The sequence below is a fragment of the Oryzias latipes genome, chromosome 3, assembly GCF_002234675.1.
Source record: "Oryzias latipes chromosome 3, ASM223467v1".
In the NCBI taxonomy this organism is placed as follows: Eukaryota; Metazoa; Chordata; class Actinopteri; order Beloniformes; family Adrianichthyidae; genus Oryzias; species Oryzias latipes.
Genome location: NC_019861.2, coordinates 12,129,361 through 12,201,449, shown reverse-complemented (window position 1 = coordinate 12,201,449; position 72,089 = coordinate 12,129,361). Strand labels below are relative to the sequence as shown.

Genomic DNA, 72,089 nt, shown 5'->3' with positions numbered 1-72,089 from the left:
ATAAAGGAACACTAGTACCTTTCCATTTGTTTTAAAACAAAAACTACAAACTCAGAGAGAAGAAAAGTAAATCGTCTCTATGGAAAACAAGCAATATTCCCACATTTGCACCTTTGTTAACCCATTAACAACCCTTTATTAACCCATTATTTACCCTTCATTAACCCTTTATTGGCCTACTAACAACCCTTTATTAACCCCTTTACTAAATCATTGTTACCCTTTAACAACCCTTTATTAACGTGTATTTTACCCTTCATTAACCCAATGTTAGCCTTTAATTAACCGTTGTTTACCCTTTCTTAACCCCATTATTAACCCTTTATTTCAATGTCACCATCAACATCTGAATAACACTCTCTATGACTTTTGTGACTCTTCGACCGTTTACATAATCAATGCCAATCCGCTGATTCTGATGCAGAGAAAAGCAGCTCTTCGTATCGGCTTTGCAATGCATATCAGCCCAGGGCTGTTTTTTTCTGCTGGAATTCTGTTTAAAAGAAAAAAGTCTTCCGAGGTAATCTATGAAAAATTTTTCATTTTGCTCTTTTTTTCACCAAGGTCCAACCCGAAAGCATCCCAAATCTGTGCTTATTGTGTAAATACTGCAGTTTGGTTTATGGGGTTTCTACAGACATGTAGGATACAGCTGCCCATAGAGTTTTCTCCACTGCCGATCTATGATAACATGGAATCTAAAGCAGAAAGATAAATTGCTTTAATCTCAAATTTCTATTGGGGTGCATGGTGGAACAGTGGTAAGCACCTTTGTCTCACAGTGAGGAGGGCCTGGTTCAAATCCAACATGGGACTTTTCTGTGTGGTGTTTGCATGTTCTCCCTGTGCATGAGTGTTTTTTTTTTTAGGCATTCTGGCTTCCGCCCACAGACCAAAAACATGCTTTATAGGCTGAATGATTACTTTAAATTTTCCCACTCTGTAAGTATGGATAAGTGATTGTGTGACCCTGTGACATACTGGCAACCTGTCTCGGGTGTACCCCGACTTTACCCAGCAGTAGCCAGGATTGGCTCAGGCAGCTCCATGACCCCAAAAGGGATACAGTGTCTTAAGAAAATGGATGGATGGATGGATAAAATGTAAATTAAACATGAGAAAAATTGTGTTTACAGGAGTAGAAAAATTACAAAAGCACTCTGTTGTCTAAGAGAAATACTAATAGCATATTGAGTTTATCCTATTTGTTATCACTAAGAGGCTGCAAACATGGCAAATGTGCACAGATTGCATAGAAATAAACCTGGTGGTACGAACACAGCAGCTTCTGCTTGGACTGTTGTGTCATGGACTCAGACATGGAGAGAAGGAGAAAAATTGAGGAACTCTCAAGGCTTTGTTGTTCCTCATTTTAGATCATTCCCATCCATTGTTGGGTGAAATGTGTGGGCTGATATAATTTTCCACTTCTGGGCATCGTCTTTTCGTGTAGCAGCCTCCAGACAGCTGTGAAATGAAGGTGGCACCTGCACAGATCTCATTAAGATGTCCAGCAGGGAGCCTGCTCATCCAGCCTTGCCAACAGAGCTGAAGCTCTCACAGGAAATTAAATTATATTATTAATATGGATTTCCAAAGGAGGTTAGCAATCAGAAATGCCTCAGCTCTCAAGAGCCTCATATGTGAAAACATTTTTTTTTTGCCATGCAGAGATTGTTTTCTCGTCATTGCTTTGGAAACTCTGCATAAATTATCCCAGTACTATTGCTAATATGAATCCCATGTATTATATGTTTGCTTTGGTATTTCTCTGACATGACGCTTATCATGGAGAGCCCTGCATTGTGTCGTCAATTGCAATAGGTTACAAAAAATGGCTTCATTTTCTCTTCTGTTGTATCATCACTTAGCTGTAAACGCAATTAGATACTTGTCCAGTTGTGTTCAAAGCCGTCGTATCAGTGCTGCTGTGAAGGAAGCAAAAGTGCAGTTAACTGAGGCAGAGGGGGACTTGGCTTCTTCACCCCGTCAGCTGCTTTTACTCAGACTATCTTCTGAATGGCATCCAGATTGCAGCCGTGCTTCTACGTCCAATCCTTTCATGTCCTGGCTGCTTAAGGCTCTTGAGAAAAATCTCCTCGATACTCTTGGATACTTTTTCAAACCTTGCTTGAAATGTGGAGCACAGATGGTCAGTTTTGGTGAAGGACCACATTTGAAAGGCTCTTTTGAAAACTAAGACCATCCAGAAGTTTGATTGGAATTCAAGAAGCTGGGTAAATCACACACAAAAAAAGAATGTTGGAGTGATTTCTTATTTTTCTTTGGACACGCCGCTTCCATTTGTTGTTTGTTGAGTGCAACGTCTGAGAGAGATTGGCAAAAAAGTCTCAAAACCAAAGTGTCCCACAGAGTAAACACAAGAAAACTGTTGTTGCATGCAGTGACATTATTTAGTTTGATTAAATTATGCTGATTTTGTTCACCCATGAAGACTTGATGCATAATTCCTGCTTAAAGAGGCACCTCAGGTCTAAATGAGCCAGTCGGACTCTGCAGTCGTCAGTAATGTCAGATGATTACAAATTAGTGATTAGTGGGGTTAAAAAGTCTAAATGAAAGCAGTGCAATCAACGTTTAAGAGGTGTAAGCAAAGGCACAGGGTTGGTACAACAGATACACTCCTATTCATAAAAAAATATTTCTTTCTTGAAAGTTTTAATATGTTAAGCCTGTGCATCCTCTGCAAGTTTTGTTTCACAACCTCAGTAAGAGTCAGCCAGCAGCTGGAGGAAGAGGCTCTCCATGCACTCAAGCTACTGAAAGAGCAAGGGTATTTTTAACTAAGAGCCCTGTGTCAGCTGTCAGCCACTGAGAGACTTGTGTGAAGTATTGTGCCTGGAGGGGGTTAGAGTTAAAACTCTGTGTGGCAAAGACAAGTAAAAGAACAGACGAGTAGTCAAAGATTCTGACTCCCTGAAATGCATCAGGGGCATGCCTCCAGAGACATGTAGCCTTTTGTTTTTTGATGCTCTGTAGACGTGGTTGGATCGGTACGAGTACAGAGACAGCTTTGCCAGAAAGAGCTCTCATACTGCAGACAAGATCTTGAAAGAGTCTGCCGTGTTTCCGCTCTCCAGTTTCCTTTAAATGTGAATTTTTCACCTGTCCACGACCATGTCCAAACAAACGACAGAGAGTTACTTCTTCAAGAGAAGTTGCTTTTATTGTTTGTTCACCCTCTCAGCACCTGCTTTGTTTGTGTTTTCACTGCTGCATTCTGATTATTCTAATTTAGGCTTCAACTTGTCAAATTTTGAATTCCCACTTATAGAAACAGAAATATCTTCTTCTTTAACCCAATATGACCATTTGTATGGTATTTGATACATACTCGCTATCTCATTAGCATGGTCCATAAATCTCAAAATCCCTTTTGGCGAGAAAAGTGTAGCTAGTTTTCAAAACATTATGGTAAGAATAACTTGTCTATTTTTTTTAAGTTACAAACCACTTCGTGCTGTATTGAAAGAATGCAAGATTAGTTGATAATTAAGCGTTTCTGATACAGTTAGGCAGCATCATCTTAAAAATGTGTGGACCAAATTTGAGACAATTGCTTGTTTCCTGAACACTCATGTCAATGTTTTAGTATTTTTAGCTAACATTGTCGTGAGCAAAAACTCTGCAAATCACCCAATGTGTCAAATTTGATACACACACTTAATGTGTTTTTTGTGGATTTTATCAAAGGGTTTTAAAAAACATCTTAATTCCAAAGAATTTGAATTCTCTGTTAAGAGTTTGATGTAGTGGGCTTTACAAGGTTTAATTCACTTTTGGGGAATTTTACATTCTGTTATCTCAATTTATCTGGTTGTACTTTACCATGTCTTTGATAACCGAGCTCTGAATGTGAAGATTTCCCAGTTACACAGGTGTCATCATGGGCTCACGCAGGATTCTGCTCTGAGTTTGACCCGCCTGTCTTTAGTTATATCCGCCCACTCTTGTTGGCTGCTAACAGCTTGATCACAGAGCTTTAATCTCATTAACCACTATCAGTGGGAGTGCATCTAAATGTCTTTAAGGCAGAGGATGTGGTTTAATTCGGACTGAATCGTAGCCCTGGCGACTGTTTTGTTTCAGCTATAGCAGCTTGGCAGAAACATTAAATCTGTCCTGTTAAAATCCCTCTTCTTTGCTGCAGCCTTAACCATGACCTTTACATGTGTTTTCAAAGCATTGTGGGTAATGGAAATCATGACATCCTCATTAGGGCCCCATCAAAATATGTCAACAACTCATTGATTTTCTTTTTAAATTACCTTTGTTTCCTTTATCTGTGGTAATAGTATATTGATAACTATAATCCCTGCTAAGTATTAGTCTCTAAGATGTTTGACACTAAATTCTTGCTCCCTTATTTTAAACAGGGGCACGCTCACAGGCAGCTCTAAATCCAGAGGACAAGAGACAAATGTAGGCCTACCCATCGATGTCAAATCAACATTACTTTTGCCATATCTACCATATTTTCAGCACTATAGGGTACACTGGATTTTAAGCCGTACTAAACTATAAAGCGCATTGAGACCAAAGAATCAGAGAAAAGTCTGTAAGTTAGTCAGTCTTTGTTAACTGCGTTCACAGTAATTCTAGAACTAGTTTTTCCAACCTTGTTGGCATTGTAAAAAACAAAACAAAAAAAAAAAACAGTCTGACATTTTAAAAGAGCACCGTGTAACTTCTCAAAATTGCTGCAACATTAGTAAGCACAGCCAGAATTATTCCATGTATAAGGCACTCCAGACTGTAAGCCACTCTGTAGTTTTTTGAAAAGAATTAAGATTTCTAAGTGCGCCTTATAGTGCAGAAAATTCGGTAAGTATTTTCTCCTTTCCATCTTAGTTTTGTTTAAAGAATTTGTCCTGAATACCTCAATTCTGATACAAAGTTTTTTTTTTTTCAAAAATGAAAAAAAAAAAAGCTCTGCCATCGAATAGTGCAGCTCTGAATTTGTGCAATCCCTGGCGGGTGTTACAAGTGTCTGATGTGTGATGCCTTTAGCACTATGCGCAATAGTCACTTGCCAGTCTGACAGAATCTTATCCACTGTGCATTAAGGAGACATCAGCCGCCACAGCTACTTAAAAACAGCCTGACCCCAGATGAGACGAGGCTCTGTTTGTAGCCCTTTAGAAAAGAGAACTGTCTGTTGTTTGGAGGGCTGCTTATTTGTGAGAGAAACTGCAAAGAGCCCAAACTAAAGGACGTACTTGTGGAGGTGCTAATGCTTCGCATTGTGACCCCTGAGAGGCTGTTGATCACGTTTCGTAACAATCTCATCTTCTCTGGCTCTGAGGATGAAACGCCTCAAGTAGTTGCTCTGCCGTTCACTAACAACCACTTGAACCTCGCTACCAAGGAGACCCAGGTACTCCCCAAATCCCAATTAATGAGAGAATAGCTTGAAGAGGCTGTTCTTGACTCTGGCTGTGACAGTTTAATTGTAATTTCTGGCTAAGCACCTCTGGCAACAATCTGCTCTACTTGACAGCTCTGTGCTCCTGATTTAACCGAAAGCCCTCTTTTGCATATTCATTTAGCCACAACAAAACAGTGCAGGAGAAGAACATTTTTCCACTGAGAGGTTTTGTGGAGGCTGTTCGGTTGTGTTTGCAGGCAGAAAGCGAGTATAGATTATGCTCCATGCACTTCCACAGAGGCAGATGAGAATGAACGTTGATCACGACCACGCACATAAAAACAGCTGACAAAGATGTGCTTGTCAGTCATGAGGCCCTTTTAGAAACGCACTGCAGCCCTGAAAGGGTTTGGTTATGTTCTGGGGTAGCAGCATATGGGATTACAAGCAGCAGGGATTGCCAAATCAGCTTCCTACTGGCAGAAATAAATCTTGCCATGCTGAATACGCCAGTTAATCATTTAAGGTGAGCAACTGTGTGTGCTGATAAGACCTTGTGCTTCTGCAGTGGATTTAAACATGTTATTCCTCTTGTCTGTCAATCCTCTATAGTCTCCAGTGTATTTCCCTTTTCTAAATACATGTGCCATAGATCTTAGCACAAAGTAGTCATAAGATTGGTACTGAATACTATGTGAAAACTGTTGTGCTGCAAACGAAACACTACAATTTCAGCAGTTTCTGTTATACCACATTCTGCCTTTAATGTTGACAACTTAGACCCTACTTGGAGTATTCCTGGCTGTGAGAACAACAACAATTAAAAAGCAAACATTTAATTCTCCTCTTTTTTCAAGAATTCCCCAGGAATTTATGACTGAAAAAATAGTCAAGTTAATTTGTTAACGGATAAATGTTATTTTTATTATTATATTATAAAGCAAACAACTAGATACCACAAAATTTACATTTTTATACTCATAAGAACCTACGGTGACATCATAACAGAAGAACATAAGTAATATGTTCTATGGACCACTTGGTCTGAATTATAGTTCATATAATTTTCTTCAGGAAAAACTGGTCTGGTCTTTTTATGGGTTCAAAATGACAAAACTGAAAATGCATTGACATCATGAAGATGATCTTGTAAAGATGTTATTCATACAATCCCAACATAAATGAGCATAAATGTGTGAAATTCACTACAAATTCTGCTGTAACGTCCTTCAAATGCTTTCTCACTTAAACAACTTTTACAAAGTATGTGAAACGTAAGCTTTTTTCTTGTAACAATTAACTTTGTTCTTTCAAAAAATTTATCTTAAATCAATTTTTATTTTTTTACTTTACAGTTTTACAAGTCTGCAATATATTCAGTTTAGCAATTTAGTTATTTCATTTCAAAACATACTTAAAAATGTACGTGAATGCAAAAGACCTTTATATTTTAAAGATGCACTTCAATGAAGATTTTTTTTTTGTTGTTTTAACATGTTCTTCCCTTGAATAAGGCCATAAAATATACGGAGAGAGAAATTTAGGATTAAAATTACATTTCTGGAAATTTACTTTTTCAAATCACCTTGAATGATCAACAGACAAAAAATGCAGTTGGAAAAAGCTTGTAGATGTGACATAGAAGCTAAATCGGTATGCTGCAAGCTCTCTGCTCCGCTCAGTTCTGATGCATCCACTGGTTTTCCTTATCTGAGCTGTAATCTGGATCAAAACTGCACCGCTGGATAGATGCAATAATGCTCACCATTTTTGTTGCTCTGGTAATGTTAGGTTGGGGTTGGGAAGAGTTGTAAGCTAGCAAGAGTGGGTGTAAACAAAGGGATGATGGGAAATGAGGGGAGCTTGCTTGCAGTTCAACAATTCAAAGGGTTATTTCTAATAAACTACTGCCAACATGCAGAAATTGTCAGAAAAAAACAACACAGGTTTTTGTATTTTGGCCAAAGATGGTGTCATCATAGTTAAAAGACCACTGGGAACGCTTTTACAATAGATCAAACGATGATCAGAGTTGGACTTTGAAGGGCCTATATCATGCTATTTTTAAGCCTTATAGTAAACAGTATCCATGTACCGTACATGATAATATATTACCTATGGCCCTGTAAAGAACAAATTTTTTAATTAAATATTTTTTATTTTCCTGAGTTCTTTTCCAACCCGGAACTAAGACAACTCGTTCTCAAAGGCACCGCCTTTCTCTCCTTGTGTGCGCCGCCCATTTCATGATGTCAACCTAGAGCTGGCCTCGGCAGCGTTTCTACATTTTTTCCATGAAAACAAATAACCTCCGAACTTTTGCAAAGATGGATGTGCGTATTGTGGAGCCTTACAAAAGCTGAGCAAGTGGGTGTGTGTGTTAGCCTGGGGGTGGTGCCGGCAGCTCAGACTCTCCCTGGAAGGGGCTGTTCCTCACTTTGTGACGTCACAATGTAAGAACCCACTAATTTTTGTGGATTGGGGGGGGCTGGTGCTCAGAGAGCATGTTTTTGGAGGAATACTCACATATGCGTGAATGGATCAAAATACCGCTTTGGGGTTTCTTTTGAATAAACAATTTAATACACTTAAAATTTTAAAAATCGAATTTTGAATGGTATAGGTCAGTTAAACTAAATCATTTTTATTTTCGATCTTCCTCTGTTTAAACAAGCTACTTATACTTTGAAATTATGCATTGTTAGTTATGGATATTGTGTATTTAGCACATTTATGCTATTAATCTATTATCTATCCATTATTTTGGTAATAAAATAATACTAGCGACAAAAAAAATCCAAAGAGCCTTTTGGAAGCTTAAATATCCTGATCTTTTTAGTGGGTTTCATCAGAAGAAGCAGATCTGTTGAGAGAGTCAGAGATTATAAACAACAGAGGCAGATAAAAATGTATGATCATGATCAAATCATAAAAACAGCTGACAAAGTTGTGTTGATGCTTTCCTTTTCTGAATGCACCGCTGCTCTTTAATAGTAGTTCCAATTATGACTTGTCATTTGTATGTCAATTGAATATAATTTGTGATTTTCTTGTATGTTGTGTGTTTTCTCTTAAACAGTTATCTAGGTTAGGGAGGAGCATAATGCTGCACACACACCGAGTCTTCCACCTCTGTTTAGACCTACTGTGGATTTACCGCCGGACACTGAACACTTGTCCAAAAATGTGTTCATAAACTAGATGCTTGTGCCGCATGTGGGAGGAGCTATTGTTCAAAGTTGTCAGCCTCATCACTATATGGAATCATTGACTGCATATCTAGACAACTCATAAACGGTCAATATAAGAAAGACATGAATGATGTTGAGAGATCAGGTTTATTTATTTTAAAGAGCTCTACAAGGCATCGGTAATAGCGTCTCCGTGTTTGGGTTCATGAGATCATTCAGAGACTCTCTCAGGACAGTGAGGCTCACCATCTACTGAAGGAGCTGCCTCCGAATGACAGTACTTCCATCTCTCTGTGACCCAGTTTGACAACTTGCTGTCCCACATTAGTTCCTTAGTCCTTGTGATCATTAGTTCCATAGTTCCTGAGTCATTGATGGGACACAAATCCAAAGTTCTGATATTCAAACTCACGCGTTGAAATATTTGGTGTGAATTTTTTGTTTTATTTATTTTTAATTTTTTTACTTGTCCTGTCCAACAGCTGGGCAAACACATTAGAGCTTAAGGCCTCTTGTGTTGGTCATATTTTACTTTAACAACAGGGGTTATGAATCTTCTGACAAACCAGAGGTATGTCTGAATAAACCCCTTTTGTAATCTAGGCCAAACTTTATTCATTTTAATCATATTTGAAAATCTTTTGTTTTGGACCAGACGGAAAATGATGGAGAGAAGAAAAAATGTCCACATGTCAACATAATGTTCACACACACATACTTATGCCTTCAAACCAACTAGTGTGAAATATTTCATGCAATCACGCAAACTATTAGTGCAAAGGTGAGCTAACACCTGTGCTCAAGTGAGTGTTCATGTTCCTCTAAAATGGATATCTTCCCCACACCAAGATCCCCACCGCAGCAGGTGCGGCAGCCAGAACTCCCCAACGCCTGCACGGCAGAGAGGTAGAGAACAACCGCCCCCCGGGTGATTACATCCGCCACCCAGGCCAGGGCCAGCGGGAAAGCCACAGGGGGCCCCAGAGCCAGAGAGCAGGGAGGCATAGGGGGACAGAGAGTGCAGCTCCAGCTCAACCAGGAGAGCAGCCCCCCCGCCGCGCAGGGAGGGCCCAACGCAGGGCCCCGCCCCAGAAGAGTGCCTACAGCCCCAGACGAGCACCTCATCACCACCCAGGAGTTCTGGGCAGCCCCCCACCCCAACCCCAGGCATGAGCCAGGACCCCCCAAGGGAGACCTGCCCCACACTCCAGGCAGCCACCCACCCAGCCCACGGTTGGTCCAGGAAGGAGCAAGGCAGGGGCCAGCCACCCCCGCCCAGGAGGAGGGCACCCAGGAGAAGAGGGGGTCCACCAGAGGTGTTGTAAACATGGCCCAACCAGGCTCGCCCACAGTTGGAAATTTGGCATGGCCCAGCGCTCAGGGGCAAGGACCAGAACCCACACCACAGGGACACGGACACCCCCAGGCTCTGATGTGATTCCTGGCTCTGGGCCTTGCCAGAAAGCTCAGGGATCCCTCTCCCTGCGTGGAGAGAGGGCTGCTGGGCGCCGTTGCCATGGCCGCCGTTGCCAAGGGCCCAGTACCCCCTACTAGGGATGAGGTAGGGGACAGATGGTCCTAGGTCCCACCTTCCTTGTGAAATGCGTGTATGTATTTGTGAGGGCATGTGTGTGCATGTGTGTGTGTTTATGGTGATATGTATGTTGGAATGTATATGTTGTGTCAGAATTTTTGATGCAACACGTTGGCACAGTGCCAGACTGTCGCACCCGATGCTCAAATCGCACCAGAAAACCCCTGATTGTGACTGTGCTTGACCACTGCCGGTAACGCTTTCTTTTACAGTACAGTACTTACAGTGTACTTAAGTGGTATTTACATGGTACTTATTGTGTAACTACTGGGTACTTTCAGGGTACTTACATGGTACTTTTTATGGAATTTACTGGGTACTTACAGTGTGTTTACATGGTACTTTTTATGGTACTTTACTGGGTACTTAGATGGTACTTTTTGTGTCTACTCTGTACTTACATGGTACTTACTGTGTATTTATATGGTACTATTTGGTTCATACCTATGTGGTACATACTGGGTATTTATAATATTCTTACTGGGTATTTACATGTTGTGCAAAGGTGTCTTTTATGGTACTTACCACATGTAAGAACAAGGTAAGTACAAATAAAGTACCTTGACCTTTAGGTCTGCACTCGCTGCATGTTTCATGGTATTTACCATGAATTACCACAGAAACTAACCCTTAAGTACACTGAAACTGGACTGTAAAAGAAAGTCAGCCCTATTTCCACTCAACTACTTGGTACTTTCATTACTAAATACCGGGTATGTACACTTGAATATTACTTGGTATTTACCCCTTAAGTACAATGAAACTGTACTGTAAAAGAAAGTCAGCCCTATTTCCACTCAACTACATGGTACTTTCATTACTAAATACCGGGTATGTACACTTGAATATTACTTGGTATTTACCCCTTAAGTACAATGAAACTGTACTGTAAAAGAAAGTCAGTCCTATTTCCACTCTATTACATGGTACTTTCAGTAGTAAATGCTGGGTATGTACACGTATTACCTTCCTGTCCAGTGTACATAAACACTAGGTCTTCTGACCTCACCAAATGAGACAATGCTAACTTGTTGGTAAAGGTAAAGTAACTACATTGTAAAAACATATTCTGGCCTGATTACTTCTTGTAACATGAGGCAAGTTTAAAGAGAAACAAGACAGCAGTGAAAACAACAATCTTTAATATGATGCATGTCTGCAGCATACAAAGAGTCATCACAATAAAAAATTTTAAGTACAAAACAGTACAAAGGAGCATTCCAAAAAACACATTATTGGCCTGAGGGTCGTGCTTTTTGTCCGTCAAAATTCCTTCAGCAGAGTTTGGTAACAGTGCAGGAATTCTTCAGGGGTTGTAACTGCAAGAAAAATCACAATACAAGCTCAAATGAACATAAAAAGCATAAAGACTTTGATTAAATAAAAAATACATTTTACTTATTTAATCATTTCTATAATGAGTTTGATAAATCTCTGTGAATTCTTTATCGCTTTGACTGTAATGCTTGAAATTAATCAATTATCCTCATTTAAAAACATGATAATAAATTATTCAAAACTTAACTTTTTTTTTAAATATTGTTCTAAACATGAACATGTTTTAATATATAATGTCAGGAAAATATGTAAAACAACAAGGCTAACCGATTGTGTGTTTTTGTTAAGTAGGTCGGGGCGAGTAAAGTTGCAAATTCCCAGCGCACTTGAATGCAGCACAACTACCCCCAAAGTGAACGTGCATTAATCCGGAGAGCCTCGAGGCGCGCGCAACAGTTTGAATTTCTCTTCATCTGGCAGGTAAGCCAGTGTTTTTGTTTTTTTAAACATTGGATAAATTACATGTAAATATTTAAACTGATCAAACTTTATAAAAAAGCTAACCTCGTGATTTCAAGCCGGTATCTCTGTGTTTGAAACGTGACGTAAGAGCACGTCTGCTACTTTACTGCAATAATTCAGTTATTTCATGTATACATTTTCAAAGTTTGTAATGAAAATCTACAAACATTGTTGTTACTTACCAGGAGAGGGGCACCTGTAAAACAAGCACATAGCCTAAGTAATAAAGTCTGTGGTTCTGTGTTCGTTTGAACGCACGTCTTTCTGGGAAAATCAAAGAAAGGCGTTTATTTAAAATAATGATGACGTACTTCCGTCTTTTTACCGCTTTAGATCAGCTATGGTGAAGAAGACATCCCAGACGAATCCGTGAAGCCACAGGAGAGTAAGCTAAAGTAAGTTAAATCCACCAAGTGGACATATTATTTACATTAATGAAGAGTTTAACTGCATTTTCCCCATTTTCTTTTCTTTTGCCGTTTTTTATTTTATTTTTATTTACTTGTTTATTTTCAAATATGATAGAGACAACAATAACACCCAACAGTGAATGTAACTGTTTGAAAATTAAAATATATTTTTGTGAGTAACCGTTTTGAATTTGAAATTGCCTAATTATTTCTTTTTTTCCTTTTCTTTTACACTGCAATGTTTTTCATGCTCATGCAAATTGTAGGTGCGAATAATATTTATAAAGAAGAAATACACACAGCAATTGCCAATTAAAACATTACTTTTGTCATTCTTTGTCTAAACAAATTAGATTTTTTTATGGCAATTTTGATTTTCTTTTCTTTGATTTCTTTTTTGTTGTTCTTGTTTATGTAACTAAAATATAAAGTTGTGAATAATCTATCATGTTTTTAAATGAGGATAATTGATTAATTTCAAGCATTACAGTCAAAGCGATAAAGAATTCACAGAGATTTATCAAACTCATTATAGAAATGATTAAATAAGTCAAATCTATTTTTTATTTAATCAAAGTCTTTATGCTTGTTATGTTCATTTGAGCTTGTATTGTGATTTTTCTTGCAGTTACAACCCCTGAAGAAGTCCTGCACTGTTACCAAACTCTGCTGAAGGAATTTTGATGGACAAAAAGCACGACCCTCAGGCCAATAATGTGTATTTGGAATGCTCCTTTGTACTGTTTTGTACTTAAAATTTTTTATTGTGATGACTCTTTGTATGCTGCAGGCATGTATCATATTAAAGATTGTTGTTTTCACTGCTGTCTTGTTTCTCTTTAAACTTGCCTCATGTTACAAGAAGTAATCAGGCCAGAATATGTTTTTACAATGTAGTTACTTTACCTTTACCAACAAGTTAGCATTGTCTCATTTGGTGAGGTCAGAAGACCTAGTGTTTATGTACACTGGACAGGAAGGTAATACGTGTACATACCCAGCATTTACTACTGAAAGTACCATGTAATAGAGTGGAAATAGGACTGACTTTCTTTTACAGTACAGTTTCATTGTACTTAAGGGGTAAATACCAAGTAATATTCAAGTGTACATACCCGGTATTTAGTAATGAAAGTACCAAGTAGTTGAGTGGAAATAGGGCTGACTTTCTTTTACAGTCCAGTTTCAGTGTACTTAAGGGGTAGTTTCTGTGGTAAATTCATGGTAAATACCATGAAACATGCAGCGAGTGCAGACCTAAAGGTCAAGGTACTTTATTTGTACTTACCTTGTTCTTACATGTGGTAAGTACCATAAAAGACACCTTTGCACAACATGTAAATACCCAGTAAGAATATTATAAATACCCAGTATGTACCACATAGGTATGAACCAAATAGTACCATATAAATACACAGTAAGTACCATGTAAGTACAGAGTAGACACAAAAAGTACCATGTAAGTACCATGTAAACACACTGTAAGTACCCAGTAAATTCCATAAAAAGTACCATGTAAGTACCTTGAAAGTACCCAGTAGTTACACAATAAGTACCATGTAAATACCACTTAAGTACACTGTAAGTACTGTACTGTAAAAGAAAGCGTTACCCCACTGCCTTAGTGTTGAGACTGCCCCTACCGGGCAAATCAGGTTTGGTGTGAACACAATTTAAGACATGAGCGGCTTTCTGCATGTGGTCTGCACATCTTTATGGATCTTGTGTGATTATTGGCCAACTATTTTGTGCTTGTGTGTTGTAGGGTGTTGGCTGTTAGCATGATACCATGAAGTGTAGGTTCCAGACACTCAGCTTTGCAGAGCCCACTTTGTGCAAAAGGCTGCTTCAAAACTATCATTCAACCTGTCTTGTGTACTGGTACTAAATTACACACAGTCTGCAATCTGGTGATTGTGAACCGCTGCTTGATTTGACTATTGTGACCTATATGTCATATAGGTCATGGAGTCTCCGCCCTCTGGGAGGACCTGGCCAGTCCAACAGAGGGCATAAAAGCTGCTGGGAGTTGTGCCATCTCTCTCTCTCACCTGTCAAATGACGTCTTAGCCATCTACCGATCCTTTTTTAGATTTAGTTGGGCTGAATATTTGTTTAAAAATAAACTTTAGTTAAGTCTTACCTAGTCTCCCTCTTGTTTGTCTTGGCCCTTAGTCGAGCAGGTCATGACAACATGAATTGTGGATTCCTTTAAGTAACATAAATCCTTTTTCTCTAGTGTTTTAAACTCTCATATGCAGGTGCTTTGCAGCGAGCTTCCACTGGGAGGAGGGAGTCTTGTTTCAGCCTCCAGCTGTTTCCTTCTGAACATGGCAAGTGAATAAGTAATCACATTTCCTACATAAAGCTGATTATGTTGTGCAAACGCTGCGTTCATAAATCAGAGAAGGTCACATCGTTTTTGGCAAGTGACTTCATTGAATTCATTGCAAGTTTGTTGTGATGGAAATAGACCTTTCATATTAGATAACAGTAGATTGGTAATGTTTCAACTGTGCTTGCATTCCAGTGAATGTGTTAACTAATGTATTGCTGCTGGCTATTTAATGTGCATAAAGAGTGAAGTTGATACAGAAATTTGAGGACCCAAGTGAATCTTTTTCATGGTGCAGCAGAGTCGTCTATTTTAGTAGAAAGAGCTAAAAGATCTCTTAGTCAATCCAAATGGTATTGTCCAGTATCAATATAATAAACTTTTTTTTATTAATAATTTTATAATGTTACAGGTCCATTTGATTAACAACATGCCTCAGACAAATTGATATGGTTGGATTGTAGGAATGTAAATCAATTCATCAATTGAGTTGATTAATTGTCACACTAAAAGTTGATAATTAGACAACTGTACACGGCTTTAGTGCCAACTTTAAGCATGTCCAAAGTCTGGAGACTACAGAATTGGTCTGGCATGTCAAATTTATGTTTGACTTACTTATTTAATTCCCATGCGGGCTTTTTGACTACAGTCACTGATGAGAGGGAGATTTTATTCATCTATTGACGAGTGACCGAGCAAAAATCTTAATTTCAATTGACCAGCCCAGAATGAAACTTCTCCCCTCCTTTCTGACAGCCTCAGAGAAGCATTTCAGGATGCTGTTTTATTGTTTTATCTTTCTTGTGGCATTTCAACTGACATTCAGATACCATGTTTACGCACGCATCATTATACCTAGAAAATCTCCTGCCTGGTCATCTTATTTGGAATGTGGGATATGTCCGTGGTATTAGAATTGGTCCTGCATGTCAAATCAATGCAGCTTTTTGTGACTTCCCAATGATGTTTTTTCTGAATAGTTTTAAACACATGTAAATTGAAATGACACGTTTGCTGTTACACTTGTAAATACATTATCCACAACATCATCTTATCAGTAATAAGCTCCTTATTAAAAATATAGTATACATGTAAACCTGTGGACCAATTTTTTATATGATTTTATCCATAATCTGTTACACTTCAGCATGGCATTTGGGAATGCTTCAGGCAGATTGAACCAGCTGCATAATGGTGAGATTCGTTTTTGACCTCAGATCAGTGGACAAACCATTAAAATCAAATTGATACAGAAAGACAGCAAGGTGCATTAACGTTCTTCCTTCGATGCGTATTGCCCAGTTTTGTCATTAACATAATATAACCATTGAAGAGACATGCAGTAAATGCATTTTTATGCATGAATAATGCAAACCAAAACCATGTTGCCTTGCACACTTCTTTCCGCCCAGCTTTGCAGCTCTTGGAGCAAAATATCTCTAAAAGCCTCTCCTGGCAGAGCAGTAAAGTGCACAACAAAGCAGAGCAAAAGGTTATCGTGACAAAAGAGGCAGAATGGTGACACATTATGAACAACTCATTTCACCAAGGGGCCACTTTCTTGAGCTGCAAGACCCAATCAAACGTGGATGAGGGGATTTTTTTCAGGAATGCAGGAAAGTGCAAATAATTCAAAGCCTTCAGAAAAAAACGCAAAAACTGAAGAATCCTATACTTTGTCTCAAATATGTTTTAGAAGCTTGCGAAGCTTGTTATTAACTCAGTTATATATTTTAATATTCTGCAAAGAGAAAATGATGCAGATGCAAAGACTTTTTTTACAGAAGAGATTAGATCAGTTTTACATTCCATTATATACAAATTCTGTGACATTCCTACCAATAATGCATTTGTGCTACGACCAAATCAAATTGTCTAACACAGCGGTCACTAACCTTTTTCAGGCCATGGACCGGTTTAATGTCAGACAATATTTTCACAGACCAGCCTGTAAGAGGCTGAAGTGGATTACCATTTTTTTAAATTTTGTTTTATAGTTACCAGTTTCCCTTAACTTTTGAGTTTATATTCTTCCTCTGTAAAATATCTGCAGATGCTTTAAACTTTATTTGTACACCAGAATTCATGTAGGAACAATGAAAGTGTAACGTAGATTTTCCCCACCCACGACTTTCAAAGTGGACTCTACAAATCGGACACCAACTTTAGCCTTGTCCAGCTTTTAAAGTGCGATGAATAAATACCAAAAAAAATTGAGTCACTAAAAGAGGTATTTTAACCCTTGTGCTATCTTAGATGACCCCACCCTTAGATTGACGTGTTATCCCTACCATGACAAAGGTGGATAAAGGTGGAAAGATTTCATGTAATCCATGGACACCACTGAAGATCACAAATCAATGAAGAAAAAAGGTTCAGTGCACTGTCTAGTGGGTCTAGATGACCCAACTCCCAATGTCAATGTGCCTAGGATAGCACAAGGGTTAAATATAGTAATAAACATGAATCCACTGTTTGAGCAACTTTATTAGCAGCATTCTTGTAACATTATACAGCCGCTTGCTGAATATTACATTATTATGGTGTGTGGGAACAATTTAAGCAATAAATCCATATTTGGAGTAAAAACTCCTGTTTTTTGTGAAATGCAGATTTCTTTTATTTTGAAGTCACATAATCTTTTCTACAAAATGAATCGTTCTAAAGACGTTTGTTTTTGTTAACTTTCCTAGCTGGGGAGGTTTCAATTTAGAGTTTGGTGCAGCGACTTTAAGAAAGTATTGGATGGATTTTTGACACGTGACCAAGCGACTTGACATCCATCAAGAATGAGTGGGATGGGGTGAAGAGAATCCAGTAATTTTCTAAAATAAACTTCCTTCAGAATCCGATCAAAGTAAAATGCAAAAACGTAGGTTGTGTTTTTTTTTAAGTCTCTGTGGCCCGGTACCAACCGCCCCACAGATCGGTCCATTGCCCAGGGAACATTGGTCTAACAAATGGGTTAAAAGAAAAAAGCCTCCAAAAAACTCCAAAACAAAACAATGGAAAATAGGTCATGAAAGTCCACTTTCTACTGTTTCAATTGCTCAGCTTTAGTTTGTGCCTCTTAGTTTTCTCTTGTCAGGCTTTGGGGCGTTACACTGTAACCTTACTCCTGTGTCTCAGATAGAGTTATCAGCTGTTTGGATGCTATGGTGTTAAAGAGAACCACTGTGTGGGCCAGCACATGTTTCCCTGGTGGCATAATCCTATCCCTGTGGCTCGACTTCCCACTTTGCTTAATATCCCTTGTCAACAACTGTTTTATGTTCACTTCTCACCACTGGTATTCTAATCATTCGCTATTATGGGCTAAACAGTTACACAGCCCTGAGGCCAGCTGCTGGGCATGTTTGGATGTGTTTGGATATGCGCTTATGTTGCAACAGGCTGCCCGAATGATAGCTGCAAAGTTTGTTAGAACTTCAATAAACAGACACACACTTATAATAAATAAAGAGGTAATCTCTGAATAAATTGAAAATGTTTACAGTGTCTCTCTGCAGGCCGTCAGCACACATGCAAATCCATGTGCCTATGATCCTTGTGGACCAGGCACCATTTGAGCCTGTTTTTCTCACTGACCAAAAAACCAGTATCAGCCGCAAAGCCTTATTTCACCCCTTAGAAAAATACAATCCTTCTCTGTATTTATGTATTTGGTACTATTTTGATATAAATGCATGAACTTGAGAAACATCATCAGTGTGTTGTCAATTTTCCCTTCTTACTTCTTTCACATAAATTTGTCTTCTTTGCTTTTTGATCCAATAGAAAAAATATATAACATATGTATAAAAATACAGTTTTAGCACCCTGTGAACTGCAACTAAATGCTGTTATGCAGCATTTTTAGGCGTTTTTCCTTCCCGCGAAGGGGGGTCTAAGGGCAGGGATGCCAGTATAGCTTAGTCAGTTCATTAGTTCATCTTAGTATTTTCCTGTTGAACTCTATGTATTCATGATCCTTTTGAGGTCATGTTTCACTTTTTCAATTACCGATACGAAGCCCATTGAGACGACTGTTGTTGTGAATTTGGGCTATACAAATAAAATTGAATTGAAATTAAATTGAATTGAATTATATAAATTGCACAATATATTTAGTCTAATAATGTGCAAAGTTTAAAAGAAGATCAGACTTTTGCTTTGCTAATATATAGCATCCATCAAGCTATTGGCTAATTTAATTTTGAAAGAGATGGTAACAAGTTTAAATCAAAACTGCAGGAAACTGTTCATTAATGATTGAGAACAAAGAAGTTTGAGTTACACGGCTCTGCTGCTTCACGTCCATCATGTAACCTCGATTTTAAAGGAAGCAGTTTGTTTTGCCAGCTAATGATGATTTGACATAGTAATACTGGAACACAACCCAGGTCAAAGAAGCCAAACAAGAAGTCTAAAGCTATGTACACACCAGGCCTGTGATGCCCGTTCAAGAATCGGTTAAATGCAAGAGCTTATTGCTCCAGACTTTTACTTTCACAGCTCTATTCCGATATATGAAAGACTTGGTGTAATATATTTCTGACAGGGCACAAACCGCAATTATTAATTTCTCCTCCATGATCAATTTACAAATGGTTGGCGCTTCTGTGAATTAAAGGGGACGCCATCCATACATCACTACCAAATCCTAGTCCCTGACTGGTCAAAGTTCAACTGGTTTAACTTTCAACCTTGCATTCAATGCCCACACATTTTGTACGCAGGGCCCAAAAACAGTCATAAAAACTTGCGTGGCTACAGGTGAACCCAAGAGTTTTGAACGAGGAACATAGACTTTTCTTTGGAAGTGGTCGCTTGAACTCGCTTTGCCGAGGCCGGTGTGTACATAGCATAACCTTTAACTCCCATAAAAAGATTTTCAATGAATTTAAATCCAGCACTCAAAGTTCATGTTCATAATATGAATATAAACTATAACCTTGTTCTGTGTGGGAAAGGAACCGACAGCTGGTCTGCAGAGCTGCAACTGTTAAATAACCCAGATAGCAGGATGGGAGCACTTAACAGGCTAGAGGGTAGAGATAAACAAAGGGGGGATATAACACTAGCAACAAGTGGACATCTTGAACTCATTAACACAGAGTGCTGTGATGTGCACAGTGTGCAGGTGACACACAAAACAGAAAAAGGTGCAGAGAAACAGAAGGTTAAAGACAAATTCTGAAGCTTCCTTTAGTGCTTCAAGCCTTTTGGCTTCAGCAGCGATTAAGTCTCCAAAAACACAGACCAGAGCTGCAGCAGAGGCAGAGCATTTGTTTTGCTTTATGCTACAGGTCATCCAACATCTTTGCAACCACACTCTGCTTTGACTCAACTGACTGTGAAAAGATCCTGTGCTGATTCCTTTAACGGACTATTCTGGCTGCAACAGTAACACACAGCCCTAATGCAATTTCAGTTCTATTTCACACATTTAAATGTTCTCAAACATTTGTTTTTTTATGAACAATTACAGCTCTGACCAAGTAAAGACGTTTTTATTTTTGTTTTTTAGATATATCTAACACCCTGCGACAGACTGGCGACCTGTCCAGGGTGCCCACTGCCTTCGCCCACAAGTGGCCGGGATAGGCTCCGGCAGCCCCGTGACCCCGAAAGGGAATGAACGGAAGAAGATGAATGAATGAATGAATGAATGAATGAATGAATGAATTAATGAATTAATTAATTAATTAATTAATGAATTAATTAATTAATTCATTAATTAATACATCCTTACATTTCCAGATCTTTCCCATAGGTGTAGATTCTTATTGTCACATTAACAGAGCAATAATTGGATTAGTCTATAAAGAATAAGGCAGTTTTACCAATTTTGAACCATAAATAATTTGAAAAAGTTAACCTTACTGTACATTTCTGAGACCCTTATCTCATTAGTATGATCAAACCTTTTCCTAAACACTCAACTTGGTCCATGTTTTTTGCCCTGTAGTTCATCGTCATTCCACTAGGGGCAGTAGAAGGGCTTTCCCTGCTCATTTCAAAATGGCTCCATCCGTAAAATCTCAAAAACTCTTTTGGCGGAAAAGGTTTAGCTAACTTTCATAGCATGTATGTTGAGAATAACTAATCTATTGTCATTCATTTTTTTACATGAATAGTTGCTGTATTGAAAGAATACACATTTTATTGATGCAGTCTTTGATGCAGTGTGTTTTATGGGGTTAACTAATAAACCGTCTTGGTTGTGATTTTTTTATCTCTACTACTGTATATTCTCATTAGAAGTCCTTGAAGACTCCATGGTAGATGCTGGATTTATTGCATTGGGTGGAGCGCAGTAATTAGAGCTATTGATCAGACTAAATGATAGCCTTCGCCAAGTGCTGAAGGGCATGTGCTCTGCAAGCCCCGGTGTTATCTGATGACCCATGAAATCAATGGCCGGCCTGCAATCTCCCAGGTGATTTACTTCTTTCAATTTATCTCAGACCTGTGTGGGTTCGTGTAAACAACAAGAGTGCACAATGCTGTGCTAGGTAGATTGTACAGCCTCCGTAAGCATGCATAAATTGTGCACTGTTCTCTCTAAGGTATACATGAGTGCAAACACCTCATCTCGCCCACAGTCCTGAGGCACTGCCTGTAGGGGCTTGTTCCCTTGGAAACCGCATTTTGTTGCTCTGGTCCATAATGAACTCACTTTCTTCGCTGCTTGCCAAGGAACTGTGAAAAAAGATCATTACAGTGAGGAGGCATTTGAAATAACTCTAAGATGTTAGGCTGCTCTCACTTTTCAGAGGTACAACACTTTTCCCTCTCCGTAACAGAAAGTCATTACCTCCATGCAAACCTGTTCCAATGATGAGCTCCTGATGTGGAGGTTGGAGATGCAGTACATCAATGAGCACATGTAAGGCTGACAGCTGAAAAGTAAAAACTGGTTCCACATAGTAACATATTGGAGAGATTAAATTAGATGATTACAAAAACTACCACTGGATTTCTGTTTTGTGCAATGACACTGAGTGGGCAACACGGTCTTTAATTCTCCTAAATGTTCCTTAAACAAAAAAAAAAGTTTGCTTTAACAGCATTTCTATAAGAAAATCAATCCCAGCTAGCCTTCATATATTCTTTAACTTTGTGGGGTTTAGATCTTTTGACCTATTGTAAAAGCGTTCCCAGTTTTAATCATGATTATGCCATTTTTTGGCAAATTCAAGAAACCTGTGTCATTATCGAGAACATAGTTTCTGCAGAGCAGCAGGAGTTCATCAGACATTTGCCTCTGAGTTGTAGGCGGCATCGCTGGTGTGGAGTGAGCCCTTCACCATTTCCCGTCATCCATTTGTTTGCACTCTCTCCCACTAGCATACAGCCCCTCACAACCCCGACCTAACATTAGCAGAGCAACAAAAATGGTGAGCAATATTGAAGCTGTGCAGCCATACAGTTTTGAGCCAGATTCCACCTCAAACAAGGAAAACCAACACATACACAGATCTATTTGTCTGCAAGTGGATGCATCAGAATGGAGCTCATTGCCTGCCAGTTTTAGCTTCTACGTCGCAACAATTCACCAAAAAAACTATTTTCATTGGAGTGGGTCTTGAAAGTAACACATACAGTACTTCTTGAGATGATGACTAATGATTATGTGAAATATGATGAACTGGATCAGGTGATTACAAGTTTCAATTGACCCATGGGGCAGCCCCAATATAGGGGAAAGGTTTGAACCTCTGGCGTACTAATGATTCTTTGTCTTATCTTTTATGATAATAACTTTCATAATCATGACAGAGACCTACTGAGCCCCAACATGCTAACACGGATTTGAAGTTGTGTTTCCAATAAACGGCTCAGCTTAGAAAAACAAACCTTTACTTGCCCAGTGTTGATCCTGTCAGGTGAATGGGCCTATTATCAATGCATGTGTCAAATAGGCAACAAACACAGTAAGAACACAGAAAAACCATGGGAACACATGACCTTTTGTTTGTGTTTGGTTCATTTTATATACCACTTTTTAAGCTTCGTGTCTTCTTTTTGGTGTCATCAAACCCCCTCCCCTCCAAAAATGTGTCATGGAGAGCAGGGACAGGTTTGACCATCTAAAGAGGACCCTGCTGGTTTCACAGTGAAGTACTTTGCTTTCACTTTGGGTTTCAGACATGGAGGAAATCAAAGTGTTTCCTTCTGGTGCTGTGGCCAACAATGTCACCTGCAAACACAAGAGAATGGGAAGAAGTAAAAAAATAAATAATTAAAACAGGACAACAATAGATTTGTTCCAACAGTAACATCATTTTCTACTTAATTAAAAACTTTTCAAAATAAAAGAAACATGTATGACTTAAAAATAGAGTTTTCACAAACACTCACCATATTTCTCATTCAACAGCAGAATGAAATAACCAACATCATTGTGACATCACAGGTACAGTAATTCAGGTGAAATTTGCTAGAAAACATTTACCAAATGGGACAGCTAAAATACTGAGAGGTAGTTTTACAAAATGCTTGGAGGAAATGTGGCTGACGTCTCTTTGGGGTACATTTTTCTGTTTTCAGTCCCTCATTTTACACTAAGAGTTAATGTAAAATCTGTCTAATTTATTCCTTAAAATTTTCTGTGGTTTTAGAACCTTAAAAATAATTGTTATATTAATCTTTTTTTATGTTTAACTTTTTGAAATTGTTTTTATTTATTTGATGACACAGGTAAGTCTCACTGAGGCAGTGAAACATCAGAACCTCATTGATTCAATATACTTAGTTTATGTAAAACACATTTTTTTCAAAAAAAAATTCCCAAAACTTGTAGCTTTAGAATGCTGAATAAGAACGTTTTTAAATGCTGGGAAGTGAACCGTTCACATGATGCTTTTTGGAGGTGCGTTCTTCTCATTTCAGTATTCACAAATTTTGACCAGATGTGGCTGAATGTTTGCCCAACAAACCTTATCTAGATTCCTGCAATCATGGTAAGATGTAAAAGGAAACACAAACTTTGCTACATCCATGCAAACACACTAAAGCCCCTGGTAAAAACAAAAAAGGCCTCACTATCATCACAGGGTTCTCTTTCACTCTCCACATGATGGACAGGATAAGGTCGCTTTGTTGACCTGCTTTTTCAGCAGCAGCCACTTGGCTGGTAATCACAAAAAATAACACCAGCCCACTAAAGAGCCTTACAGCGCGCTGGCCTGTAGACCTGGTCTCGATGAATGCTGACTAAATGAGCTTATTAATCACACGCAGCAGCAGAGGCACAGCCATTTTGAATTCATTGGGGCTCAGCAGTGCAGAAAAAGACATAATCATGCTTTAGGTATCAGAATCTGTGAACTCATCTCCAATTGACTCCTCAGCAAACATCCATACACCATATGATATTCCAGGGTGATATATAGAAAGTGTACTGCAAAAAGAGGTCGCCTAAAAAACCAAATCTTAATAGAAATCCATGCAGCAAGTCATTTAGACTTAACAAGAAATCCTAATCAAAAAGGGAAATATAAGCTAAACAATTCAACTGTTAGTTAGAATTACTCCAAATTGCATGTTATACAGCCCAATAAAAAATATATTTTTGCTAGTTCTAAGCCAATGGTTTGTATTTTTTTATTTTGTTTTTTGGACCTAAGTGAAGTTCATTTTGATCACAGTGACAAAAATCTAATATAATAAATGGAAATGACTAATTTAATGACAAAATGTGGAAAAAAATTTAAAAAAGATCTTAGTACAAGTTGGCTCATCTTAATACATCTTCATAAAACTTTTATTCTTTGAGCATAAATCTAGATTCTTGATTCCAGAAGAATGAAATAGAAATGAAAGTCAGTCTAACTTTTCACTATTTATTGAACTTCAAAATAACATCCTTAAATCTGAATCAAAGCATTGACTTTTTAAAATCTTAAATCAAATTTTTTCTGTTGTCAAGAGAAGCACAAGGGTTTTGACTCATTTTAATAATAATTCCCTTATTCTTAATGAGACAAAAAATTAACTATACAGCCAAACAGCTTTACTTGTGCTAAAACAATTTAAAAAGTTTAACACTTCTGTTTCTGACTTTGAATTTTAGTTTCCTCTTTTCTTGTAAACATGATATGATGTGCAGGTGAAATGTCAACAAGTCACACGTTTTTGTTTTTTTTGTATGACGCAAACATATTTGCTGTTCTGTAAGAAAGTACGTGCTTCTTGATACTAAAGTAGTGAGACTTTTGTGAAGTGGGCATGAAAATAATACAGTGAAAGCAGACATGTATGCCTAACACATGTGTAGCGAATAAAAATGAAATTCACCTTCAATGTAGTGATGACCACCTTAAACCTTTAAATGCCCTACAATCCTCCTTACGTGCCTCTCATTCACTTCTTTCACTTATTAACTCAAATTTTACATTGTTTGCTTTGCAAGGAAATTGAATCGGTTAGTTCAAAAGGGGCCCAACTCCAAAATTTTTCAAAATAGAGATATTATTTGTTCTATGGTCTTCAAGGGAAAAGCTATGTGATAATGTGCAAAAAAGTCCCAAGTCCGTCATAATGTATTGACAATTCTTGACATTTAAAATGCATTAAGTGCAAAATTCCTGGACTTGGGCCTCTCTTGCATGGGTTTGGCTTTATCCCATAGATGGCAGCACTAGTTATCCAATATGGGAGCGCCCCTGTTTAATTCAAGAAGGGCCCAAGTCCAGAGACTTTAGTCTGCTAGTCCTCTGAAACGATAAAAGTTAGGTGCTTCTTATTATGGCATTTGTAAGCTATAAACTGGTGCTAAATCTGGGTAAAGTATTAATCATTTGGTGTAGCCTCCCTTTAAGCTATACAATTAAAATCATTTCCTGGAAAGACAACCCTCTTGGACTTGAGCCCCTTTTGAACTTACCGATTCAATTGTTTGCTGTAATGGACAATATCATCAGTGCTATGCTCTTTTGAATTGTTCCAATAGCTGCATAATGTTTAAAGATACCAAAAAAACGGTAAAGTTTAAATTTAAAAGCAAGCCAAAATTAAAGTCCTCTGGACTCTCCAATTCCAGAAAGTCCCTCAAAGATTCAACTTATCACCAAAACTGGTGTTTTAAAATCAAAACAAATCTTTGCAGAATTTCCAAAAATAGTCGATTTTCACGGCTCAGAAAAACTTAAAAGTAGTGTGGATCCCATCCCACTAAAGCTACGCTTACACAGCCAAGCAGCCACTTTTATTGAAAAGTCTATGTTTATACGTGTCAGTGTGCATTTCAAATTTTGTGTTGAAACTCTTAGGTTCATGCATCGCAACACACATTTTTAGGCATGCTTTCAGGCTCTACATACAAACTCTAGGTTAAATTACGTTAAAAGGCACACCAGGTTTAACTTTAACCAATAGGGGACTTGGGTTTGGTAGCGATGAATGGATGAGGTCCCTTTTAATTCACTTAACTGACAACTATTTTGAAAATTGATCAGGGGAAGGAGAAATCAATGTTGTGGTTTGTTCCCTGACAGAATTCTGTCCTACCAACTATCTCATATATCGGCATAGAACTGTGACAGAAAAAGCCTGGAGTAAGATTCGCGAGATTTGCAACAATTTGACGTCTGGTACCAAGCCTCTTCCAACTGTAGGTGGCGGACATGCACTGTATCAGGTAGTATTAGTCCAGTGTGAACACCATGGGTTAAATGCGCGTTCAACAACGTGCCAAACCCGCATTCTTGAACGCGTCACATGTTTGGTGTGTACGTATCATCAGAATAGATGCATGGATGTAGCCTCAGCCCTCCGTGTCTTTAAACCATTGGGACACACTCACAGGCTTATGGACCCAAAGCTTTTCATTCCTGAATCAGACACTGCACATGTCTGTGTTTGTCTCTTTTGATAAGGCTCTTTCATCTTGTTTGCATTGATTACTGGCTGACGAGTCACAGTGATATACTTGAGGGCTCTATTCATGTCGGCTGCCCCCGCGAAACACACTGGGTCCTTTGTTGTGAGGAATGTCTCCTTTCAAGGTCTGAATTCGCTGGTGAAAGCATGTCAATAATCCAGAGTCAGTGGGTGCTTCACAACACTGCCGGGACCATCCCACTAAAAACACCAGATCTGAATGCAAACCAAAAGGCTGGCCAGGATGAATGAGGGGAAATTGAATGGATTAAGTTATTAATCTCATGGATGCCTGAATATAAATGGTTTTACAGAAGTTGTTACAGAAAAAAAAGACGTACCAAATAGTGTCCCCTTTTTATTTCTGACCAGTTGTATTTCTTTGAACACCCCTTTACTACTTTCACACTTCAAAGCCTCAAAAGAAAAGTGAACGCGACTTTCTTTTTTTCAGGAAGTAACGAGATCCTTGGTCTGTATACAGCGGGGACAAAAACAATCACTGCACCATAGAAGCTGAGGTTTTCATATTTGTTTGAGCAGAACATGTGATACCATAAGCAGAATAAATGGCGTTTGAGGATTTTGTGGCCACTAAAGCCCCTGAAAAATATACAACGTTTGTATTTATTCTAAGGCTCGTTAGAGTCGGATGGGGGGGGTTAGCAAAAGAAGCAGAAAGAATCCTTTGGCTCCTGCAGAGATGAGAGCAAAAAGGGCCAATCACTTCTCTGTAAAGAATTAAAACCACCTCTGCAAATAACCTCAGTATTTGCGCAGCGCCTCTGAGTGGGAATTTCACAGCGTCTGGGTTTCCAGTGCAAATAAACAGTGCAGAGGTCTACAAGGGGACCACCACCCATCCCACCCCCTCTCTCCCAGCAGCAAGGCCCAATCTTTGTTTCTGCTTAATCTGGGCCACTCTCCATTGAGTGGGATGAAAAGTGAATCTTTGTGTAAGTGTTTGTGTTTTTACGCAAGTGTGGGACGTGTCCGTGGCCCTCCGCATGTCAGATGAAGCTTTACGATAATGTGTGTTTGCGTTCGGTTCTTGAATCTGAGTTCCAGGCCGGTGGAGACCACCACAGTGTTTGCCAGTTCCCAGATAACCAACATCCCGTACAGTGGTCCTACACATACCAATCCCAGGAAGCTCTGCAAAGAGCAAACTGACAAATATCTGCGCAAAGACCCACAGCTCTACTTGAATAAACAGTAGGTAACCACTTGAGGAAATGTATGATGAATGGAGGGTAATGTTAATGTGCCGTGTCTTTAGTCTGGACTCATTGCAACCCCTCCTCATCTTCCTCCTATACAGGTTACCCCTACGTTGTGGACTTGATGGAGATCTGTCAGATTTTGAGACATCATTTTTTATGTAAAATACAGAATAAGCATGCCACAGTTAAAGTGTGCAATTGCGAAGTTGCTGCATTAGACCACAACTTTCTGTGTGTGTTGTATCTCTTGTCATCCAACCCTGTTTGGATGGATAGTTGCTCTGTGGTCTGTTGCTCTCTTTGAAATTGTTTCAGCTCTTTTCCTGCTGTCTATTTTGAATAGAAAAACCTAAAGCATTGTGGAATGCCATCACTAGCTCATACAGACAGAATTTTTTATTTTAAAAGTTTTCTTTTAAACAGACAGAACCGAAATACTGCATTGACAAGTAACCATTGACTAAATGGGAGAACTGGATTCTTTGACCACTTCCGCCTGGCATTCCAAACAGGAAGTACATGCTTTTTTCAAAGAAACCAAAATCCTGTGGACTTCTATTGAGAAATAAACAGCGATTACTCAGTCATTCCGTGTGTCTGAATAACCATTCTTGCTCGGGTACCTTTTTTTTTAACATGTTCTTGCTAATCCTATCTTTATTTTATTATATTTTTTTTCTGTAGTTCAAGTCATTCAAGTTATAAACTGACCAATCAGATGCCTGAATAAAAAGGATTTGGTATCAAGTTGAACGTTTGATTGACAGATTCTTCTGAGCCCGCTTTTAAATGGCAGGGGTGTGGACTTCCAACAAGCTCACTCCTGATTGGCCAGAGTGGTTGCCATTGAAATGTTGACTCAGACCAATCCTGACCAATCGCCAAATCCTGACATCACCTGACTCCATCCAACACAGAAACATGGTGACTGAATTGACTTTATTTTGTTGGAGCCTGAAGTAAGGCATTTTCTATGGGTGACGGCACACTTGTTCAGTCCAGTTCTCATATACAGTCAACGCAAATAACTAGTGAGTGTGTGACAAATTTAATTTTGTGTGTGTTGTTTGCATTGTTATTGCAAGAAGGCAACAACATGCATGCAAGTAAGTCATGAATTCAAAGCTTCTGCACTTTATGTGTGTTTATTTTCACCTTTCATATTGATAATATTATTTTCTCAGCCTGTGGGGAGAAACGTCGTTTGTTGATTTGCTGTCCCTCACCCTCCTGCTTATTATAACTGCCGCCATTTATCTGGCTTTAAGGAAGGTAGTTCCGAATATTTGGGTTGCTGACCTGAAGTGACCTGCCTTCTGAAGTGGGAAAATGAATGTTTTTATTTGTTTGGTTATAGCTATAGGTGAAACTGCAGATGAATAAACCAGCAGTTTTTCCTATTTAGCCCAGTTTTCTTATATAGTCTGTTGTTTCTACAGTTTGAGGTCATCTCTGTGTCTTTGGCTTTGTTTTATTATAACAGCTTGGTGTGACTGTTCAGTTAAAATAAAATAATATCTTCGGCAAAACTTGTGGATTTGCGATGCTAGTGAAAATAACTTGCACTAATCGCATTCATTGCAACACTATGAGGATTCAAATGGTTAAGATGACCTAAATCAGACTCAAGGGGATGGGTAGCAGGTTTGAAATAGCCCGTTAGAAGAACCCATTATCATTGTCATTTGGCTAGGGGCTGTAATAGTCTCTGAGACCCCAGCATGACACGTTTCTGGAACATACTTGTACCAAGCAGTCAGAAAAAAAACACAAACAAGCAGAGCCTGCAGTGAAAGAACCACTTATTCTGTGGTCTTTGAAACACACGGTTACGCTGATTTGAAGGCTGAATGCATTATTGGAATTTTGCATGGTGCAAAAAAAACCAGGGTTTTATTTGTTTTAGTAAACCTTTGCAGAAAAAATGTTAGTAATAAATGTAATAATTAATATTATTGTTGATTAAAAGGCACGACCCACATCAAACACTTGAATACTAGGTATTTTACCACAATGGAAAAGCAGGACAACTCTCCTATCATAGGTTGTGCTTTTGGTTAAATGATTCTTTCTTTATGGACATAATTCTAGCTTGTACTGAGTGCTGCTAACCGTCTTTTGCTTCAGAGAATTTCGTCATTATATTGTCTCATTAGCAGACGTTTTGTGGGGGGGGAAAAAAAAGATTTTTTTAAGAGCCTCAACATGAGTGTGTCACTCACTGAAATGCCCTCAGAGCACAAGTTATTATCCCGTGATGTGGTCACATCTGCAGGAGGGATGCATTTGTTGCTTAGTAACAGCCATAGCTCGCAACATGCTAGCTACACATCATATTTTGAACTGACTTTGAATCGCAGTGCTGTGCTTTATGAAGCAGAATATTTAAGAACATATTAGAAATAAATGTTTGCATTGGCCGAGCATAACTGTTATGATACACTAATTGTTTGGTTATCATTTAAAAAAAATATTTAAAAAATATATTTTTCAAATGCAAAGATTAGGATGATGAACAGTATCAAATATATTTGAGCTTCGACTGAATTTGAGAGCATCAATGGCTAACTCTGATTTTTACATTTAGATGCAAATTTTAATATAAACTAAAAATGTGTGTGTGTGTATGTGTGTTTTAACAATGAAATGAAGGCAGAGACAGACGTGTAAAAGGAGCCAATGGTTGAGAGGTAAAAGCTTTGTTTAGCAGCAAATGTTTTCATTGAAGGCTCGAAGAGGGGGGGATCAAACTGATATTTAGCCCCTACTGGCTTTTTTTCCCTTTTTTCCTGCTTTTGTTTTTTGCAGGGCTCTTTTACCACATGGTAGTGACAGATTGTTTGAGCTGAAAGGAAAAGCCATTCGAAGCTAATTAAGCAGCCATTCCAGGCGCTGTTCGCAGGCAGGAGGGAGAGTAGCGCAGGCATTTGTCAGCGAAAGACCCAACGTGGGATTAATTGACAAGCGGGACTCCTGACTGACAGTTTCCCCGGTGCTCTACAAATCACAGACCGTGATTCAGGACAGCTGCGACACCATTGGACAAAGACAGAAAAAGGCGGTAGAGGGAGAGGAACCCACGTGGGGCGGGGGAAACGAGCCTCACGTGATTGGACGAGACGCAGAAGTGTTCAGCACACCCAGAGCTGCTGATAGGAAAGATTGTAGATGCTTGAGGTCTCGTTAGAAATAGGTCGATCACTTCAAGTCACTCAAAGAACACTGCTGTTGATGAAGCGGCGTTCGCGCGTTTCAGGATTTTAAAGCATTTTAGTTTCTAAAACTGCATCCGCGCAATTCATTTCTTAATTTTAGCATTTCTTAATTTATGCTCTTGAATGCAAATTTTATTTCTGCTACAATTTGAAAGTAATATTTAAATCTGGTGATTTTCTTAGCGCTACATTTGGTTGGCAGTTTCACTGCTTTACTTTAGTAAAATTAAATATAAAAAGTCAAGTCAGTTGTTATTTTAGTTATGTGCTAAAGCCCAAACTTTAACGTCATAAAAGTCGACGATGTGTGCTTTGCTACAATATTAAACACACATAAATTATTACTTTTGTTTTGAACAAGTTGTTAAACGCTCAGAATGTCACTTTACATCCAAAATGGCGAACATGTGAGGTCACACATAACAAACCAATCAGGACGCCGGGCTTCTGAAATGCCCACGTGGGGACAACGCGCCGTGATTGGTTCCTTCTCTGGAGAGCCTGATTGGTTAGTGCAGGCCCCTCTCCCGGCAGTCGGGTCCCGGTGTCAGCACGCAGACTGTGTGTGGTACAGCGCAGAGGAGGAACTGGTGCCCAGCAGCAGGCTGGAGGTGTGTTCCACAACGGCCGACATTTTTTTCAAACAAAATAGTAATAATTAAAAAAAGAAAAACTGTCAATTTACAACCTCTGGACCCGCGCAACTGGATACAACACAAGACGTCTTTGAAGTTGTCCGAGGGTCAACGGCTCCTCCGAACCGAGGTTTTTTTTTTTCAGCGTCTGACCGGACGAGGCGACGCTCTCCGCCTCGGAGTCACCGCGCTTTCAAAAGGGACTATCCAGAAAAAAAGTGCGAGGAGAAACCGTGTCGAAGAAAAAAACCCCGCTTTTCTGCGTTTGTCCGACTACGCAAACCAAGGCTAAGGAGCCGCGTGCGCGTGGATACGTTTGAACCTGTGCAGAGGAAGCGGAGACACGGTGGAGACAAAGGTAAAAGGGCTACAATGAGGAGAGCCGCTAACGAGGCGGCGGCGGTGGTGTTGCTGCTTTGTGGGAGCCGACTTTCAGAGCTTGTCGTTTGTCGATCCAAAGCTCCGAGGCGGGCTCCTTATTATTACTGCTCGATGGAAGGAAGACTTCTTCAAGGCTGCATTTTCGCGTACCTCCGTCTGTGATTCTCAACTTCTGGCTCCCTCCCTTCTTAGCTTCTTCTAATCTAATGAAACAAAACACAAAATTGTTAAATGTATTTTCTCTTTGAAATCCAAAATTGGCATTTGGTGTGATGTTTTGGTTCGATTTGTTTGTGTTTGTAGCAGTGTGGGATCCAGAGGTCTCGCGCTCGTGCGGATGTGCAGTCGTTGGTGGTGTTAATGTGATTCAGCTGTTCAGCGGTGTCCGGTTGTGTGTGTGTGTGTGTGTGTGTGTGTTCAGTTGGGAACGCAGGAGCTGATCCATCCAGTGGTCGGTCGGAGCGTGAGACGAGGACGGGCTTTGTCCGCCGCCATCCTGCGCATATTGGGGAGGGGGTGGCGGTGATTTACCGCACCTTGACTGGGTCTACCGACAGAGAGACACAGGGAGGGGGGGCGGGAGAAAGAAAACACATCGATTCCCCCGTGTGAAAGACGAGACATGTATCCACAAGGCCGGCATCCGGTAAGTAGATGTCTGTGTCACTGTTTGTAAATGGATGCAAATACAGCACCTTTAGTTTAGAAAGCGCCTCATTAGCCCAGGATGGAGCTGCTGATCCTCACCTTATGGTGGCAGCAGGGACACTGGGGACCATGTTTGTCCAAAAAAGCAACTTAAGATTTAGTGCAACCATGAAAAAAGCAGGGCATAATGTGCTTAATTTTCTTAATAACAGGGTTATGATTTAGGGGGGAGTAACGATTCGATTTGTATCATAACTTGTGGCTGATGATACAATTCCGATATTGGATCATTTTGAAAGATTCGCTGATCTAAAATTGTTCCAGGACATCTGTAACCCTTGTGGTATCATAATGGGGTCTGGATGACCCGATCCTTACATTGACGTGTTCTCCCTACCATGACGAAGGTGAATAAAAGCGGAGAGAAATTTATGTAATCCATGGACACCAGTGAAGATCACAAATCATTAAAGGAAAAAGGTTCAGCGCACTGTTAGTGGGTCTAGATGACCCAACTCTCAATGTTTAAGTACCTAGGATAAGAGTTACACAAACCTTCAACCAGTGTGACTCAGAGAGAAATACCTGGTACTGAACAGTGCAGAGGAAGTTTTCCAGATTCCTCAGATTTATTAAAGTGTAAATTAAACGTGTTCAAACAGACAAGTAAACAAGAATTAATGGGAAATCCATTCACATTTTAGCTTCATGAAGTTCAGCCCACTGTTGTTCTTCCACATCAAAATAATCCAAAATGAACCTTATTAGAACTTTTTACCACACTATATAGTCAGGTTTTTGCTAAATTCAAAGTATTTCCTCACCTTGTAGACATTATGTTGAACCTGTCCTCTCTTAATCCAAATGGTGTTTTCCAAGAACAATGTAATTGCTGTATTTCATTTTGAATCCATTTCATAATGGTATATGTTGATTTGACACGATAAACAATTAGCCTCAGACGATCATTGTGGTTGGATCGTAGGAAATCAAATCGATTCATCAATTAAGTCCATGAATCGTTACACCCCCTATTGATTTGTTATTGTCCGCTGCATCTTTATGGATGCACTTATGTCTGTTGCTTATGTTAACATTTTCTACCAGGTTTGAGGCAAAAAGGTACGGTGGCCCTGAAGTGCAAATCCCATCAATAAAAACACATTATATATCAAAACAATATAAAACAAACGATTCAAAGAAAGCTTTACATTTCAGAAACTCAAACAAAAATTCCAGAAACCAAAACACAATTACAAAAAAGGAAAGATTTTGGAAAACAAGCTGTGCAATACGCATGTAGCAAAAGTTGTCGAAAATTGCGACGAATGGGTAACTTAAATGTGCTAAAACAATCTTATGACAGCTTGAAGTATATAACGAATCAAATAAATCCATCAATGCATTTGACCAATCAGATGGATGCCTTCACCTTGTTGACCAATCGGATGGAGCCCTTTTGTTAGATGCTCGCCTCCTATGTAGACGAAGGTCGTTTTGAGTGTAATTTAAGGCATGTTGACTCTTAAATTAAACTGTTGTATGTTTTTGGTTGTTTTGCTATTTGGTTATGGATCGCAATATCATCATCGCAATAGTGATCATTTATATTATATTTACATGAGTTTTCCTCGTATCGCGCAGCCCGGATTAGTTTGGAGCAAATTCAGTATCGCCTCATGCCGAATGTTTGGTTGAAACGATGGCCAAACGTCATCACCCAGTTAGTGGTGTCCCATATATAGTGCATACTTTATCGGTTTCCTTAAATAGAAAAAAAATAATAAAGAAAACAAAAACTATTTTAGTGTTAAAAGTGGAAAGGGTAGCTACTATCTCAGATTGGATGATGACTTTTTCCTCATTTCAACCATTTGGCATGAAGTGACGCTGGATTTTCTCCGTTCTAATCATTAAACTTTATTAGTATGCAGACAATGAAGACGCATTTGGAAAAAAACTCAAACGTCATGATCCAAACAGCGATGTCCCATAGTACCTACCTTTACTGGTTTTTTATTGGGTTTCCTTTTTTACCTTTTCATTTTGATTTCCTTTTTTTCGCTTCGTGTTTTTTCCCCTGGAATTGTGTTTTGATCTCTTAAATTTTCAGTAACTTATTAATTGTTTATTTATTTTTTTCATTGTCATCTATAATTGTACTTTGCTCCATAAAGGGGAGATGCCAAGAACAATTGCAACGGGCTAACACGCTTTATTTACGTTTCTCTTCTGTCCAGGCACCTCACCAGCCAGGGCAGCCTGGCTTCAAGTTTACAGTGGCAGAGTCTTGTGATCGGATCAAAGACGAATTTCAGTTCCTGCAGGCCCAGTACCACAGGTAATGACTGCTGAGAGCAGTTCTCTGGAAACAATTGGAAGAGGAAGCTGCCATGGCTTTTTAAAATAATTCTATTCTAGCAGCTTCATGCAGCTTTTATCACACTGAACGATAAAGTGCTTTATCACAGAGGGGTTATGAAACACCTTTGTTAATCCCTGCACAAGCGGTGCATTTGCGCCGCATCCTACCTAACTTTGATGCATATTAATAACACAGATGACTTCTCCTTTTGTCTCTTGTCCTCCTGAAGTCTCAAAGTGGAGTACGACAAACTGGCCAATGAGAAGACAGAGATGCAGCGTCATTATGTCATGGTGAGTGCAATAATTGTAAAGCTGTGAATGTGATTTAGTGGCGGGCCCTCCCCCTTTTTGCCTCAGGTGAACAGTCACAGGTGGTGCAGGCTCATTAGGTCTTTGACTCCAGCTTGTGATTTCCCCGGATAAGAAGGTGCAAGGTGGGGGTCAACGGAAACTCTAGCAGAGGTCAGATGTGTGCTCCCCCTTGACCCTCTTCCTACTGAAGTATGGTGTCAGGGGGAGGGTTGGAGTTGGGGGAGGGTCTTCATTGTGAGCATTCTCTTAAAAACACTCAACTCAACCCACTCGGACGTCTTTCGTAGGTCAAGCGGTTTCCTCTGGAGCCATATAGTTCTTTCAAATGGTCACAAAGTGAAGTCTCTGAACCATTGACTGTAAATGAGAACTGGACTGAGTTAACCCCCTCCCCTACTGGCTCCAAGAATCCCAAATCCCACAAATCCAAAATCTATAGAGAAATAAACAGCTACTCAGTAATCATAGTACTCAATCAGATACCTTCATGAAAGTAGGCGTTTCTCATTGGTCCCCATGTCAAACGCTCAAACATTTGATTGACAGATTCTCCTAAGCCCTCTTTCATTGAAAGGGGTGTGGACTTCCACTCCTAATTATTGAGTGGTTGCCATGGAAATGTTGACTCAGACCGGCTTTCACCAATCACTTCTTACTGATGACGTCTGGATCCAACAACACGCGTCTGCACCGTGAAAAAATAGCAACGGAATTGACTTAATTTAATTGGAGCAGGAAGCAAACGGTTTCTATGGGTGATGTCAAGCACACTTGGTCCAGTTTTCTTTAAAATGAATGCTCTGACGCCGCAAAGATCATAGGTTATGGTGTGAAGTCACATTACTCAATGAAAGTGTCATTTCCAACCCTGTGAATGGAATCGATTTAAAATTCTTCTTGACATCCGATTTCTGATTCAACTAAAATTCGATGTAGTTGTCAAAGCTTCATCCTAAATTTAAACGTTAAATGAAATGAATCCATGGATTCAATGTAGTTCGTGAAGATCGATTCAGGTAGTATACTTTTGAAACCCAGTGTCTTCACAGATGCGTCTCTGCCTGAAGCTTTTCGGTGCAAATTTCCCCGTAAAACGACAAGAAAGGATGTTCTTTATCTGATGGGTGGTAAACTCCCCTCAAAGTTTTTTCTTCAGATATCATCAACAGAAGGTGTTTGAGAAACAAACCCTTTACTTGTATTGGTTGGAGGTGGGTGGTGCGTGCGTGGGGGATGCTTAACTTGGTGCAAGCACTTCCTAATGGTGTGGTTTTGGTGCAAATGTGGGCAGTTGCATGCAAAAGTAAACAATCAGTATACTGTGGCAGCAAAGAGAACAGCTCTTTGCATAGGGTTTGCGGTGTTTGTTTTTTGAAGTCTGGAACAACGTCACAGCAGTGGTGCAGTACTTTTTCTGCCCCTTGCAGCACAGACATGTCATGTTTTAGGTCGAAAAAAAGCGCTTTTTTGGAAGTGTCCCCATTATAAACTAATATCAGTCTTTTATAGGTCTGCTTAGAACTGAAAGTCATGATTGGAATGGATGTTTATGTTTTGCCTTTTCCTCTCTTTTTACAGTACTATGAAATGTCCTACGGGCTCAACATTGAGATGCACAAACAGGTATGTAGGCATATCAGAGACGGTCTGTGTACAGCCAAAATAATCTTGTTTTCCCGCCCCCAGTCTTGGAGGACTGTAAACACAGGCACACATGCATGCATGCATACCTGACCTCAGTGTCTACCCTTTTTCCTAAATGCCTTTGGGAAGTGTACACATGCTGGCTTCCTGAAGTGAAAACGCTGACAGGCTAAACAACGCTAAGGGCACACTGCCTGATGGGGATGGTTTGATAAGATTAAAGTGAAGTATTTGGCAGACTGAGTGAGACGGAGGGTGTTTTTGAGTGTTTTTTGTCCTTGTGAGCATGCACGCTTTCCTGTTCTGCATCCTTAATGCTAGTCTGTTTGAGATAAGTGGGCCCCAATGCAGGCCTGCAGTGGATTTCAGGGGGTGGACGTTCACAGGTTCCATTCACAGCACAAACACAGCCGAGTCTGTAGAAGCATGAAGGGAACATGGGTAGAGAACACAATCAAAACATTTTAGCTCTAAATATAGCAGCTGCATGTCACAACAGGGAGGTTTTTATTTTTGCTTTTTTTTTTGGTTTTGTTTTGTTTAACCACATTTCCTGTCCCAAGAAATGCAGGCAGGAAGCCTATTCTGGAGATCAGGTTTGCTGTAATTTAAGTTTATTTGAATCAACTCCACTCATTGATTCTCTGATTAAGATGCTTTATTTCTGCATCCCAGAACTTTCCAAACTGTCTGAGAACAGGATTTTTGGTTCCAAAACTACAGCCATGTGAACACTGGGCGTTTGTTGAAGTAGGCGCTAAATGCATGTTGTTGAACGTCCTTATAGCCCATGGTGGTCACATTGTGTCCGCCACCAGTTGGAATAGTCTTGGTGCAAAAAGTTAAAGCGGTGCAAATCTCATGAATCTTGCTCAGGCTTTTTCCTAAAGGAGATGTCATTCAACCATCAGTACCAACTCTGAGTCCCTGATTCATCAAAGTTTGACCTGGTTCAACTTGCAAAGTACATATAAATTTTTTTGTATGTAGAGCCTGAAAACAGTCTTAAAACTTACGCTAGAGTATTTAATGGGGAAACCCAAAACGCAGGTTTACAAAGACTTTTCATGTGAAGTGGTCACTTGAAGGCGCGTTGCCCAGGTCGGTGTGAACGTAGCCTTAGATGTCTGGATGTATTTGGCATCTTATCTGGAGTATGTGCTTGTAGACAGGATCAGCAGATAAAATATCATCATGTCGGCCATAATCTGCTTGCTGGCTTTACTTGGATTACTTTCCTGCTGATCCTACGTTGACTGCAGACTCCACGGTCCTAAACGAGAAGCCGCTCCTATCAAATAATCAAATTGCACCTTTGAACACCTGAACAGATTACCTGTTGGGACGCGGCCGGGGGCCGACTCGGGAGCAGTGATTCATTCTGTTCGCTCATGAAAGCTCCAAACAAAGGCGGCGTGATTTCCAGACGCCTCTCTTATCTTCTTTTCTTCTTCATTTAAATCTCATTCACACCTGCCTCACATTTGCTTGCTTGGTTTTCCCTTTTCCACCCCACCCCTGTGTGTTCTCCCCCTTTTCCTCCTGCCCTCCCCCACATTCACCCCAGCGGTGTGGCATGAAAGACGGCCCCGGAGTCATTACTTGTGTGATGTTATGCATGCGAGTGGGAGTGAGTACCGTAAGAGAGGAGGACGTAACGTGGTTGGGTGGAGGCTCCCCGGGTTAATGGCATCAGTGGGAGGGTGACCCTGTCGGAACAGCGCAGCGCTTTGCAATTCATCAGGTGAAAGGCGTTGTGTTTTGTGCTTATCGTGGAGGTAAACCCGCCTGCCTCCTTCACGTCCTCAAGTGTTTTCTGTCAGACACTTAACAGGAGTAGGGGGGCAGTGGTGAGGGGGAGGAGCCCACTGTGGCGGTACAGGAAAGGTGCAGGGAGAGGAGAGGCTCAGGAGTAAATGGGTTAATCGACTTGTCCTGTGCAACTCCTTTGTTTGTCAGAAAGCCCAGTGGAGGCCGGCCTGAATAATGCATGAGTTCTGCCATTCTCCTCCGTTCTACCCGCCTACCGTTCCCGTCGAACCAGTGTTTGTGATGACATCCACCCGCGGTAAACAGACCGCTGCCTTTGTTGTTGGTGTGGCAGAAGGAGGGCCGGATTACGGAAGGCTGGCGTTTTACTTTGCTCAAATGAAAGGCTTAATATACAAATATTTTGAATCGACTTTATCCCAAACAAACCGGGTTTAAAGGGAAGCAAAGGGTTTGCACACACAGATGTATGACTACAGGAATTGTCTTCTCAAGCAAACTGCAGTTCAGAGATCCAGCAGACGCTCGGCCTCCCCATCGCTGCTGCCGCACTGAACGGCTGCTCTGAAAGGGATCTGTGTCTCTGCCGAGAGGTAATTTGTTTTGACAGTGTCTCTTTCGATGGCGGGGTGGAGGTATTCACCCTCGCTTGCTGTCAATAAGTGATTTTAATTAGCGCAGCTCATTAGGCCGCCTCAGCAACATGCCCTGCTGACTGCCGTGAGGGTGGGGTGGGGGCTGCTTTGTTTTTCACCACCCCTTGCTCTCTGTTGCGGCGGCTGTTTATCTCTTGGGCACCTGCCTGTTCTCGGATGTTAACCGTCTCCTCGGAAAATGCTGGGCAGAGTGAAGAAAAACAACAAACCCAAGAACATTGAGGAGGATTTTGAAAGCGCAGACATCTTTTGTTTCTCCTTAGTTAGCCTTTTTGTGCGTTCAGTTGTGTGTGTGTGTGTGTGTGTGTGTGTGTGCCCATCAACTTCCTCACTTGTAATAAGTGAAGGAAAGGGAGAAAATGCTTTATCAAGGAGAATCCTGTCTGTTTCCTGGAGGAAGAGGGTGAAAGGAGCACACAGAAGGGAAGGAGCAACGGAGCTCGAGCAAATGAATAATTTATACAGGATTCCTGGAATTGTTTGCCAAGGTGATGATGGTCTATCTGTCTCAAAGCCAAAACAAACTGAAAAGGAGAACACACACACTGCCTCTCAGGAGAGGAGCAGGAGGTTACTGCAGCCTGGGAGATATACGCTTTATTTTGATATGCAGGCTGGAGTAGCTGCTGAGTTTTACTGAATTATTGCCTGGGTGTGTCCTTAAAGACCCACTCGGATGAAAGTCCTGTTTTTGGTGGTTTTAACATGTTTTTGTGGCATTTTTCTAATGATGTATATAGAGAAATGAGCTTTAGATAACATTTCTGAGTATGTCTTTATTCAAATTGTGAATCAGGAGCAGACACAAAAATGGTTTTTGAAAAAGATCGTGTTTGTGATGTAGAAAATACAGTAGGTGGGCCACAAGCCCCCTGCTCTGCTCCATTCTGATGCATCCACTTGCAGACAAATAGATCCATGTACGTCTTTGTTTTGCTCATCTGAGCTGGTATCTGACCTGGAACTGTACGGCTGGGCAGCTCCAATATAGACACGTTTTTAGATTTTGACTTCATAATCATAATTAAAAGACCATTGGGAACACTTTTACAATGGACCAAAGGTGATCAGAGAGCGACTTTAAACAGTGCTTAATGTGTGCGTACAGATAAATGTGACGTGGTCCAAAAAAAGTGAAGTATGAAGAAATCCACCTGATACCTCTGGCTCTGAAGAAACTATGTGCAATCTATTTGAAAATGGTGCATTGATGGATTCCTCACAGGAAAACGCATCACTTACTTTGTGTCAGGTGTTTGAGCTGAAAATGGAAGGACATGCACAATACTCTTTATGCAACTGTAATGAATAAGATGCCTCTAAGTGACTCAGTCTCTTCTCCTCTGGCTGAAACACAATTCCCAAACGGACATTTCAGACACACACACCCACACACACATATATCACTTGTTTTCCTGGCCAATTGAATCCTCATCAGGGACCATGCTCTCAACGCCAGGGCTAATGCCTGAAGCGACGAACAGCCAAATGGCTTTCAGTGCACCATTGAGAGAGCGTTTCAGTGGAGAGAGCCTCTCCAAGCTCATGGTGCACCAAGACAATGCTGAGTACCTGTAATTGTGGAGCTGCAGTGAAAGCTGCTGCTGCTGCCTCAAAATGTTCCTTTTTCAGTAGCTTTAAGTGATTTAAGTCTTTCTCATTTAGACGGTCAATGCACTGTCTAAAGGGGTGATCACTCAGAGTGGACAAATTTTAAAGAAAGATTGAAGCTACCTTCACACCGGGCATGTGACGTGGATTCAAGAATGCAGTTTTGAACAGGCGTTTAGCCCATGGTCCTGTTCAACAGCTGAGCAGACAGATGAGAGCTGAAAGCTTCTTGTGTTGGACATATTTTACTGTTACAATAGGGGTTATGAAACATTTGACACACTAGGTGTGTATTCAAATAAACCCCTTCTGTAATTTAGGCTAAACTTTATTTATCTTACTCATATCTGTAACAGTCTTTTGTTGGAGCAAATGGAAAAGAAAATAAAGGGAAGAAGAGAGAGGGATGTCTGGGGGGTAGGAGGGTGATTAAACAGGAGGGGGGGTAGAACTGTGATGCGGCATAAGGCAACAAGTTGCTGGATGTTTACAATCATTACAGTCAGGTTTAAAAGTAATACAAATCCAAAAAGGGGGGTGGGGACTTCTTCATGATCAATTTTCAAATGGTTGGCACTTCCGTGACTGAAAAGGAACGCCATCCCTTCAGTACCAAATCTGAGTCCCTGATTGGTCAAAGCTCATCTTGGTTTAACTTAACATGTGTTCAATGTCCATGCGTTTTATACATAGAGCCTGGAAACTTACTGCTTATTTGCAAGGGTTTTGAACTTGGACGCCCAAAACGCACATTACGGAGGGCGGTGTGAACGTAGATGTATTTAGCATCTTATCTGGAGTATGTGCTCTTAGACATAATCAGCAGATAAAATATCATCACGTCTGCTATAATCTGCTTGCTGGCTTTACTTGGATTACTCTCCTGTTGATCCCACATTGACTGCAGACTCCACAGTCGTAAACAAGATGCCGCTCCTATCAAAATGAACACCTCAACAGATTACCTGTTGGGATGTGATTTATGACCGACTCAGGCACGTAGAGCCCAAAAATGGTCTTGTGACTGTGCGTAGCAACTTTTGAAGGCAGAGTGTTGATCGTGGAAGCCCGAAACACGCATGGTAGACGCTAAAAAGCACGTTGCTGAGGGCGATGTGTGCGTAGCTTGAGTTATCTGACGACGCCTAAGTCACATCCACACTCTGTTTAATGTTGTTGAATGTTCATGTTTGAGTAGATGGACAATGTTGTGTATGAAACAGTGGTATTTCATCTCCAAATATGTTAACTTGGGGCTCACGTCTACATGAAGTGCACGATTTGGTACCATTTGACCCCTTTTCCTCACGGAATGCATAAGAATTATATGAATGTTCAAATTGTGACTCCAAAGTAGTGATTTTCTTTGAGGAAATGAGTGCCTCTCTGAGTGATGGAGGGCTTGTAATTTTGTGTCTGAAATAGTAGAGTGGATCGACATACTGCTGCTTCCACAATTTCTGAGCCTCTGTCTTTTCCAGTCATTTCCATGGAGGCGGTGAAACGCCGAGAAATGCTTACCCTTAACCATGCGTCATTGTATACCCCCCCCCCCCCCCTTCTAATGATGATGCTTTATGAGTCCCCACAGACTCCTCACCCCTTCTCTGTGTCAGCCCCCCTCCCCCTCCACCCCTCCTCTCTGTTATCCCTCATTAATTTTCGTTGCCGATCAGATCGACAAGCTGAAAATTCAATTTAATGACCTGCTTCTGTGCGGCGTCTAATGTGATTTTACAGGCTGTTCTGGTCAGAGCCTGAACCCAATTTACATAACGATAAGCCATGCCAGATACCGTTGCCCCAGCAACAGAAGAGGACTAAGATGAGAAGGGGAGAGAAGGGAGGGCAGAGAGGGGTGGGGATTAGCATTGTAGGGGTGCGAAGACGCTTTTGGAGGATGGGGAGAGCGAAGCCACAGTGGGCTCTGAGGTCAGGCGGGGGTTGTGAGATAATGCCTGACAGGCCAGCAAGGGTCTGCCCCCACCTTGGCTTTTCTCCTTTTCCTATTTCCCGCCCCTCCCATTCAAGTAGGGGTTGTGCAGAGATTTGCTGGCACCTCCTGACATCCCCCCCCCCGTCCACCCCGTCCACCCCACCCTCCTTCTGTTCACAGTGAAACAGGGTTACGGGAATAAGGCTGGAGTGCAGCAGCGCATAAAATGGCGGGAAGGATGTCTTTAACCCTCACACACCTACCGGGCCTCCACCCCTAATCTCTCAGAATCAATTAGTTCACCTCTCTGGGTTCAGTCAAACCACATTACTTTGGCATCCCGTCAGATGGTTTCACTTTCCTGTCCAACCCCACAAACCTAATTCGTCCTCTTTTATTCTTTTTTCCACTTTTGTGCTCACCTCCTCCTGCTGCTCGTCTTCATCAACTTCTTGGAGGGTGTAGACTTTAAAAAACAAGGAAAGAAAGGCTTGTGCACAATGTCTGGGGAGCAGCAATTGCAGGAGATGGGTATCCATTTGTCCAAATGCAGAGATCCAAAGTGCTCCATGTGCATCCAGCTCAGCAGGATCGTCTTACTCTGCCAGCTAATATTTTGTGGTCAATAAAGAAGCATCTGATAGACTGGGCCCCGAGTTAACCTATCTGCTTCAACTTGCCCCACCTCACTTTTTTTTGAATCGTCGTTATAAAGAGACCAGATGGTCCTCGCATATTTTAGCCTTTTAATGAAATAAGGCCTAATGGAGCCAGTGGAGAAAGGGTTTGTTCCAAGGTGGCCTCAGTTTAGTCAGGCGTCAGTTTTGTACTCGAATGGCCTCTGCAAACAGGATGCTTTGATATTTATTAAAGCACTTAATTACAGTGTTGGTTTAATATTTATTCATTTGTTCTCTCCCACAGACTGAGATTGCCAAACGCCTGAATGCAATTCTGGCACAGATCATGCCATTTTTGTCACAAGAGGTGAGTATCGACAACCAAACTGCATCATATGACCAGACTTGCATTGTTCTTTTTTCTTTTTTTTGCCAAGAAAGTTCAGCAGATGTCTCTTTAATAAACCAGAGTCATTACACACAGAGGAAAGAGACCTCATGTTTGATTGTGTCCTGCAGCATCAACAGCAGGTGGCTCAAGCTGTTGAGCGGGCCAAGCAGGTGACCATGACTGAGCTGAATGCTATCATCGGGGTACGTGGACTTCCCAATCTGCCTCTGACTGTGTGTATACCCCCTTTCTTCTTTTATTTGACCTGTGGACGGGGGCAAAGCTGCATGCAGTGAGGAGGACCGGCACTCTGCTGCATATAGTCTTAATACTCAATATAGTCTCACCATCTTAATACCGTTGGTTAAAGACCCACTCCGATAAATGTTATGTGTTTGGTGTTTTTTAACATGTACGTGTGCCCTTTTTTTCTGATGATGGAGGACATGTGTAAAGAAAATTGAGATCAAATTAGCTTTTCCGATCATTTCTTTATTATTATTTATGTGAATCAGGAGCAGTTAAAAAAATGCCAATTGAAGTAGAGCGTATTTGGTATGTAGAAAATAGACCTGGCAGGCGTAAGCTCCATTCATCTAGATCCATGTACGTCTTTGTTTTCCTGAGCTGGCATCTGGCTCAGTGCTGTACGCCTGGACAGCTCTGATATTGCTCGCCATTTTTGTTGCACAGCTAATGTTAGGTTGGGGGTGTGAGGGGCGAGCATGTAAATAGAGAGCTCTCAGCAATGGGGAGAGGAAGAGGGGAGGCGGGGTTGCTCCATTCCGACAGGCCCGCCCCCAACCACACCATAGGAAATGATTTGGTTTTTCAAAACGCTTTTAGAATAAATAATCGGAGTGGGTTTTTAAGAAATAATTCCAAAATGAGATTTAAAGACATCCTAGTGTGCTGTCGTGTAAGCCGTCTTTCACTTCATTTGTAGCATTTAAACAGAACACATGCTAGTATGGTCTCATGGCCTCCTCACTTGTGCAGACTTGTCCCCGTCTGCAGTTATTTATGACGTTTTGAGTTAACAATGTTTGCAATGCTGTGTCAACATGGTGTTCACAATTCTGAAGCCTGTAATTGTTGGTTAGCCCTGACCTGTCAACACAGAGAAGTGTTCCCAACTGCAGTTCTGCTCAGATTTTTCCTCCTTTTGTGCAACCGTCAAAGAACATCTAATGTACAGCAGCACAGTCCAGACTGAGATCAAATCACAGGCTTGGTCAGGTTTCACTCTGGCTAGCCTTTAATTATATTAAAGGTTCCGGCCAACAGGCGTACCTCTGCCTCTGACCCACTAGCAGTAGGCATTAAAGCAGTCGAGTCACGACAAGTGTTGACTGCAGCACAGACAAGAGCAACATTGAGGAACTTTGCAGGTACCGAACAAGAACGCTGTAAAAGATGAAATATTTAGGCACAGGTTCACGCTGTGTCAGCACAGTATGCAAAGCAGAAAAAGCTCTTGTTTTTGCTTGGAGTGTTCGCTCGTTATTCCCCCGAGGTTACAATACCTGCTCATGTCAAGTCATGTCAATCATCAAAGGCTTTGTTTGTGTGTTTTTATTGCTTTGTTGCTAAAGAACAGCAAGTTGTTCATTTAAAAAAAGCTTTATATTCATTTAAATCTACCAGATTTAATCTTTTGTTTTTTAAAAATATGTTACCAGCGTTCAAAGACCCATTTCGTCTCCATTACGTTGTTTGTAGGTCTTTGAAATAAAGATTTTTCACATCTCATAGCTTTATTCTTCTTATTGGTCTGTCCACTAAAAAGTCTCCTGGATAGTTCAGCCATGTCTCTCATACTGCATTATCTTTCACTTGAATGACAGATTTTCATCAATCCAGACTTTCAAAATAATTAGCTTTAATTTTCCCAGCTGTAATTCAATTCAATTCAAATTTATTTCTATAGCCCAAATTCACAACAACAGTCGTCTGGATCAGCTGTAAAGGTGTCCAACTAGTTTACCTATTTTATTTAAACAGCCCAAACCTGGCTTCCTCTACAACTCTGGATCATTCATCTTTGTTGTATCGGTAAGGTTAGATTGGGGTTGTGAGGGGCTGTTAGCTTGCGGGAGAAAGTGTAAACAAAGGCATGATGGGAAATGAGCAGAGGCTTACTTCCGCGCCAACAGTCCCAGCCACAATTTTGAGGCAAATTTCAAAGGAACTACTGCCTCTCGTTAGAAATTGTCCTAGAAAAGGACAGACCTTTTGATTTATGGCTAAAAACGGCACAAACATAATTAAAAGACATAAAGATGATCAGAGTTTGGCTTTAAAGTCTACCATCTTGTTTTGTGTTTGTTGTATTTGTGTACCACCTCTAGGGATGGGCCCATTCCATTTTTGGCCGATACCAGTAACTAGGGCTGCACAATATGAAGAAAACTCACGATATGCGATATTAGTAATTAATACTGCGATAACGATATAATTTGCGGTATATAAACAATTAGCAAAACAAACAAAAATATTATTCCCATTCTTTTACAACAGCTTAAAAATTACACTACAAATGACCCTTGTTGACATAGGAGGCGAACATACAACATAATAAGGCGCCATCCGATTAGTTAACAACGTGAAGGGGTCCATCTGATTGGTCAAATGCAAAAAGGGATTCTTTCAATCCATTAAACACTTCAAGCTGCCATAAGATTGTTTGGCCACATCTAAGGTAACCATTTATTGCAAATTTGCTGTCTTTTGCGATATGCATATTGCACAGCTTGATATTGCGATAACGATAAATTTGCGGTATATTGTGCAGGCCTACCCGTAACCAATATTTTCCCTGCAACTGTGGCTGATAGCCAATATTTGCTGATACCAATATTTAAGCGTCTGCAATAACATAAAGTTTAGATTTCTGTTTTGTGTCTTTATTAGAAATGCCCCACTTTTCTTTTAGTGTACAATCACACTGTACTTGACCTTTTTAACATACAGCAAAGGATCTCATAGGAACAAGTATCACTTTAAACCGTATCTGAAAATTTGTCTGTAAGCATTCAGACCATTTATTGAATATTGGACATAACTGTAAACCATAAGCTCCCCATTGCCAGGGATCTATTAGGAACAACATGTATCCTTATCCAAAATAACATTTATCTGAAAACAGTCAATTACTGACTGACTGTAAACATAAGCCTCCAAATCTATCAGGAACAAGTATGGATTTAAAAAAAAAAAGTCAGAAAAGTATCAATAGATTTTTAAATATTGGACCAATACCGAAAATCTCCATTTATGCGTATATCAGGCGATACCGACACTGGCCCCGATATATCGCTCATCCCTAACCACAACAACCTCTTCGTGTTCTATGTGGATATGCACGCCTGCTCTCCGAAGTTAGCTTTTTCTGCAGCGCTAGCAAAGACTATCAAGTAATTCCCGGATCGTATAGTCAGATGAGTTTGTGTTTAGAATGGGTCTCTTGGCTGAATAGTTGGTTGTTTCAGTGGATCAATGATCAGATGTGACTTTGGTGTTCTTCCTAAACCAGCAGCTGCCAGCTGATCAGGCCTCTTTGTGCTCACAGAGACTGTTTTGGATTGAGCTTGTTCTATATCTGTAAAGAAAGATGTCTTTTTTTTTTAAGACAAAGCACATGCACATGTTTTGGTTTCAATGGCAGCTTGGGATATTGTCCGTCTGAGTGAAGTAACAGATTTGTCTGAACCCTGCCTTTACTTTTCCTGAAAATAAAACAGGATGGCAGAAGGAAACATGATAAACCGCAGAAGATGTTGCGAGGCACCGCGGGTAACGTGGAGATTATTGCCAGACTTATTAAGCCAGTCTGCCAGCTAGTTTATGCTGGTTCTGTTGATGCTTGTTCCACCTGACAGTAGCGTTCTGCAGGGAGTCAGCTTCGCCTAGTTAACTTTAATTGCCTGTTTCCTGTGGAAGTTGTCTGAGCTGCTGCGGCTTTTACACATAATGAAAAAGATAAGTGTGAAAGAAAGCTAGCTCTTTATCCATGAATATTGAATTGGAAGCAATTTATTTTCTTTTTTTTTTTTTTCCCCTCCCTCCTCCTCCTCCCCTCGCAGCTCCTTTCTCTGGTCTGTCCGCTCCTCAGCCATAGCTCGCTAATGAGGCTCCTTGATAATGATCCCTGCACGCTTTTCCTCATTAGGCACCCTCAATAGGGACGTCCCTGCCTCGGTCCTTTGCCCACTCTCTGCCGTTCTCCTGTTGTTTTTTTTGTACTCGTGCTTCTCTCCCTCCTCATCTTGTTTTGCCTGCTTCCTCCATTTTTCTTTTTTCTTTTTTTGCTCGCATTTCCTTTTTTCCACAACAAATGGGCTGCTCAGTGCGCCAGCGCAATATCGATTAACAATGCTGACCCTCAGTTGCTTCTATCCATCAGATAAGTCCAGGTCCAGCCTGACATAATGAGCTGCCTGAATAATGACCAGCTGCTTAATAAGCTTTTAAATGTGGTTAGCCGCTAGATATACCCGCATCTAGTGTCTCCATTTTCTGTAATGACTGTATGGATGAGCATATTGGAGTTCTATCCAGGAGCCTGAATAGCAGTCAGTTCTTTTCTTTTTTTCTTTTTGGAGAGGCAGTTGATGGATGTGCTAAGTGTTATTTAACCTTGTTTTAAAGCACTTGCTTCCCTCTTTCCTGAGTGGCTATTTAACTCCTGTCTATCTGCTCTCCCGGCCCTGGCTGCCTCACAGACGTATGGGAGGGTTATGTGTGTTTCCATCGTCTGGGCTGAGCTGTGTTTAGCGTGCACGCTGGGGTTTCTATGGTGTTGAGATGATTGGAGGTTTTTAAGTGTAAACATCAATTTATTTGTTTTTGTTTGAAATGTTTTAATTTGGATTTTCGCACTGGTTTGGTGTGTTGATTGTAGATTGAAGTGTCCTGTACGGCAAGACCGAAAGCATTAGAAACTGACTTCTTTCAGGAAGTGAAAGTTGCAGAAGAAATTGGAGCGTTACTGTTGGGGCTGGGTTGAAAAAAAATCTGTTAAGCTACAAATACACTGGAAATGTGATGCACGTTCATGAACACCATCCTTCATGATCAACGGTTGACAACTTTCATGACTTCAAAAGGACAGCATCCATACGTCACTAACAAATCCAAGTCGCTGGTTGGTCAGTGCTTGGACTTTCATCATGGGTTCAATGGCTGTGCTTTTTGAAAAAAAAAAAAAAGGGCCCAAAAACGGACTTAAAAAGTTACAGTTTTAAACACGGATGCCGAAAATGCGCGTTTACACAGACCTCTCCTTGGAAGTGGACGCCTGAACGCCTGCCGGTGTAAACGTAGCTTTAAGTAAAATCAAATCTTTATTTAGGAGAAAATGCAACATTGATAGATCTAATCCATGAGGCTGTAGTTTATCAGACAAAAGGAAGGTTTCCTGTTTTCAATAATTGCATTAATTAGAGTTCTGTTTTTTGTTTTTTACCCTCATGATGCCTGTTGGTGCAAAACGCATCAAACCACTTCTGCTCCAAACGTATCTAAACTTAGTATCTACCTTAAAGCAAATATACAGTACAGACCAAATGTTTCAGACACACCTTCTCATTCAAATGGATGGGATGGTGAGTTAGTTGATAGTTAATAAGTTAGATAAATTCAGGTGTTAAGAGATCAAGCCACTGCTTGTGTAAAACTTTTTTCATAACCCAAAAAATTAGTTGTAAGAACAGAAATGTGAGAAAAGGACGGATCCCAAATACAATAGTTTTGAAATGGAAGTTGAACTGAATTGTGCACAATACTGAATCCATTCTGTAGTCTGGTTTTTAAACAACAAGCTTGCTGACTAGCTGCTGTACAGAACCCCATCCCTGAGTAGAGACTATTTTTTTTTAAATTCTGTATTTGTTTTTTTCTTTTTCTTTTTTTTCTTGAATCAATCTCAAATTCTTAAGATTTTAAGGAAATACATGGACCAACAGTGAGGTTTTCCCATGCTGAAGTTTGGCAGTATTCCTTCTAACCTCAGATTTTTTTCATTTGAACCTGTTTGTTAAGAGGTGTCTGCTAAATGATGAAATGTGACTGAGATGTCTGCATCACTCAATTCTAGTGATATGGGTTGGAGATATGACTGAAGCACAGTAGTCTTGGATTTGTATCCTATAGTTTGGAAGCTTCAGTGATGATTTCTCTACTGGATGGAGACATGATCTCCTCCACATGCTTTGCCTTTGTGTGGCCTGTCATGGGATATTTTCCCAGCCGACCCACTTGTTGTCTGTTTTGTCTCCAGCAGCAACAGCTTCAGGCTCAGCACCTGTCCCACGCTGCCCACGGTCCCCCGGTCCAGCTGCCTCCTCATCCCTCAGGCCTGCAGCCGCCTGGCCTCCCCCCGGTGACAGGCGCCGGCTCGGGCCTGCTTGCTCTGGGGGCTCTCGGCAGCCAGGCTCACTTGCCTGTTAAAGATGAGAAGAACCACCACGACCTGGAGCACAGAGGTGAGGAGCCCTGCAAGTCACTCAACCTACACGCTGGATTGACTTTCAATCAGACTTCAATAACTGCGTTCAGAGTAACTCTAGAGCTTGTTTGTAACACGTTAGCCACGTTAGAAGCCTTAGCATATTCACGATACCTAGAACTCCCAACCTTGTTTGCAACACGTAAAAAAACCTGGCTGAAAACGCTAAAACAAACGTTACTGCGACTACGCCAACTCCCAACCTGGTTAGTAACGCGTACAAAAACCACAGTCCAACGCCACTACACGTTAACCGCCTTAGTAAATTTACAATAACATGGCGCTCTGTCACATTTTGACAGAGCGCCATGTACCTCTTCAAACTGCTTCAGCGCTCCGGATTATAAAGCGTACTGTTGTATTTTGAAAAACATAAGGCTTTTTAGTGCGCCATATAGTGCAAAAATACAGAATAAATAGCATAAATGATCCAACAATGTAGATTTGTGTGATAGATGGCAGCCAACTCCAGATGAATAGACATTTGCAGTAATGCTGTACAGTCTTAGTTACTCCCATACTAACTTGTGTTTTACTTTCCTCTCTCCTGGTCCCTCATCCTTTCACTCGCCTCTGGTTATCCCTCTAAAAGAACGCGAGACCAGCACGGTATGTTGACTCTGCAACCCTCCATCTTCTCTGCGTTTCTTGACTTTGCCCATTTTGGGCTGACTGTGTTTGCTGATTAGGTGTACTTTACATAAGCTTAAGCCCGCTGTTCAATAGAGATCCATGCTCTCTGTGTAAGAACACACAGGTTTTTGTACTCACGGGGGTATAAGATGACTGAAAGCAAATGAGTTCTGGCCAAATAGGTCAGCAGCATCTAATCCAGGTGGAAAATGACTCCAGCCGCTGGACAGGGATTATTAGTCTGGTAGCTCGTGTAATTCAAAGACAATTAGAAATGACTTTGAGTCTCCTTCACTGTAAATGTAAATGTCATCTCACTTTATTAACCTTCTCCTTTCCTTATAGGGATTGTTATTTACAGCTCTGCCTCCTTGTCTTGGCTGTTTACCCATTTCCTTTGTCTCCTCCTCTGCCATGTGCTGTCCTCATGCGTTCACTTCTCCTCATGTTAAAGTCCCTGTTTATTGGACTGGCTTAAAGCTCTCCGTTAGCTAGAGCGTAACGCTCTGTTGAATCTGCTCCACCAGATTAAGTTCCCACTGAGTGACCATCCTGAATGGGCTCACTCAGGTCAGAAAGGAATCTAGATTCTCCGCCCTTCTCATGTGGTGACGAGCGTCTGCCAGCACTACCTCACCTGATCTCCTCGCCACCCTCCTTCCACTGTTGTTCAGCGCACACACCGTCCTCCTTTTCAGTCCGGCGGAGAGGAGGTGCAGGGTTACCGAGACTAAACAGTCCTTGAAAGGTGTCGGGCCCAGATACAGAGTGTGGAAGATTTTTGTCTTTCTGACAACGTCTTCACACTAAGCCAAAGCAAAACTCTTGGAAGCTGTCTTTTCTGCAACAGTAGCTGAACAAATCTGTGTTTTGGCCTGATGTAGAGCTACAAAGCTGTTGGTTAACCTCAGTGAGGAAAAGGCTGACTCTTTACTTGGTGGCAGAGGAAGGGGCTCTTTCTACAGGAGGCTATAATGTTTTGCCAACAGCCACAGTTGAACAGCCGCTTTCCACTCGTCTTGGCTTCAATCCTCCATTTTTTTTCCCCCCAGCACTTTCCGTTTATTTTCAGCTCATCTTTCGCTTCCTGTCATTTTCAGCTCAGGTGTCGGCCTTCTTTCTGCTTTCTCTCACCACTCATCTCCTCTCCTAATAAAATCAGGGATTTGTCGAGCTGCTTGGAATGTGGGCTGGCCTCGAGGTGTGCTCACCTTGGCTGCCAACCGTTTGGATGTCAGTCTGATTGACAGCGCCACTTCGCCTCGTCAGGCGGCCGAATCTGTGTTTGCAGGCCGTCTGGATTAAAGTAGTCATCCCCTCTCGCCTCTGCTCGATCTCATTGGGCCAAGTTTCTTTCCTGTTTTGCAGCCCCCCCCCAAACTTTGCCACACTCTTTCGTTACTCAGCTGACTAAACCTCTTTCCGTTCCCCCTGACGTTGCTCTTGTATCAGTTTCTGCTTTTTTCTGTCCTCTTGATCATGTTTAAATCCGTTTTCTTTGCCTTGAAACCACACAAAGTTATGGGCTTCACACTAATCAAGTGGCTTTTCAATGTTGTTTTTCTTGACCCAGTCAAGAGTGTTCATACTTAAGTTTAGTTTTTATTTAATGGCCTATTTAGCCTGGAGTTGATTCGCCTCGACAGTCTTCAAGTGTGCAAACATTTCAGGTTTCCTTTGCTTCCACTGTTCAGCAAATCTCCACAGCAGTTTATGCCTTGTCCTCCAGTGTTTCTGTGGGTTTGTGGTTTTGCTCTGCTGCCTCATGTGCTTCCTTTGCTGTGTTGCTGCTTTGGCAGCAGCCGCAGGGCTCAATGTCCAAAACTTCCTCCTCTGTTGTGCAGAATCTGTCCACCAGGATTTCCCTAATGTTTTACATTTGGCAGTTATTATTTCTGTTCTGACTACAGAAAATATCACAGAACCATCTCCGAAAGCCCTGCTTGGGTTTTATATTATTATTTGTTTTTCTCTGTTGTCCCCATGTATTTACTCTCCACTCGTAGACTTACTTATGAGCTTTTTGACATCTTGCAGTCGACTCTGCAGCTTGCAGTTCAGAAAACAGACGGATTTATTTGCACAAATTTCAGTGTGTTACCCGCTGAAGTCCACTTCCCAAAGCTGACAGAAGCAGCAGTTTTTCTTGTTCACCAGCAGAGTGGAGTTAGGATGATGCTAAGCTAGCCGTGTGTGTTGTTCCCGGCAGAATAACTCGGTGTCGCCGTCAGACAGCCTGCGGGCAGCGAGCGAGAAGCACCGCAGCTCTTCAGACTACGGCCTGGACTCCAAGAAACGCAAAGTGGACGATAAGGACAGCATGAGCAGATATGTGAGTCTTTTTGCTTTGTCTTAGTTTGTTTGGACGCTTGAAAAATATCAGCTTTCCATTTATTCCCCCCCCAAAGTGTAGAAAGTTTTTAAGCAAAATGACCATAACCCTGAAAAAGAAAGGTCAAGTTTAGTGCTGTCATCGTGGGGGTTACCGTTCTAAAAATATTTTGGGACAGAGGAAATCTGTGAAGTAGGATTACTAGAGTTTTAAGACTGTGAAAACCACTCACTACTCTTCGCTTCTCTCAGGAACATTTTCACACTTTTTTCTCTCGTCAGACCTTCATAGAAAATACGTCCTGTATTAGAATTAAAAAGCAAAGATCTGATCGCAATGAAGATTTATGAAACTCTGGCAAACTGAACCAATTCTGTACAGGAGAGAGGGCATGGAGGGGGTTGATTGACAAGGTCTACAGCCAATCAGGACGCAGAACACAGTATGCTGTTAAAAAAAAAAAAAAGCATGTAAAATTGCACTGAAAAAATCAGCGAAACAATGAGACTGCAAAATGTCAACTGCAATACAGCGAGGGAAAAAAACGATCTAATCATTTGTGTTTCTATTTCAATTTCCTCAAAGTAGCTGGAGATAATATTAAACTGTAGGAAATAAGTTCCCAATAAGTCCCTCTGAATAAACACCAGAGCTTTGGCTCCAATGGTTTTTCTTTCTACTACCATAACTCTTCAACTGTTTACCTGGCAGATTGCGAGGCTGACAAAAGCAGCCGTGCGCCGATACGCAACAGTTTATAGTAGTGAAGTGTTTCTGCCATGGATGTCAATCAGCTGGTTCTGTTGTGGAGCAAAGCGGCTTTCCGTGGTTCTGCAACACGCGGCAGAATCCGCTGAGTCACATTGTTCATATGAACGGTCGAGGAATTACGGAGTGTCAAAGAGCGTGTTGTATTTAGGCGACATTTTTGGTATTAAAGGGATAAACAGTCAAACATTGTAATAATCTGTTTTAAACATGTGTCTGTACATGGAGGAAGTAACTGCTTCAGCTGTCTGTTTATCTCTTAATTTGATCTGGTTTCTGGACGGTTCAGAAACCGACCCGTCCCTTTTACTGTTTCAAATTGGACCTTCTGTTGCAGGACAGCGACGGAGACAAGAGCGATGACTTGGTGGTGGATGTTTCTAACGAGGTAAGGCGCCGTTTGAAGGAGCACTTCCACATCCTTCAGTGTGATGGCAGCACAGGAAACCAGACAGGGTTCTTGCTTTGTGTGTGGAGGCTTTGACACCTCTCTCAGTGTTGACAAAAAGTCTGTCATAATATTGGTTGTGTGCTTTGAGTGTGTTTTTACTCTTTTGCCATTCATGTAGAATGCAAGACAAAGAACACAAAGAGAAAAGGGTGTGACAGGTGAATGGAAAAGTGTGTGTGTGTGTGCATGTGTGTGAGGGGAGGAGGGGGGTATGAGCATACAGCAGGATATTTATCTGTGTTTGCACATGAGGCCCTGGCTTGTTTGACCTACACATACATGCCAGTGGCTTTCCTCCAGTCTGTTTGCTCAGTCTTGCTCCCTGTCTGTCTTGCTTAACTCTGCAGGATCCAGCAACCCCTCGGGTGAGCCCCGCTCACTCGCCCCCAGAAAACGGCCTGGATAAGTCACGAGTGCTGAAGAAAGACGCTGCCCCCAACAGCCCCGCCTCTGTCGCCTCCTCTGGCAGCACACCGTCCTCCAAGGCTAAAGACCACGCCCATGTGAGCGACCGGGGGAGGGTTGATTCAGTGCAAGACTAGTGAGAGGATGCAATCAGGAGGTCACAGTATAGGGGCTGAAGCCTGAACAGAAAGACTAGAGGGCATTTCTCAAGTGCAGTGGGTGTCTGTGTGAAAGAAAAATACCCTGGTTTAGCATTTGGCTGCTACTCGGGGCTTAAGGGGGCAGGGGGTGGATGCACTCTTAGGAAATCAAACCCTGAGGCTCAGTCCTCTCAATCTTCTTTATGGCTTTCTCAATAAACGGTCATTTCTGCGTCCTCCTGCGGCTGTAAATAACTGCAGAGGGAGAACGGCTGTCTCTTTTCCTTCATCTCATCTGCTCTTCCTTCATCCCGCATCTCCTGTCAGCCCTAACTAACCAGGCTAAACCTGAGTTTTACATAAACACAGCGGATCAAGAGGATCCACATTCCTTCACCCAGAATGACACCAGCCTTCTTTCATTAGTGCATCATTGAGCTCGCTCAGTGAAAAGATCAAAACATCTATGAGTTTGAGGCGTCTCTTTTCTCACCGTTTCGTCTCTAAATCCACCACTGACAAGTCTGACTGCAAAGGTTTATGCCCCCACCCACCAACGCTCACTATTTCTGTAATGAAGCCTTGGCGTTGGAGGGAAATAACTAGAGTTTTGACTGAAGACGAGGTTTTGAACTCTGGTATTGACGTGGTTTGTTGGTGTCTGAGTACATTAGACAGAAGTGTAGATTACAAGTCAACATGCAACTTTGAGTAAGACCCCCTGAAGCTAAACGCAGCCTCTGTTGCAGAATGAGAAATCGTCCACACCGAGCCTGAAATCGAACACGCCTACACCGAGGAACGAGGTTCCCACACCAGGGACCAGCACCACTCCAGGACTGCGCCCCCTAACCATGGGAAAACCCCCTGGCATGGAAGCATTAAGTAAGACTCCTACCTTTCTTTGAAAACAAAGCATTAACACACTTTATGTTAATTTTTTTTATTTCCAACATTTGCTTTGAGAATTGTCATTTCTTATTAAAAAGATGTTTCTTATGCATTAAAAACACAACATGAACTTTTTTTGGTTGTTGTTGCTTTTAGCTGCCCCTGCATTGCGAACCCCTCTGTCTTACGCCAGTCCCTTTGCCATGATGGGTCCTCATGAGATGAACGGGTCCCTGACCAGCCCCGGAGTCTACCCGGGTCTCATTTCTCCTCAGATGAGCGCTGCTGCCGCCGCTGCATACGGACGCTCTCCAATTGTAACTACCCTAACATTTCTCCATGGCTCAGCTCGGTGCAAAGCATATTGTCATGTTTGGAAAACTCCTAGCCATCAGCGTTAGCATTAGCCTAAGTTCTATTCACAGGAAATTATATCTCCCAATTGTCCAGGGATTTGCCTGATTGGATACATGGATGGATGGATTTTACTACCTGATCTTTCATGAACAGTCAAACATTCTAAACAGTTCCCTTTTATTTTTCCCCAGGCGGGATTTGACCCCCATCCCCACATGAGAGCCCCCGGTCTGCCCGCAGGCCTCACCTCTATTTCTGGTGGAAAACCGTGAGTGTTTGCTTTTAAATGCATATTCAGGTCAGTTTTCTTCCCAGCTTTTCCGGGCACCTTGGCTCACACAGACCCTCTGTCATCCACAGAGCTTATTCCTTTCACGTCAGCGCGGATGGTCAGATGCAGCCCGTGCCCTTCCCCCCAGACGCCCTGATAGGGCCAGGCATCCCGCGCCACGCTCGCCAGATCAACACTCTGAGCCACGGGGAAGTAGTGTGTGCCGTCACCATCAGTAATCCCACCCGTCATGTCTACACCGGCGGCAAAGGTTGTGTCAAGATTTGGGACATCAGCCAACCAGGCAGCAAGAGTCCGGTGTCCCAGCTTGACTGCTTGGTAATCATTCTCCATTTGTTGTTGTTTTCAAGCCGCAAGAGAGGCTAACAGGATCTAGTGAGTTTAGATTTAGCATAATTCCAAAAGCGTGGAAGTGTTTTCTAGAGGGTCAAAAGCATCCAGACTCCCGTCGTTGTAGTAGAAGTTCCAGATGTGTGGATGTTTCAGGAAAGCGTCTCACTGCTGCGCTGTTTAATCTTTGGTGGGAAAGAATCCCGCTGAGTCACCAAGTTCAGATTGGCCAACTCGTCCGCCATTCCCCTCTTTATTTCTACTTCCCAACCATCTTCCATTTATCCCTTTGATAAATGCTGTTTGTCTTATGTGGCCGCTCCCATGTCAAAGGTGCGTCCAGAGAACAATTCCTTTTTATAAAGCCATCAGGGCGCCGTTTTCATTCGACCGGCAGCTTCCACAGTGCTGTCCATCCGTATTTTTCTGCAGTTCTTACATCTCTCATTCAGGCTGACAGTCATTAATGTGGAAAGTCAAAATAAAAGCTTCTCCTGTCAAAAAAAAGAAGGAAACTAATAAACACATATAGCCGAACTATCTTCATTCTAGCATTTATTTCTGAAGATGCTTCAATCCTTTTTTTTATGAAGTTGCTTTAAATAAAAAACACAAACAAAGTGAGGTTTTTTTTGCCTTTGCTGCTGCAGAATCGAGACAATTACATCCGCTCCTGCAAGCTGTTGCCTGATGGCCGCACCCTGATTGTCGGTGGCGAGGCCAGCACTCTGACCATCTGGGACCTGGCCTCGCAGACGCCACGCATAAAGGCCGAGCTCACGTCCTCTGCTCCTGCCTGCTACGCTCTGGCCATCAGCCCTGACGCCAAGGTCTGCTTCTCCTGCTGCTCTGATGGAAACATCGCCGTGTGGGACCTCCATAACCAGACACTTGTTAGGTCAGTGTTTCTTTTAAAGGAGGTATTTTTAACGATGTGGCCATTAATCAGGCCAAATGACCATTCTGATTTATTATTATTATTGTTTTTATTAATATATGTGTATTTGTTCGTTCCTGCCCCAATTGTGTTTTTCATATTTAGGCAGTTTCAGGGCCACACAGATGGAGCCAGCTGCATCGACATTTCTCATGACGGAACCAAGCTGTGGACCGGAGGGCTGGACAACACGGTCCGGTCCTGGGATCTGAGGGAGGGCCGGCAGCTCCAGCAACACGACTTTACCTCACAGGTAGAGCAAGGCTGCAGCTCTGAGATGCACAGGTCTCACATGAAAGCCAGGCGAATCTAGAAAGACGGGCATCCATTCAACCCGTCCCGTTCTTGTTGCAGATCTTCTCACTAGGCTACTGTCCCACTGGGGAGTGGCTGGCCGTGGGCATGGAGAGCAGCAATGTGGAGGTGCTTCACCACACCAAGCCTGACAAATATCAGCTGCATCTGCATGAAAGCTGCGTCCTCTCACTCAAGTTTGCGTACTGTGGTAAGGAACGGCACAGGGTTCTAATGCTGCTACCTCTGTTTCCAGAAGAATGATGCTGTCAGGTGGAACTACAGGACATCCCACAGTCAACAGAGATTTAAGAGAAAACATTTAAGACAATCTATTTAAAAATATAGTTTTTAGGGAAAGTTTTCAAGAACTAAAAAGCCTTTAAAGCAAGATAAATGACAATCCCACAATTAATGTAAGGCGCAGAATACCACAGTAAATAAAGTAAGATGTTTTTGACTCGCAAAGCTTTTAAGGCTCTTATTGACTGAACTGGTTTGATACCGTTGGCTTTTTTAAACAAAAACTCTTTACATATTATTTTAGGAATCATAACTTTTAACATTTTAAAGATTGACTTGCCACACAGGTTTATAAGGCGCACCGTCAATGAATTTGTACGTATGTCCTATTCAGGGCGCATTAAGCGAGACAGAAGAGTCAGAGATGAGTCAGTCGATTTATTAACTGCGTTCACAGTAAATCTAGATCTTGTCAATAACACGCTACACGTCCGACAAAACAGTCCGACACAGCTACACATGAACCGCGTTAGGTTATTTACAAACCATCCAACCTTCTTTACAACAGTAAAAAAAAATGAGGCTCTTCAGTGCGCCTTACAGTGTAGAAAATATGGTAAACTGATTTCAACGTGCCTGCATAGTGAAAGCTGGGAACAAAAGCAGGTCAGTGCGTCTGATGGAAGCTGGCTCGTTTGTATCATTGCTTCTCTTTTTGCAGCAATGCTCCGATTCAGATGTTTGCTTTAGTCGACGTTCATCTTTCCACTACTGAACGACTTCATTCAGATGACACTCTGCCTCAGGCCTGATGCTGTGACTAATTAAGCATGAGCAGAACAGTCAGCTGGATAATTAATCCGAGGGAACTCTTGATTTCCTCCATGGTTTATGGTTGTTGATCTAGTGGGTGTTTTATGAGCAGTAGACTGAGATGTGTGCTTTTGCTTCTGCAGGTAAATGGTTTGTGAGCACAGGGAAGGACAACCTGCTGAACGCTTGGAGGACTCCTTATGGCGCCAGCATATTTCAGGTAACTAACTAGAAAAACAGCTTTTTAAGTCCAAATATTGGGCTAAAACGGTCAGTGGTTTGGAGTTGGCTCAGGTGTAGTCCCATGACTGGCCGTACTGGAGTGGAAACAAGAATTATCATCAAACATTTTCTTCCTGTAAAATATCTTTGAATGCAGTTTTAAAAGAAGTGTTCACAGAAATCTTTTCAGACACACAAGAAAGCCTGTTTTCAAGCCAGTGTGCAGAAGTGATCAACATAAGTTCAACAGAATCTGTTATTCAGCTAAACACAAAGCATAAATAATAAAAACTTTCAGGGTGGAAAAAAACTCATGCTCATTTTGTGGAAATACTAATAATATAGTATAGAGCAACCCAAATTCCCACAAAGTTAAGAAAATTCAGAATATGATTCATTTTGATCCTCTCTGCTGTGACTGTCAATCACAGCAGAGAGGATCAAAGGTTGGCACTGGAGCCAACCTTTGACCACCAGGAGCAACCTGCAATGTAGGGTTCAGTGTCTTGCCCAAAGACACTTCGACACATGGGTGGGCAAGATGGGAATCAAATATGCGATATTCCAGTTAGCGGACGACCGCTCCCACCTCTACACCACACAGGTTAAAACCCTAAAATGCTGACAATCATGCAGTTTTTCTGTGAACTCCAGAGATGACGTGGACGATACCCATGTAACACGCCTTCTTTGACACACCGTAACTCCTCAACTGTTAATGTGATCAACAAGAATCGGCCGATCCAAACCTGTAGAAAAGAGGCTTTGCGCTGATATGCAGCACTTAACCATCGTAAAGTAAAGCTGCTTTTCTCCGTGACAGAATCAGCTGATTCACATCGTTTGCGTATTCACTGTAAAGTGTTGCATATCCGCACAAAGGCAGCTTTTCTTTGCTTCAGAGTTCGATAGAATTGCGTTGATGGCATAAACAGTTAAAGAACTTCAGTCTTTGAAAGAGCGCCAACAGTGGAGCTACAGCTCCTGTGTTAAACGCTTAAATATATTGTTTAAATGCTGTCTTTAAAGTACAGTGTAAACACATTTGATTTCATCACATTTATGTGATCAGTTAGACTGGGGTATAAATACCTTAAAGCGATTGAATTTGACATTAGAATACTCTGTATAATATGAGCAGGTAATTGTATCTGTTGAGACGGGACAGTTGGGTCATTTTATATGTGGTGGAAGGGGGGCTGAATACTTTGGAAGGGGGCCAATTGAGAACAGCAGAATTTAAAGCCATTACAAATAAAAGGATCACAAAACGTTTTTGAAATTGGTTTATTGTTGTCATTGTCATTAATATAAAAACGGCAGTTCTTTTAGCTGAGGTGCTTTCACTAATACTATTTTTAACATTGGTGTTTTGTAATTTTTGCTTTGCTTAAAGAAGCTTGTATTGATAATTTCTTAGTCTTTGTCAATAAGGATACTAATATTAACTTAAAGATTTTAGGGGCACCTCCCACCCCTAGACCCCCGTAGCTCCGCCCCTGGTGAATAGAGAAAAAAAGGGATTTTTTTAAATGGGCATGAATGTGAATCTTGAACTTTTTCTTCCACAGTCAAAGGAGTCATCCTCTGTCCTGAGCTGCGACATCTCAGCAGACGACAAATACATCGTAACAGGATCTGGGGACAAGAAGGCCACCGTCTACGAGGTCATCTACTAGCCCCACGAGGTCATCGCTCTGCTTTGGCACTTCTACTGAGGCGATTTTTACTTTTCTTACTGACCAAACCAGGAAGTCAATGGATTGAGAGAAACTGCTTAAATCATTTCTTGGTGGAATTTATGGGTGTCGCTGACCCGAAGAAGCTTTTACTGGAACAAAGTCAATTTTTTTCTATTCCCTTTCTTCTTGGGTTGCACTTTTTTTCAAAGTTCTTCAATGCCTTTTTTTTTTTTTTTGTCCTTCCTCTTTGAGATTATCTGGAGATTATCTGGTAAAGCAGAGCTTCATCGGAAAAGTTCATTCCTCAGACGTTCTTTGCAAAAATGTACATACGGGATTACAGAAAAGACATTTTATACATATTATATAAAATATATATATATATATATTTTCATGTCCTGGCTGTACTTGTGATGCTAGTTTTGGTCCACTCTCTTCCATGACCATGGTATTGTAGTGCAAGACCAAAACGTAGACTAGAACTGTCAACTCTTTTACCTAAACCATCTTCTTGAAGCACAATCTGCAGGCTGAGGAGCAGGAATCTTGTACATTTGAAGGCGGTTTGAAAATGGCCTTTTGTCACACTGCTCTTACCGGACTATGAAAATGTGGTTTAGCTTGTAACACGGAGCTCTCCGACTCTGGCGATGCCTCAGATGGACTGGAGCCCCGTGGAATCAAATAAAAACAGAGCGATTCAGAAAAAGAGATGGGTGTAAATTTACTTATTGAGTATACATATATATAAATATATATGAATCTTACAAGTTTACCAAGTTTTTTGGACTAGCTGTGCTTTCCCTCTCCCTGTTTGATTGACTGTGTTTGATTGTGGGAGATGGGAGGGGGTCAAAGCTTCGACGAAACGTTGGACCTCAGCCGCAGCAGCGGCAGAAGCATCGGTGACCGATCGCTGCTAACATGACGCAACACGGATGTGGCTCTTATTGATTTCTAGCTGGACTGCACGGGAAGCCCTGTGCCCTCCGTGTCTCGTCAACATTCCTGGAATATGTTTGGCCGTGACGCAGACGAAAGGGCACACTCACACATCCATGTGCTCTTTAGCAGAAATGCTCGTTGCCCGTGAACGCTGGTGAGGACAGAGGCCGGCACGTGCGCTCAAATGTAAACAGAACGATTCTGGATTGTACACTGTGCTCCTGATCCTGTCGGCATTTACCACACAGAGACGTAAAAAGAAAAAAGGGCAAAACGCACCTCTGAATCACACCAAAGTATGTAGCAAATGCTGTAAGCACTGAAAAATGTACAGTTGTTAATAAATCAATAAAACCTTTTTCTAGAATGGCCTACGTCCTTAAAGCTGATTTCACACATGAGGGAAACTATTGAATGTAATCAGGATTTCTGTCGAATGATCAATGTAATTACTTCCTGTTAACAATGAATATGGAAACTAAGGAAGGCTGTTGCTGCCAAAAATACCAACATTCCTTCTGGCCCACAGTAGTCACTGACTGCAAGGACCAAATTGTTTTCACAGTTGGAAAAATGTCTGCGCCTTTTGATAGGTATGAGGCAAAAATCGAATCCAAATTCTTTTTTTTTTTTTTTTTAAATACACTAACAAAGCTAACACATGTCAGGAATATAAAAAAAAGAGTTTAAAAATGATTATGGGATGGCCACAGGACCTACGGCTAGGCGGCCATTTTGTAGCACAGTTTGAGGTTTGGAAATATTCCTGTTTTTACACAATATAGGAAAAGGAAACTTGTTTGAGCGATCTTCGCGAAATTTCACACACGACACCTGTTCGAGTTTAGAACCACAACGGACGCTTCTTTGACCTTTGACCTCAAGATAAGGCCGCAATCTTGAATAGTTTTTCTTAAAAATTCTCCTTAAGTACCGGCTGCAAATTAAAACTCGTCCTAAGGTTTATCATCTCCTAACTTCTCGACCATCATTGGGCAGTTACTGGATAAAAAATGCTGGATTATAAAGTTGTAGAATTTGAACGGCGTGCGCATGGCGAGGTTGCAAATATTACGTTCATTGCTAGTTCGTAGTTTTATCGATGTAGCATTGGAAAAGACCATATCAGGAATCTGGGCGTAGGACTCAAATAAAACTGAATTGTTGATCCATTTATGAATTGTAAATTTTTCTTTTTCCTAAAATTGTATTAAAGAAGTACTTTGAGTTGATTTAAGGTGAAGATAAATCCAAATTGTAATGACCCCCCCCCCCCCCCCCCCCCAATGACGCAGGTCATAGCTTTCAATGAAAAATAGTTTTTGCATCATTTTCTAACCATCTTTGTGCCACTCCGTATATGTTTAATCACACTATAGCGCTGTGTCAGAGATATTTAGCTGTAGAATGTACAGCCACGCTGTTCTGGATAACTCAAGATATCCAGTTACCATACAATAATCAGAAATGCTTTCATGAGGGGTTATAAGTCACATTTACAGGGATTGTTTTGGAAAATTTCAAATGAATCTAATAAAAGTCAGCCTTGGGTTTATGCTTCTATACACTAGTCCAAAGGAGTCTTTTAAAAGAAGTTTGTCAAAGCTTAGAAAACTTTAGATCATATATCTTCCATCTTCTTACGGTAGTTTCATATTTAAACCAATGGGGTTTAGTATTTCAGTGAACTGATGGTTTAAAGCTGCAGCTCACATATTCAACAGTTTAACTCTGTAATTGGCATCTTACTAATGCTTTTCTTTAGTATTTAGGTTTTCCTGCAGACAAAATGTGAAAATGTGATGTAAAGCAGAAAGAGAAGAACTGGGGTTTGCATGTGGTGTCTTAAACGGCATTGGTCTAGTTTTGAGTTTTAGAGTGACCATGGGTCTACAGTGAGTCTTAAACCATTTGTTTGTACAAGTTTTGTTTAGAACAAAAAGCTTTAACCCCTAATGCTGGACAAAAACTTAACAAGAAACAAAGCAAATACCTGGAAATAATAATTTGATTCCTTTTGCTTTCATAGAAATGTGCGTAAGTGATTTGTTCATTGAGATTTGTTGCTCCTAACCTGCTTATGTTTTACAGTATTCTGTTTGATGATTTAGCATCACACATTTTGTTTCGGATTCAAACTTAGAACATTGTACTCCTACCTGGGTAGCACTCACCAAAATCGTGACATTTTCAAGTAGCTTAGATATGGATGAGTCAAATGCTGCAAATGTGTGGCTCTTCCTTCACTTAGTCTTTTTTCACCTGTTGAGTTTTCCTGATGTGCATGTGTGCTTCGGGCTTCTGCGTTCAAAACTCTCCACTTATGGGCTCTACATACAAAACGTGGCTATTGAACACGCGTTGAAAGTCAAACCAGTTGAACTTTGACCAATCAGGGACTCCGTTTTAGTAGTGGCGCATGGATGGCGTCACTGGTAAATCATGGAGGTGCCGGCTGCTTGATAATTGATCATGAAGGAAAAATTAATAATTGCGTTTTGTGCCTGGGAGGTAAGAAATGTCACCAAGTCTTTCACATGTTTGAATAGCGCAATGAAGAAAAAAAGCCTGATTCACACAATTTTATAAGATTTGCACCACTTTGAGATTTCCCATTGAGCCTGTTCCAGTTGTAGGTACATGCACTAGTTATCGGGTAGCGACAGTCCAGTGTGAACACCATATGCTAAAAGCACGTTCAAGAACCGGCGTTCGGCGCATTCTTGAACGTGCAACACATGCCCAGTGGGAACGTAGCTTCAGAGTTTGAAGAAAAGTGCAACGGGTATAAAGAAAAAAATGACATCTTCAATCTAAAATGTAGATTTTTTTAAAAACATTTTCATTTGGCTCTGTTTGACGTTCCAATGATGTTGAATTTTTGAATATTTTTGCTTTTGGACTCTATCTTTATTGGATAAAAAGAAATTCATTTGAGTTATAAAGCAGCAAACAAAGACCGGACTCTCTGAAGGCTTTGCTCCAACATCCTGCTGTCTCCAATAACGCTAGCTTATGGGTTTGATTGATCAGAAAGAGCTGGTTTTACCCCCAAATCCTGAACCATTCTGCATCGTGAGCGCTGGTTCACTGTCAGGACTGTAGATGAAAGAGGTGTTTCCATCGTCTCGCAAGTCATTGGTGGTTATGTTATTTTTTTTAAATAGGAGCAGCTGATTCTTTGTCTTACTGGACACACACAGACATGAGTCAAAGCTGAAGCAGAGAGCCCAGAAGACACAGACGTGGTTGTTGTAATTTTCTGGCTTTGTTTCCAGAAGGAATGGTTTGTGGCTTTAGGCCTGCTGACAGGAGTCCTGGTGGGAGGGGTGAGACACAGCTCTGTATTGGTGTGGCCAGCCAAACCACACACACACGCACACACACACACACATATACACACTCGCATGGATAGAAAGTGACTATTCTGTTGCTTTTCTTGAATCACACAACCAGCAGAAACACGTTCAGTCGCACTCCCATTTCACACACGCCCACACGTCCCAGAAAAAGACACACCACCTCTCAGAGATGATTATAAAACATGACTTTCAGACAAAAAATACCATCCAGAACTTGACTACGAGGCCGGAAGTTTCCCCGAGATTCATTAGGAACTCATGATATTTTCTAGGTGTGTGAATCTTGTCATCTCGCATCTTTTCTCTCCCCTTTCCGCTTCTGCCTCTCTCCTCTATCATCCACCACCACAGGAGGTGAGTACATTCATTTTCACTTTTGTGGGGGTGCTAGCTGTAAGGCTGTGATTTCTAACTGTGTCTGTGAGAGGGGGGTGGATCTGTGGTTAGGATGCAATATGTGGTGATTTCATCTGAGCGTGTGGGCTTCAGGCTCGGTGCATATGGCTGTGCTATTCAATAACCTTTCTGAGCCCGAGGACGAGCTGATCTGTTGACTGGAAATGTTTAAATCTGAAAAGTTTAAAACGCCTCTGAAGCTTTTTTTCCTATGAATAGTACGGCCAAGTGACTCCAGGAAGATGTGAAACAGTACACCATTTAATGAGTTATTATTAAATAAACAGGAAATTACATCAAAGTAAAAATTGTGTGTCTTAATTACATTTTTTTTGTCACATAAAGTATACAACAGCTTCTATAAGCTTTAAGCTTTCTAAAGTTTGGTACCAAATGCCAGAAATGTAGTGAAACTTTAAGGCTATTTCAATTATAAAAATCAATCTCACTTCCGGGTTCTGGGTTCTTGCACCACTCATCAATTAAGCTTTCACTCTAAACCAGTAGCTGAATTCCTTTTTTCTCTCAGCCAATCACAATCATGTTTCTGCTTTTAAATTCATGGACGTCTGTCTCTCTACATTCTAGACGGTTTTGCCGGCCCTCCTTTTCCCCGTTCTCCAGTTGGACTATGATTATTATGTCATTTACTGGCCTCAACCACCATCAGCGTCTAGACTGTGGGGTTTATGCATCTACGGTCCAAGCTTATCCCACCAGGATAAAGACATCATCCGCCAAAAGACTATAGACTATTTTGTGCACATTATTATATCACAAATAAATTCACATTCCGGAGATCTCTCCTTATTGAATTATTTTTTGTCCTGTGACAGATTTCTTTGTAAAGACTTGAAATTGCACATATTCACTGAAATTATGCTTCAAATATTCTCCCTTAACCCCCTACTTTTCTAAGTAAAAAGGTACATTTAATAGAAAACATGCAAAAACTGCTACAGTTGTGCAGATTGTCTATTTGTTTGACTACTGTTGATTTCGTTTGATAAAAGGCACAACTCAGCATATTAGCGTGAGTGTGTATCAGTTTTGCACTAAAGAAGCGATAAAGAATGACATTAATTTCTAGCTTTAGCACCAGATCCCACGTACTCCTTGCTTAATGTAACACTTCTGAAACATGTAAAACAAAAACACCCTTTACCCTCAATCATGAATTACGGCTAAATTGTTTTTGCAGAGGCCTAGTATATATCTGTGGCTTGTTAGTTCTGCTGGAATCTATCTGAGGTCTAGAATGACTGAAGGTGGACACTCTTTTTCTCCCGTGTTTGTGGTTTTTGGCTGTACTTGGGCTGCTGCCAGACTTGCAGAGGTAAGGTGTGTTATCAGTGTAAGACATTAAGCAAAAACACTCAAGCACAAATTGTACAATATATGAAATAACCAAGTGTTGTGAGAATTTCATTTCATGTTAGCCCTACAAGTCACAAGTACCTTTAGACGTACATGTAATCCTTGAGATTTACTGCAAGTGGGTCAAGGGGTGTTACTATAATTCTGTCGCAAATCTTCAATTGAAGAATGAAAGACTTGTAGCAGCACAGTGTGCCGATGATGCCAAACCACACAGTTAACAAGATGTTGGGCATGAATCTAAACCCTTCAGCACATCAGGTGGTGATGTCGAAGAACCAGCAGCTCTCGTCTGCAGAAAACCTACAACTGCAGATAGAACAGCATGTCATTAGCGTGGGATAAGACAGGGTACGTGCTAAGGTATCACAGAGCGCATTGTGTAAATAAAACATGTTATCAGCATATTGCAGGGGCAAAGAGAGATGAAATGACTGATTATCAAATGCAGGAAGTATGATGTGGGGGCATGCAAACTTCTGTGATACCACCATCTGACTGCAACAATGGCCCTTTTTGAAGCCTGGAAAGAGAATAGTTTAGTTTTCTGTGACAACAAATGGTGCAAAAACATTTTTTTTCCAAAACAGTGACAGTAAGCTGGATGGTTTCTGGACTGTTTTTGGTACACTCTTCCAGAAAAGAGAGTGAAAATACAGTTTTTCATTGTTCTTGTTCTTCACCCTTTGAAGAGCTCCAAGTGGGTTTCTTCTGCCCAAAGTCATGATAGTTACTCTGCATTGGCTTTGCCAATGAAGCAGCCAGACTTTATCATCCACCTTATTTCTTCCAGGGAATATGAAAACTCTTCCTAATGTAATCAGGTTGCTTGATCTTTGAGACGTTTTACAGATCTTAATGGACATCAAGATTTTTTTTTTTTTGCATGTTTGCATTCTGTTGCACCACACCAAAAAAAGAAAAAAAGAAAAAAGCACTTTTGGTCCATTCTTCTAAAAACGGAGTTCCAGTAAAGGCTTCTTGTCACTCTGCAAGGCTCTGCCTGTAAAGCAACTACTTTTTGTTCTCCTGACGGCTGAAAGCTTCTCTGAAGGAGAGCAGATGCAGGTCGCTGTTCCTCTTTCCTCTCATTCTCTCCTCACTCCAATGCAGCAGGAGGCCAAGGTTTTACTCCCTTTTAGCTGACAGCCCTCTGATTTCACCTCTTTTATAGCACCGTGAGATGAAATGGAGAGCAAAATGATGAGCCTTTTCTCTCTTTTCTCTCCAAGGCATCACTTTTATCTTTTCATCATCCACCACCTCTCCTCTCATATGCCATCTTTTTGAACAGTTACAGCCTCCACCGTATTCTCCCCTGCCACTTTAAATCTGTGCTTCTGTGATGGCAGCTCCAGTGAGCACACGGAATGGTCTGAACTGACAGGCCTGAGGAGAAACTCAGAGTAAGAGCACAACAGGTAAAAAACAAGAGGCTCCCTCCACCTCAGTCGCTGGATAACCAAGTGCTTGTGGAGAGCACAGGGAGATTAAAGGGAGGGCGTGTAGAGGCTGAAAGCACCGGTGCTTCAGTTGGCAGAGGTCATCTGGGTCCCTTTGAAAGCAGTCAGACCTCGCTCCATCTGACCTGTTCTTCAGATGAGAAGCTTTCATCAGTCTCTGCAGGACACAAGAGCCCACTTGGGAGCAGCGTCTTAAATTGGAGGAAGCTTTTGTGTGTGTGTGTGTGTGTGTGTAGTGTGTGCGTGCTAAAATGTAATGTAAAATACAATGCTTTCACTGTTATACAGGCCTTTCCCTTGATCTCTGAACACACACACACACACACACACTATAAAAGCAAGAGTTAAAGTCAATTTTTAAAATCTTTGTGGAGGAAGGAGTGGAAAGTCTTAAAGATTTTGGAGCCAAAACAAACCCAGGGAAGAAGCTGTGCTGCAGGAAGCCAACAATATGATATTTCTGACTTGAGCCAACACGGAGTGGTGATGGTTTGCACTGCTGGCTAACAAACAGAAGAGTCTTGGGATGAATCTCTGCATGTTCTGACTCCAGTCCAAACAACATTGCATCCAACAAAATGACATAGGAGCAAGATAACCTTGCAGCAAAATGATGGTTGACAATTAAAAAAAAGGCCGATTTGCTCTCTTCATCTTCCAGATGTGCCAGTGTCACCCTAATGCTACAATCACACCGGGCATGTGATGCCCCACTGAATGTGGGTTCAAGATACAGTGTTCACACTGAAATGTTGCTACCTGATACTAGCGTATGCACCTACAGTTGGAAGAGGTTTAGTGTGAAATGTCAAAGGAGAGCATGTCTTGCTCCAGGCTTTTTCTTTCAAAGCTCTACTCCAAACTTGGTGTCATAAAATTCCAGCTGGGCACAAACAGGAATTTTTTTGTCATCATTAAATTTCAAGTGGTTGTTTTGAAAAGGACGCTATCCATATATCACTACTAAATCCAAATCCCTGATTGATCAAAGTTCAACTGGTTTTACTTTTGACGCGTTCAAAATCAGCCTTCAATTTTCTACCCAGACCCCAAAAATGGACAAAAAACTTGCGTAGTGATGAATGAAAGCTAGAGTTTTCAATGCGAAAGCCTGAAACACGCATTTACGTGAGTTTTTGAGCCCGCTGCGAATGTAGCATGACAGCGTTGCTCCAATAAACAGCTGTTTTTTAATTAGCACAGGTTCAATTCAATTCAATTTATTTAGCCCAATATTACAAGGGTAGTCGTCTCAATGGGCTTCACACCGGTAATTGTATAAGAACATGAGATCAGTCAAAAAATTCAAACAGCTGATTGCTAAACTAAACAGACCAGGCCAAACAGGGCATCCCTGCTCTTTAACCCTCCCAAAAAAACAACAACAAAAAAAAAAAACTGATTCCAGGAAGAAAAAAAAGAAACCTCAGGGATGTCCACATTAAGGAAGTATCACCCAGGATGGACAGGAAATGTACTAGAACTGTTGAAGATGAATCAGGTTATCTGAGTCTACAACTACCACGTTTGAGTAGTGTAGCAGATGGGTTTAATCCAGATGGAACTGGGGGACAGCTGGGGGTGTGAGACCAGCCAGAGAAGAGGTCCAAGGCCAAGGACAGGAGCACAGATGAGCCAGAAGTGAGGTCCATGGTTCCAAAGCACTTGCCACGACTTTCTTAATATCCTACGAAGAAGGTTGGTTCCAAAATGTTGTTGTGGAATCTTATTCTCATTATTGTCTCCATGCTACCACAACTCAGTGAATGACAACATCCAAGTATACACAGCTAGAGATCTATAACTATACAAATGAAATAGACATGGATTCATAAGAAGGCTTCATCAATGGTGACAAGTCTTCCTCCATCTGTTTGCTTGTTTATCCATCTATTCATTTTTCCTTCTGTCCATTAAAACCACACACAAAAAAACAATAGCAGTACCTGCAATTGTTCAGAGGGGTAAAGATGAAACATAGCTTAGTAACTGCTTTGCTGCAGATGCATGTGTAAATAATACTGTGCTGTGGCTTGACATTGAAGCAGTGATTTGATGGGTATGACTTGTTGACATAAAATACAAGAGAAGAGGAGCTCTACAAATCAATTTCTAGCTACTTTGACAATTAAGAGTCGTCACAGATACTTCTGTCTTTTTCTTTTATTGATGTCAGCTGGATTAATGGATACACTACAGTTTATTCTGGCTCCACTGATTCCTTTTCACCCTTCTTTAATTTCCTTTTACTGTGCTGACAGTTAGGCCGCATTGTTGGCAGGAGAAGGCCAGAATTATGGAAGCACGTACACTAAAACAAAATAAACTCAGACCATTTCTGAAATATGCATCATGTGTAGAATGAATGCCTGTGCAGAATCAGCCTCGGTGTCTTAGAGTATAGACAACAGATTTGTTGTTTTATCCTTTCAAACTAAGGTTTTCAAATCCCGGCTGGGATCTTTCTATGTGAAGTCTGCATGTTCTCCTTGTGGATATATGGGTTTTTCCGGGCACTCTGGCTTCCTCCAACGGTCCACAAAGATGCTTCATAGATTACCTGGTGACTCTAAATTGCCCCTAGGTTGTGCATGTGAGTATGCCCTGCCTTTGCCCAACAGTAGCTGGATTGGCTCCAGCAACTCCATGACCCTGAAAGGGATTCGGCAGGTTATGAAAATGGATGTACAAATGGAGGAATCAGATAGAGGGCTGCATGGTGATGGTTAGTTCTCTCGCCTTCCAGCGAGAAAGTCCTGGTTTGAATCTCAGCTGGATCTTTACTGTGTGGAGTTTGCCTCACCACCTCATGCATGAGTGGGTTGTTTTCCTCCCACAGTCAAAAACAAACAAACATTGTAAGTCAGTTGGTCCCTCTGAATTGTCTTTAGGTGTGTGAACGGTTTCATGGATTGGTGACCGCCTCCAGGATGTACTCTGCTTTCACCCAACTGTGGCTGAAATAGGAACCCCATGACTAAAAACGGGATTAAAAAGGTTAAAGTCCCACTCCAACCACCTTTTGATCTATTGTAAAGTGTTAAAGTCCCCCTCCGATGAATATCCTGTTAAGTTTTTGACATGTATTTATGGCATTATTGTTATGAAATAGAACTAATGTAATAAAAAAATCCTTTAATTTGTGCATTTCTGAATATTTCACGTTTTAAAAAAGACGCTCGGTTTAAAGTAAAAAGCCGTAGTGATGTCACAACGGCTTAGTAGCGCATGCGCTTTGCACAAGCTCCT

General features: G+C 41.1%; 1 protein-coding gene across 6 annotated transcripts; it reads left to right on the top strand.

The window, feature by feature from the left end:
* The first annotated feature begins 31,572 nt into the window (after positions 1–31,572).
* Positions 31,573–62,613, top strand: LOC101168352 (transducin-like enhancer protein 3-B). 6 transcript variants are annotated; one of them, XM_011488064.3, is made up of 21 exons: positions 31,573–32,021; positions 32,466–32,690; positions 34,933–35,033; positions 35,287–35,350; positions 36,950–36,994; positions 43,913–43,975; positions 44,128–44,202; positions 50,283–50,484; positions 51,058–51,116; positions 53,350–53,472; positions 54,578–54,628; positions 55,039–55,194; positions 55,986–56,121; positions 56,284–56,444; positions 56,676–56,752; positions 56,845–57,094; positions 57,757–58,004; positions 58,149–58,296; positions 58,398–58,548; positions 59,537–59,613; positions 61,187–62,613. In XM_011488064.3, the coding sequence occupies exons 2-21, from the start codon at positions 32,667–32,669 to the stop codon at positions 61,292–61,294; spliced, it is 2,319 nt and encodes a 772-aa protein (XP_011486366.1). In that variant the 5' UTR covers positions 31,573–32,021; positions 32,466–32,666; the 3' UTR covers positions 61,295–62,613. The 6 variants fall into 6 exon arrangements, with proteins under 6 accessions (XP_011486366.1, XP_004066929.1, XP_011486360.1 ...); XM_004066881.4 differs by having other exon boundaries at positions 50,280–50,484; positions 51,100–51,116; XM_011488058.3 differs by having other exon boundaries at positions 50,280–50,484.
* Positions 62,614–72,089: the final 9,476 nt, after the last annotated feature.

Bases quoted from the DNA above. Each gene is read 5' to 3' on its own strand.
- LOC101168352 (XM_011488046.3), top strand. From the start codon at position 32,667: ATGTATCCACAAGGCCGGCATCCG. The intron at 44,233-50,279 runs GTGTGTATACCC...TTTTGTCTCCAG, and splicing joins TTCCCAATCTGCCTCTGACT to CAGCAACAGCTTCAGGCTCA. The intron at 51,117-53,349 runs GTATGTTGACTC...TGTTCCCGGCAG, and splicing joins AAGAACGCGAGACCAGCACG to AATAACTCGGTGTCGCCGTC.